This window comes from Cornus florida, unplaced genomic scaffold (genome assembly GCF_030987335.1).
Source record: "Cornus florida cultivar Cherokee Brave unplaced genomic scaffold, ASM3098733v1 CherokeeBrave_3.0.0_Hap2_Chr02, whole genome shotgun sequence".
Lineage (NCBI taxonomy): Eukaryota > Viridiplantae > Streptophyta > Magnoliopsida > Cornales > Cornaceae > Cornus > Cornus florida.
Window position 1 is genome coordinate 55,522,689 of NW_026775572.1, and position 72,089 is coordinate 55,594,777.

A 72,089-nucleotide genomic window follows, 5' to 3' on the forward strand; every position below is an offset into this window, starting at 1 on the left:
TATGCCTTCGATTGTGAAGATAATTACAGCACGAATGCGATGGAAAACTTGAACAGCAATTAGCGCATAAACAGCGGCAGATCCAGGAATATACTTGAGTGGTGGAATCATTAGCAAAAAAATAAATAGTGAGGAGTTTTTTTTTTTTTTTTTTTTTAATTTTGATGCTTAAAACATAAATTGGGATCCACCGGAGTAAAACAAATGGGTTTTTTGGCATTTTGAAAATTTTATTGGACAAATGAGTTAGAAAATGATGAGGATTCGTTTTGAATCTACAGAGCTTTTGTCTTTTGTGAATTTTAAGATTTGACAAAATTTGTGCATAAAAAATATAAATAACTGAAAACTTCAGTGGGGTCAATTGTCACCCATTGGTCCAAACCTATCGACCGTGAAAGTTGATTCGGGTATGAATGTGGGTGAAATGAACTGTTATTTGGACCACCCACTTACCCACTTAAAAAGTGGTTCTTACCCGTTGAAGAATGACTAGTTTAAATGGATAAGAACATGATCATTGATAAACGGCATGCTGAATGGTCACCTGATTAGTTTTCCATCCCTTTTCCTTCAAGGGGTCAACCAACGTAAAGGGTAAGTTGCATAATTTTAGAATACTTGGAGGAGTTTTTGTGCAAAAGAGAAAGGAAAAATTCTAGGGTACTTGAGGATAATAGTAAAGCCCGGGAATCTCAAATACAGATGACAAGGTTAAGTCTGGAAAAAGACCTTCGAACCAGCACTTCCTCACATATAAACAGCAAAGGAAGAAAAGAGAAGAGTCAAGTAGAAGACCTTTGGACAAGTTTACACGCCATAACCAATGAATTCGACCTCGACCTCAACCAAACACCGAAAAATAAAAATTAAAATAAAAAAATAAATATTTTTCCTAAAAAGGAAAATGTTTTCAGAGAAAGATATTTTACGTGGAGCTAAAGTAATAATTTTTACAGTGTTATCCAGGAGTGTTTTGGGCAACCTAACCCTCATCTCCTCTTTGAGGGAAATAAGCTTAAATCCTGACAGTAATTTAGGAAGAAAATGGCCTAAATGAATTCCGGATTCTGGATTTACCTAAATGAATCCACTGTTCGTAGATAAATCCACACTCAAGTGGTTGATTACTTGGTTCTAGCTCCGAAAACCAGTGTCTACTCAAACTAGCAGATCATGTGACTAAACAGCCGCTAATTCTACGTGTGCAAATGTTCACTAGTTAAACAAAGCTCACTAGGAGGAAAACAGCTGCAAAAGAATTACATCTGCTAACTCACATTATTCATCTGCTTATACCTTAATAAATATATTTCTCTTCCATCAAAAATTTTGACAAGATGCTCTCTGGTCCAAATGGTATACTTTAGGAGCATAATTATTGAAAGAATGAAATACACGAGAACTTTTGGGCACGTTCCAATTCACAAAACTTCAAAGTGCAGGCAGTAACTCGTAGATTCATTCAGATCAACAATTGGAAGAGGTACCTTCACTCAAAAATGCAGAATGCCTCGAAATTGAGAACCAAAGCCTGTCGCTGATGAGCAAATACTGCAATATAAAATTTCAAGCTGGGGCATTTTGCTTTGTTTTCTGCTTCTTGGGATCCAATGCAGCTAAGCCTGTGCCTAGTCCGATCGGAGCCTGATCTTCTTCCCCTGTTTTTGATTGGTCTTCTTGGGCATCTCTAGGTCCGTTTGAAGGATCATTGTTAGCTTCTTTACTCGCCCCGTCAGATTCCTCATTGTTCACAGCATCCGGCATCATCCCTGAGTTCATTATGTTGAGGATCTGGTTAAGAGGTGTTAAAGCTTGAACGGGAACACCGTGCGGGCGTATTAAGAGGCCTCTTGCGGCAGCTTTCTTCCTCACCTCTGCTGCAGCACGGGCTGCTCTTTCATCAACCCCTCTGCCTCGAGGAAGTGCTTCACCAATTAATGCTGAATTAATTGATTTGTTAGCAGATGCACCAGAACTACCGGACCCTCCGGCCGAGGCAGCAGCTTGAAATGCATGAATTAGGTCAGGATGGGCCTGTCGAGCATAACTTAATTATTTCAGCTGAGAAACAAAACAATTAAATAAACCCAAAACTATATTGAGAAATTCATAAATTGTAACATATGACGTTAACTATCGAATATATATAGAATGTTTTGCAGTTACTTGAGATGACCCAGAAAGGTGTGCATCTGAAGATTGTCTTGCAACAACGGGTGGTGAAAAATAGCAATGCCAGGCCTTGGTCTTCCGGCAGGCTTTCCCACATCAAAGATGCATGGATTGCAGAAAAAAAAAAAAAAAAAAAAAAAAAAAACTATATCTATCAAAGTTGGAATATATTTTTACTAGTTTTTCCTGGTAGGACATACTAGTGCAGCTTAAAATCAGATACCATATACCTCAGCCTACTGCATTTGTGTTATCAAGCACTCAAATATAAGTTACGATATTATCAGATTAATCATTTTGGAATATCATAAGGGGCAAGCAAAGGGCCCAAGTGGGAGGGGGGTAGATGGGATTCAGAATCACCTTCAAAATATCAATAGCCTTTTGAGTGGAAGCTGCATTCAAAGCTTGACCTTTCTGCTTCTGTGCATTCATCTGACACACACAACATATAATTAAGGAAATTAATGAAATATGGGAAAGACCAAAGCAATAGGACAATTTTTAGTCAACATTCCAGTCTCCATAAGTTCATTAGTTGTCTCGCAAAGGCATGCATTTACCTGCAACTCACGCATCTTAAATGTCTTCATCCAGTTTTGGGAATCGCGTGTCCTAGAATCCTCCTCACCAAGTTGTTTGACGAGAATATCATATGTCTTTTTTTCATGCTGTCACACCAAATCTTTAGTTGGTTAATATAAAGAAGGGTATAATTTAGAGTAACTGATGATTTTAAGGGAACGTATAATTCCTGCTGAGATACATGCCTGGTGAGAGAGCTTGAAGGCACCCATACAGTTGAATGCAATGGCAAGAGCATGATAACACACGGCAGTCTGAATATGTTCCTCACCTAGAAGCCTCTCATTCTTTTTCAAGGCTTCTTGTAAATATCGAAGGGCTGTGTTCATCTTTCCAATATCTTGGTACATCATTGCAACATTTATAAAAGTTGCAGCCACATCAGGGTGATCCGGGCCAGATGATAAACTCAGTAGGAGCAACGCACGGGACATGTGCCGTAGCGCAAGTTCTGTTTGGTTAAGCCCATGGTAGAAAAGAGCCATATTACCGTAGCTACAGTAACAGATGAAGTGAACAAAAGATATCCACAGTGAGCATAGAGGCGTATAGAAATACATTTGTACATTTACTATTTAAAAAAATGAAGGAATGCAGGGAACGGATTTCTATTTTGTTCAACATGGCATTTAAAACGAGCCCAAGAGAGAGAGAATAGCACTATTTCATTTTCTTTTTATTTTTTTTTTGGAAATTTGACTATTATCTTTTCAGTTTAATAGAAAAGGTTGGATGTGGACGACCCCATTCATATGGGATTAAGGCAAGGATGATGATGATTCTTGCAATGACCATAGTTTGAAAACGGGTTTTGAGTTTTCAGAGAGTAAAAAAAATAAGAAATGGATAATCCCATTACTTCCAATTAAATTTTGGTGTCAATACATAGTCAAAGAAATAAGACCTGTGAGCAGTATCAGGGTGATCAAGACCAAGGCAGCGTTCATTAATGATGAGCTCCTTATGCTGTTGCATTATGGCTCCAGCCATGTCTCCAGCATGATATAGAACCATGGCAAGGTAACTGGAAAGAAAAAAAAAAAAAAAAAAAAGGGCAATCAGTTTGAATGAGCATTTGAAGCTAAAAACTTATTCACAAGCACATAAGAAATATGGTGCTATTAATTTAAGAACCATTATTTCCAGCTGGAAGATATAAACACAAATATAAGAACATCAAAAATCAATCTCCAAATTTCATTTCTCCCAGCAATCCGTATATATACAACTATTAAAAGTGTATAGATCTTTTATTTTTTATATACATTTCAATTATTAATAATCAAATAATATTATGTTTTTAAGCATTTAATACCCTCTCTCTAAAAGCACCATTAACAAATTCTCAAAATGCACAACTATTGCCCATTTGCCTTTCACCCATTCATCTCCTCATTGTTTCTTCATCTTCCTCTACATCGCTCTCTACACTTTGTAGATAATTGGGAGAGTGGGGAGAAACATGTACAAGATGCAGTGGTGTGCCGCCAAAACAATTGGGAATTACCCAAGTACATAGTGGGGGAGTACTTGGGGATTGCCCAAGTACTCATCTCATTGTGTCTTCATCTTCCTCGGCATCATTTTCTTTGTACACTGTAGATTATTGGGAGATTGGGGAGAAACACGTACAAGCTGGCAGAGGTGTGCCAACAGAACAAGTGAGGATTACCCAAGTACTCATGCAAGAAAGAAAGACCAGACAACAACTCAAAATTCGTCACTTCAGTCTCTATCAACGGAAGGACCATTGACACACACCTCCCTTCATCTCCTCATTGTTTCTTCGTCTACCTCTGCATTGTTCTCTCTGTGTAGATTATTGGGAGAGGGGACAAAAATGTACAAGCTGTAAGAGGTGTGCCACCAAAACAAGTGGAGATTACCCAAGTACTCGTGTCATTATTTCTTCATCTCTCTCTCCACACTGTAGATTATTGGGAGGGGAGAAACATGTACAAGCTGCAAGAGGGGTGCCGCCAAAACAAGTGGAGATTACCCAAGCACTCATGTCATTGTTTCTTCGTCTTCCTCTCATTCTCTCTCTAAACTTGGTGGATTATGGGTAGAGAGTGGAGAAACATGTAGGTGTGTCACCAAAACTAGTGAAGATTACCAAAGTCTTTTGCATGAAATAAGATCAGACCACAACAAGTAGAGATTACCCACATAATCGTGTCATTGTTTCTTCATCTTCCACTTGTCCTCTCTCTACACTTCGTAGATTATTGGGAGAGTGGGGAGAAACATGTACAAGCCGCGAGAGGTGTAATCCAAGTACTAGTACATGAAAGAAGGATCAGACCACAACTCAGAATTCGCCGCTTCAGTATCGATCAATGGAAGGACCTTTGACACACCCACTATTCTGTAAATCCTCAAAGAGGCCCAGAATCAAGTAACTACTATTAAAAGCATATATATATATACACACCCGGAGAGTATTATATACAATCTAGGGTAAATTGCACTGACAACACCCCCCCCCCCCCCCCCCCCGGCGGCGGGGGGGGGGTGGGTGGGGGCGCGGCCCGAGGTTTGGGTTAAAGACGGCCATCTACAACTAAGGCACTTTTTGGACAATGACACCCCATTTCGCAAATGAGATCCAACTATACAGCTATTAAAAGAGCGTATATATATTTTTAATTAAATATATACATTTTTTCAGTTCTATTAATCAAATAATATTCTGATTTTAAGCATTTGATAAGCTCTCTCTTTCTCTAAAAGCACTATCAATGACTTCCCAGAATTCATAAATATTGCTCATTTTCATTCTACCCCTATATCTTCCTCTGCAACTTTCTCTCTTTACATTCTGTAGATGATTGGGAGAGTTGGGAGAAACATGTATAAGTCGAAAGTGAAAGAGTGGGGTGGAATGCAAATAGGAAATGGTTATGATTTCTGAGAAGTCGTTAATAGCGGTTTTAGAGCGAGGGTACCAAATGCTAAAAAACAATATTATTCTATAATTAAAATTCTGAAAAACGTAAATAAAAAATAAAAATCTATACACTTCTAATGACAGTATAAATTGTAAATATTCTCTCAATGCATATAGGTACATGTCATACATATATATATATATATATATATATATATATATATATATATATATTTATATATATAGTTGTATATAGATAGATTCTATATATTTATTTTTTCCCAATTAGATTGTACATATTCTCTCTCTATGTATATAGATACATGTATATCATATATATTTATATGGATATCAGAAGTGAAGTAGAGGAAGGAAAGCTTAGATGCTTCGTTCTGCACGTCTTTGGGTGTGTCAAAACTCCATCCATTGATGGACATTGAAGCAACGAATTCTGGTTTGTGGTTTGGTACTTCTTTCATGCACAAGTACTTTTGTAAGCCCCACATGTTTTGGTGGCACACATATTGTAGCTTGGACTTGTACATGTTTCTTCCCAATCCCAACAATCCGCGGAGTGGGGCAGGGCAATACACGTTCGTTGACATGCTGTTTGTGCAAATTATGACTAAAAAAGTAACAACTAGTTCATGGGGTGGGAGTGGAAGACCAGTAGTATTTGCCAATGGGTCAGCATGTTTTTAACAATAAAATAATACAAGTACTACTTCCTAAATTCTAATTAATTTGAACACTAATAACAAAAAATATCTTACTTTTAAATAGTCTTATATTTTTTTATAACAAAAAAATTAGTATTTAATAAAAAAAATGATCAAATGAAATAAGTAGTACAAACGCTCTAATAGCGCTCCTGCTCTCAAAATTTTCTAGAACTTGACAATCTCACGCTTTTGCTCCTGCTTTATGTGACTTGGCTTTTGACAAGAACAAAAGAAAATTGTAGTAAAGGAACTAAAGAAGGTAAAAAAAAAAAAAAAGGTTAATAGTTAACAGTATGGGTAGTTATGGTACTATAAAATAAGAGATGATGTATTAATGGTTTAAGGGCCTTCTTGTCATTTCCTTTAGAAGAAAATGCAAGCGGAGTGCAAGTGTAGAAAAGGGGAGTGCAAATATCGCCTCCCTATATGTATATGAATATAGATAGCAAAAGTGAAGTGGAGGAACAGAAATCATAACCATTGCTCAGTTGAATTCTACCCCATCATCATCTCACTATTTCTCCATCTTCCTCTGCAACTTTTTATCTCTACATTATACAGCTTGTTGGGGAGGGGAGAGACATGTATGAGTCGAAGTTGCAAGAGGCGTGTCACCAAAACAAGTGGGGATTACCCAAGTACTCAGTCTATGAAAGGACCAGATCATAACCCAGAATTTTATGAATTCAGTGTCCGTCAATGGAAGGACTTTTGACACACCCACTAATGTAAATCCTCCAAAGACGCCCAAAACGAAGTAGCTAAGCTCGCCTTCCTCCACTTCACTTTTGGTATATTTCTTTGTATATATAAACATACACAATGTCAAGACCCAAATCCATAAGTTCGGGTCCGTGACAATGAAAGGAAGTGAACTGGACTCTTACTCAAGACTAAACGCAAAATGACTTGTCAGATGTCTAAAGGCCACAGAAATGCACCCAAATGACACGTTTTAGTATCCAAGATCACAAGCATTGAATGATCACATAATTGTCCCAAAACCTGCCTTGAATCATCCCATTTAGATCATTTGTAGCATGAATTACAACATATTAGTAAAATTACAAGTAATCAGGATGACAATATCCAACACTAGCATGCTTATACAAAGTAAAACACTCAATCATTTGCATTGACGGAATTCATTAGTTAGACACCCCTATCTCAACTATGGAGCAAAACTCTAATTTCCCCAAAGATGATTGTGCACCAAAATGAAATCCAAGACCAAAGGAAGAAAGCCTTGATGCGATCTACAATTTCTTTAACTAAAGCTTGACCAATATTCAAGTGCAAAAGTCTAAATCATGTAACAAGAGAAGAAATGGGGACAGGGAGGAGGGTGTGGCCGGCTGCAACAAGAGGAAGAAAATGGTCTTCCTCAGTCCCCCCTCTTATATACTCACGTGGTTAGTGGAGGAAGGGTCCCACCACTTTGACTATAAAATTGACATCCATGCCCCCATTTCTTCCGACACATGTACATAACTAAAGGTTACACAATTAAAACTAATGTCCAAAATACAACATAAAAGAAAATAGGTAATGTCGGGTAAATTCCCAAACACAACAACCAACCCTTGGCCCACACGGGGACCTCTTGGGCCCACAAATCCGAAACGAATAAGATGACACTAAATACACCTCTAAGAGTCTGTAACTTGAAGAAATGCCCAAAATAAATCCAAGAACCATCGTGGAACGTATACCCACACATAGAACATGCAATGGATACAAAAAGAGAAATGCGATAAAAAGAAAAATAACACTCGGTCACCAAAACCTCCCCAACTTATAGGGTTTTTGTCCCCAAAATCAAACCATTCCTAAAGTTGAGAACAAATCCGGATACTTGGAACGGTCCCGTTCCCAAGCGGCCTCCTCCACTACGTGGTTTCTCCACAATCTTTGACTAACGGGATAGTCCTACCTCTCAACACCTGCTCTATAGTGTCAAAAATCTGTATCGGCCTCTCCTCATACGTAGCATCCTCGACAACCTCAATATCCACCTAACTCAAGACATGTGATGGATCCAACTCATACTTCCTCAACATAGAAACATGGAACACATTGTGAACCTTCTCTAACTGTGGTGGCAAGGCCAAACGAAAAACCACCTTACTGACGCACTTCAATATCTCGAATGGCCCAATGAATCTAGGCGACAACTTGCAACTCCGCCCAAACACATCAATCCCTTGTGTGGGGCGACCTTGAGAAACACATGGTCTCCCACCTCAAAGGATAAAGGTCGTCTCCTCCTGTTGGCATAATTGTTCTGTCTACTCTGAGCCGTAATCAACCGCTATCGCATAAACCTAATCTTTTCTGTGGTCTCCTCTTTGTTGGACCGAGGTAGGTGCCCGTGAGGGTCCGGTTTTGGTTTCTATGTTCGGGAATTATCCCGACATCACCTATTTTCTTTTATGTTATATTGTGGACATTTAGTTTTAATTGTGTAATCTTTCATTATGTACATTTACACGTGTCGGAAGAAATGGGGGCATGGATGTCATTTTTACAGATAGTAGTGGGCCCTTCCTCCACTAACCATGTGAGTATATATGAAATGGAGAGGGGGCTAAGGAAGACCATTTTCTTCCTCTTGTTGCAACCGGCCACACCCCCCTTCCTTTCCCCATTTTCTTCTCTTCTTGTTACATTATTTAGACTCCATTATCATCTCCTTGCACTTAGATTTTGGTTAAGCTTCAGTTGAAGAATTGTAGATCACACCAAGAGATTTCTTCCTTTGGTCTTGGATTTCATTTTGGTGCACAATCATCTTTGGAGGAATTAGGGTTGTTCTCCATAATTGAGGTAGGGGTGTCTAACTAATGAATTCATTGGTCTATGCAAGTGATTGGACGTTTTACTTTGTATAAGCATACTAGTATAGGAAATTGTCGTCTTAATTACTTGTAATGTTTCTAGTATCTTGTAATTCATGCTGCAAAATATAAATGTGATGATTCTAGGCAGATTTTGGGACAATTATGCGATCATACTTGGGCCCATTTGGATGCTTGTGATCTTGGATGCTAAAATAGGTCATTTGGGTGAATTTCTGGGACCTTCGAAAAACAAGTCATTTTGTGTTTTGGTTCAAAGGCCGAAAACAAAGACGAACCCCAAGGACCCAAAAAAAACCCAAAAAATAAACTAATTCCTCTATAGATTCACAATTTCTCCCCATACCCCAGCAAGAAGGAGAGCTAACAATAAAAGATTTCACAGCCCCAACAGAACATTCCTCTCTTACAAAGGATCTTCTATCCGCTCCTTCCATAAACACTACCAAATGCATAAGGGCACCACCCTCCGAAAGTCACGAGTGTGGGAGCCCACACAACACCCTCACCGAGCATCAATCAAGCCTCTCGAAGACAAAGGCACGACACACTGAACACCAAACAATCCAAGAAGAAGACCCTAACAATCGTGAGCCACGGGACAATGCAAAAGGGAGATGGTCAACTAACTCTCCATCCCTCTTACACACGCAGTCTAGACCAAAAAGGCCACCTTGAGAGGGCCTTGGCACCATAAACCACCATCCCTGGGAAGACAATCTCGGGAAAGTTTGAGAGGCATCTAAACAAAACAACGCACATCAAATCTCCCCTGAGAGAGTGTGTCCAAATGACAGAATCCAGGCCATCACCATCAAACACCTGACAATACAACCGCTCCAAAAAAACCAACAAAGTTGTCCACTTCCCAGTCTTGGAAAAATCTCGAGAAACACGCATCCCAATTTAGCATCCCGCTATCAAGCCAATAATAGTCAGAAACCAAGGCATGTCTATCTTCTTCAATGCTGGTTATATATCCTAAACTACCTTTTTTCTTTTCCAATTCCACATAAAATAATAAAATAAAACTCAACATATAACTCTAAGAATTCACTTTCTAAGATTTTCGTTATTTTACTTTTTTTCAATATTTTTACTGATTTTGCCTCTTACTTTCATATAGTTATTAAGCATAGGCAAAAGAACTACTAAATATTGAGTATATCATTTTATATTGGAATTTTAAGGCTCTACGTGAATAGGATCAAATCTTATTCGATGGTACATGAGGTTCCTCTTTCTTATTCTTAAGCAAGTCCCCAAGAGGACTTAGTTGATCCGTGATTTATTTTTCATCTTTCGTTTCCTTTTCATTTTTTTCAAGAAATATATCGATCAATTCTAATTCTTTTTCTCTTGATTCTTTTCTGATTGAAATGTATGGATCCATGGATGCATGTCAGTATGTGTCTATATAGATCCTGTTCATGGATTGACAAAAATGTGCAAAAGCTCTATTTGTATATTACTTGTGTTGGAAAAGAATCTAGCAGCGGAAGTTTAAAAATCATTTCCCATTAGTTATTGCAAATCAATCCTAGGAAGAACTAGAATTCAATAACTTTGGGCAACTTGTAGTTTTCCAATAGAGGTGAATTCTTCGATTGAAAAACTTTTTAAGTTCTTCTTACCTAAAAAGCAAAATAAGTGGAGCAGCTTTAACATTTTGTTGACACCACTCACATCATCCAAACATTACGATTTTCGGATATGTTGTAGAAAATTGGGTTAGCTATCGAACCCAATAAAATTTTTAACCAGCTATCCAACCCCTTTTTTTTTATCCAACCCAATTTGAATCACTCAACACTCCAAATATTCTATGAGATATGCCCAAAATAGTCAAACACGTTCAGAGTTGTGCTGACACCAGAAAAATGCAACTTTAAATCCAAATTGGAAAGCCTTGCTGAACTCCAAAAATTTTGGGCTTCGGATATGTCATAGCCCCGAAATTAGTTTCCCAACGCCACTGATTTCAGGTCAATCCAACTAGTAACGATGGAGAGATATTTAAAACAGTGAATGCAGGTCCGGAAAAATCTGGGCTGTGAATTTTCAACTTTCAACCTCCTTTGAAGCTTCCTTCAATTGTTGATCATGACAATTATAAACCACCAAATCTTCACTCCTACAACCTCGATGATAACCACAAACTATGAAAGAGTGAACTCCAAAAGAGTGTAGGAAACCCTAGTTTGAGAGAGAAGATGAGACGCTTAAAATAACTTGGGGATGTCTGCCTAACCCTAGGGGAAAGCCTAGGATGGCCACCCCTTCTCTCTCTCTCCCCTAATTTCCTTCCAACTCTATTACTTGCTTATAAAGTTGGGCTAGGAGAAGGATATGTTGGCCCTATTCACACTTGGCTTCCAATGGGCCCTATTAAAGGACTGATCAAACCTATTGATTACCCTTCTATGCGAAATTAGGATATTGGATCACATATAGCCATCAATCCAATCATTAATTTATTCTTTATTATGACTGCTATATCAATTCTGTTTGATCACTTAAAAAGTTTCTTTTCTCAAATATAATATATTTAATAAATAAATATATAATAAAAATCTTTTTCATCAAAAACTACCAGCACTGGATTTCAGTGATTGAAGTTAATCAAGCCAAAATAAATAACTAGTTTAAGACTTGCATAGATGACATCTTGAAAGCATATGTTCCAGAGTCATTCAAGTAATGATTTCCCAAAATACCCATATGTTAGGCCCAAGGACCCATTGAAGTAAATCAAAGCAAAGATACATTACTTTCTCGGGGTTACGTAACTTGCTAGAACACTTGATAAAGAGAAATTACTACGACAGCCTTCGTATTTTCTACAACTTATTTTGATCCGTTAAGTACTCACCATGTACAAGTCCTATTTATAATGACTAGAAACCTACATATTACACTGTTACAGAATAGAGTGACCAACTCTTTCTAGGGTGCGAGCATATTTAAGACGTAATATCTATGATTTATATCCCCTAAGCATATCTCCTATTACAGCATGCATATAAATCATATTACATAATCAATGGGTAACTTGACTCAACTCTCGAGTCAACCAATAAAAGGCATTCACCATAATTCAGATTTATTAATAACGAATGTCAAATATATTCAAATATTGGCTCTGAAGGGCACATAATCCCAACAACTTGTTTGGAATTTACCACAAATTTATAGACGTGCATTGCGGGTGCACGTTAACTAGTATAGCTTAAAAGTTAAACCAACATCCTTGCACCAACTAATGAAAATAATTTATTTTTACCTCATTTCAGTAAATTATTCTTCCCTATAATATGTTACAATCATACGCTGCCTCTCAAAAATGTCCTTTAATACTGTTTTTTAAATAATTAAAAAAAAAAAAAGGAAAAAGAAAAGAAATGCATTTGTTTATATTGTGAATAGTGTTTCATTCAAAAAGAGATTAGAAATAAAGTACAAGAAATATAGTTAACTACAGCATTAAGCTGAAGCACCAGTATGCTTATTTTATCAGATTTAGAAAGAGATTTAATATTGAAATGTTATGAAAATTGGAGCTAATGATGATTACCGGCAGCAGTTAGCAACCTCCCGATGCATTGGACCAGTCACCTGTGATCCACCATAAACCAATCATTGGAGTTTCATAACAACGAAAAGTAACAAAGAAAATTCAGAAGGAACGGAAAATATACCTGCTGAAGTATTGTAAATGCCTCAAAAAACAATGTGTAGGCTTCACTAAGCATTCCCTGAGACAAGTGACAAAAGAATTAATAACAACATTCCAGCTAGAGTATTCAACAGCAAAATTGGTGCAGCCACCACTACAAAAAATATATATCTACATATATCTTAATGCTTCAAATTAAATTTAAAGCATATGTAGTTCTTTCCATTCAATCTATCTTACTGCATATCCCAGGCAATGCAATGAGTTCTTTATTATTTTAACTAGTTTTAGATACATGATATGTCCATTGTTGATCAAGCACTGCTTCGCCTCCACATTAATTCAACCTTGAGTTAGAGTTACTACTTGTTCAGAAAAACACTAAATATTATTGCATTCGATTACTTATTGAATCCTGATATTTAGCCCTATGGTGGAAACAATTTATGGTTTGTAATTGGTTCACAATAACATAAAACAATAGTGCATACCTCAGCCAACTGGACCTTTCCTGTTTCCACGAGATCCTTAGCTTCGGAACATACTGGAATAGAATGCTTCACGATAGGTTGGAGATTCAAAATATCTGATATTTGGAAAGGTGCTGCAGCATCAAGATCATATTTGCGAGCTGCAATGGTTACACCTACCTGTTGAGCACCAAATTCAAGCATTGATTATTTCACTGGAGACCAAAAGATGAGTAATCTATCAACCCCTCATAAAATATAACTGAAAGCTACAAGTGAACACTCCGTATTATAGAGACATAATTTAACCCACGTCCATCTAAAAGCTTAAACTTGGAAGTTTTACATGGCTACTAATAAGACTTCTTATGTCTTTAGCAAATATTAAGCAATCCATGCATAGTAGAAATTACAACTTTTTAGTTGGTTCTAGTCCATAAGTCGTAGTATTTGTCATAAAACCCTTATTACAGAGGCACAATAAAAGTAATCAATAAATAATGGTTGCTGGCTCATTTTTTAAAAATATTACTCAAAGTAGGGCCACATATTAATTTATATTAATTGTTTAAATAATTGCTTCACTCAGAAATGAAGAGCACAAACGATTTATTTATTTATTTTTCTTTCCAGAGAGAAATGGAATTACTTTTTATTTTTTTAAGACGGAATTTTTTGCACTATAGTAAAATGAATCGAAGTGTAAATTTAACATTTAGTAAATTTACAAAATACTCTATGATAACCAATCTCTATGGAAGCCCATAATAGACTGATCAGGCAGGAGCACACAAAAGCCACCATGTAAATAATCCAGCGCATCACATTCTGAAGCCTCAATAAGTTACCTAAAAATTTATTTTGTTTCCTTCATTCTAAAATGACAACAAATAGGCAAACACCAGTTTCCATAAAGCACCCCAAAACAGGCTTCACTTACTGCCTTTGCCGGCTCAATGGGTGTCCCCCTAGACTTTCTTCATTTTCATTGTAGTTGATAAATGTACAAGCATACTCATGGATTCTGAACAGAAGCTCAAGCATATGCCACACATCCGACAACAAAATAAATTCCAAATCAAAAAGTATGAGAATACTAGCTCATTTGTCTTGCAAAACCAAACGCAGGAAAATGAAGGGGATGTACTCATTTGGATAATAGAAGCATAAGCAATCCATTTCGAGCAGAGGATTCTAACAATTAGCTCAGAATTTCTTTGAGGTAACAGCACATTCAATCATTTGTATACAGAAATATATAGCTTCATTTGAGAAAAAGCTGAAAAATAAGTGGCTGGAAGCAGGTATGCATTAAATTTGCAAATCCTGTTTCAAAGGCTGATAAAAGCCCTTTAAAGAACCATGCAGATGTAAGTTACTGCATGCAATTTGTGCCTTTACATTCCTTTCCAAATTTACCATTTATTATAGCTTTCTAGCATGTGCTCAACCAACAAATGTTAATAGGTAAGCCATTCCACATCAAGCAGATAATAGCACAAGAATACATTATTATATTCCAAAAGCTGTAGGAAGCATTATTTTGAGGCATTAATGACTGCCAGTAAATAATAGTTTGAACGAGGCACTGAAAGAACATGATATGCTACACTAAACGAAAATATAAACACAAAAAACAAATAAATAAAATAAAAAAGATGCAAACTGTATCCAGGCTGAAATCCAAATTCTACACAATGGCAAAATGGGAACAAAACCAATTAGGAAAAATATGAAATGTAAATTACCTTTTGGCAAAGGTTGCGTATAACCGAAAATTTCTTTACTCGAGATTTTGCATCCTCTGGCAACTCAAACTGGAGAAGAGAAAATGTTCTCAAGCATAAACTAATGCATAAAGTTTGATGTTGCAGTGACCCCAATGATTCAATTGAAGTTTTATGATACCTGGTATTTAAGTTTTGCAAATTCTAAAATGTCAAACCACAAACTATCAGAGGTAGAACTCATATATGATGAATGTTTCTTTCTTGCAGTTCCTCCATTTTTCCACTTTGCCTGCCCCCTAGAAGACTTGCTTGAAGCTTGATGATCCGCTTGATCCTGTAGAATTTGCACACAGGTGTTAATCCTCAAGATTGCTAGCCAGTCAGAAAAACATTTGCAATTTGCTCCCTGTCTCTTCATAATCGTAGTAGATCTACACTACCATATTCAATTATTATTATTATTATTATTATTTTATTTCCGAAGTATCTACTATTATATTCAGTTCTTTTAGTAGATCTACTAATATTTCAATTTTTAAGTTTTTTTTTTTAATTCTAAAAACCCTTAAATCTGAACTTGATGGATCTCTTTGTATCTGTATAAGTGTGTGTAGTACATGCACAGAAAGGATCATGTGAATGATATTAAGGAGCCACACGGACTAAGGACTTGCAGATGTGGTCTGAATATTAAAAACCGGCATATATAAACCAGGAAGAACTTATGAGAGCATTGCTCTATAATTTTTACCTTCTTATGGGTTTTGGAGTGCATACTGTTAGCGGTACCTTTTACAGAAACAACTTGACAGTTTCCGAAAAAACAGTTGAAGAAATGTGAAATTGCAGGTCCAATATCATGATCCTCGGAGTCTCTCAAGACATCCTGCATAAACAGAGGAATTGATGGTTAACACCAGCCACTTACTCTACAATAAAATTATAACCTATAACAATTGTTCATGACCTCTAGCTGTCAATCCATCACCAGCATATGTTAATGCATCACTCAGGAAGGTAGGATTATAATTTAACCTTTCACAAAAAACAAAAACAAAAAAAACAAAAAACAAAAAACAAAAAAACAAAAAAAAACAAAAAACAAAACAAAAACAAAAACAAAAAATATATATATATATTTATTGGGTCACTATAATTTGTATTACAGCTACCAGATCCAGGAAGGTAGCATATATAAAGTAATAAAAAAGAGGGTAGCTTACATAGGTGGATAAGATTTCATGCACAGATGATAACACCAACTCAAAGCCGCATCAATTAGACAACGATAGATAGAGTACATAAGAATGGCAAACAATGAATGCATGGAAAATGTCTCCACTTTCCTCTGGGTTTGATATACATTCAAAAACATTAAGATAAGCATACCCAAACACTTGCTCAACTGAGAATCAAGTCAAGCACGTTGAATGGTTTTACTTAACAAGGATCGATGAATTCAACCAAAACCAGATCATCAACATATACGGGTTACTAGAGGTTGGCCAGTTAACTAATGAAACCCAAGCTCATTTATTGCAGGTGGGTTCATGATCCCAGATCAGATTTTGGCACCACCAAATATCAAAATTGGCAGCAACTTCATATATAAAGTTAAGGAACTTTTAAGTGGCTCGCACAATTACTACAAACTCAGAAAAGTTTTTGAACGACTGACACAGTCCCATCTCCAATAAAAAAATTCTGATTCGAATAGAACATTAAGTCCTATACATTCGTATCAACTTTACACTAAAGTGCAGAATGATTATTAACAGAATACATTAAGGCGTCATAATTCATCTTCCACAACACGGCGACAATATCATAATCAACAGCAGCAAGGCATTTCAAAAAAATATATTGCCAATAAGCCAAAAGAAAGAAACTGGGAATTGTAAATTGTAATTTTACAACTGCCACTCCAACCCCAAGAGCTACTCACTATCATAAGATCATATCTAGAATCTATATATATATAACTAGTAGCCTTCACCACTCCCAATCCGAAGGGAGAAAGGAAAAATATCTTTCTCCAAGATGAAATGGACAAGCCAAGTGAGTCAACCAGCATCACTACCAGAGAAGAAGAGAAGGTTGCTCGACCTATTATGAGATTCCAAGTTTGGATCTATAATCCTGTGTTTCCTGGGTAACCATGCATAACAAGAACTTCCAAAACTAACTTGTAATGACAGGAGATGCTGAAGCAACAAAACAAATGCCGATCACCTTTAGAATGTGCTTTGCAGACCTGACAGCAATTTCATTAGAACAAAGATCCCATAAATGAGGTAAGTGCTTGGTTCCATCAGCCACCTGAACAAGGAATTCGAAAGTATCAAAAGGGGAATATTCATAGAAAGAGAAAACTAGAGTAAGACTTGCAACTCACGCGGCACACATTTAGGCTTTCAATTCAAGCTATAGAAAACGCCTAATCAACAATACATATCTATTGTCCCAAATTTACAAAGCCTATTATAAAAGGACCGAATGAAAACTAATTTAGCAGATGCTTACTTTTCCAATATAGCGAACATTGATTCCATGAGCATGGAGTGCTTCAGTTAACGTCTGGCCATCCATGGGTGAAACCTCAAGTGTGCAAAGGTCTTGTATAAATTTTGTAAGGACAACATCTCTGAGATAAAAACTTGCTTTCCTCACATTTTCTTCATCTGCAGCTATCTCCTGGTCATTTGCGAGGGAAAGAAGATACGTAAAAATTGAATCTGTATTAATATGACCAGAAACAAAACAGTGAATCACAAAGTTACGGAAATTACATCTCGACTTCCAGCTAATTTAAACTCTGTAAAGACATTAGGATTAAAAAATATTTCCTCGCACAATTCTTCATTGCCAGAAGGTGCAGAACCAAATTCTTGAACAGCCTCATTTTTACCATCGTCTGTCATATCCTGTGAAATACAATACTTGGAAATACATAACCTAAATCGGAAGCAGAACAAAGCACAAGCATATATTCAAAATATATATTTTATGTACTGGGATTTAAAGGATTAACATGTTGTTGCTCTCTGCTTTTAATATGACGAAAGCAAGAAAAACACACACACACACACACTTGGAAACCATTATTTTCCTATTTAATGAGAAACTTGCATGTTCAGAATCTACAAAAGAAATGAACTAGTTTAGTCATGCTTCCCTAATATTTCCTAAAAAATTCAGTAAATGCTGCCACAACTTTCAATGTTCTCCCATGTTTCTTTAACATCTAATGACGGCCACAGGGCTGTAACCCATTTTGAGAATTAGAACAAGAATTAAAGTTTTGAAGGTTTACCACCGACCCTTTACCTCAAGTGGTATCTCCTCTTCCTTCCAAATGGAAGGTTGAGGGTTCAAGTCTCCTTATGTGCTACAGTGTACATGGCCATGTGAGTTGATTTTTTGTGTTTTTTCATTCCCAATACTAGACAAGGAAATACTATACCACAAGCTCTCATGACATATATTTCAAGCATAGAGACTACTAAACGGCACCCCAAGAAAAGATGATAATCACCTTACAAATCACTTGTTAAAAACCTAGCGAAACATATTATGTTTGGTTCAGATTGATTGAATTCCATATAAATCAATTGTTCAAAACTCAGCTTAACATGATTGAGTTTGGTTCAGACTTCAGATTGATTGCATTCCATACACAATATAAAAATTAAAAATTGAAATAAGCATGTTCAATCACACTTTTGAAAGTCAACATTAATCACTAAAATTTTATTGAGGTATATTCAATTTCTATGGCGAAAGGAAAATCCAAATGATCAGGACCAATCATTTTGACAAGTCATACATGGCCAATTTAAGTTGGAATTCCAATACTTAAGGAATGGCAAAATAAAAAATAATATAATAAAATAGTAGTCCAAGATAGATAGAGAGTATTGTGTTAGAAAAATGGCATTGTTATTAGGGTAAAATGCAAAAAATAAAAATAAAAAATAAAATAAAATAAAAAACCCTGAACTATTGGTCAATTAGCAATAAACCTGCTAAACTATAAAAGTTGCAAAAAAAATGGCATTGTTATTATCCATTTTTGTTGCAGATCACCCCATCCGGCGATACGACGGTTGAATCTTACTGGAAAAAATATCATGTGACAGACAACTTAAAATTAAAGACTATAGTGCCCTTATGAGTATGAAATGACAATAATACCCCTTTTGTGACTAGACCCAAACCCAAACGTATCTGAAATACAACCAAACACCTACACCCAAACACCACCTATCATCCACCATGTATATGGTGTAGCGAATATATATATATATATATATATATAAGTTAAAAACCCTGTTCACCTTCTTCCTGAAAAAAAAAATTTCTTGTTCACCATACCAATCTGAACTCTCTCTCTCTCCTCTCCTCTCTCCCTTCTTATGTGTGTGTGTGTGTGTGTGTATATATGTGTGTGTGTGTGTGTGTAGTTTGTGTAATTCTTCAATTACACATTGTTGGGACAATCGGATTTGCAGAGGATGCCTTCACCGGATAAGAAACAATTGCAGATGACGGCATCGGATTCAACAATAAACTGCAACTTTACTAGACCAATTGGGTTTTGTGGTTCAATTGCGACTTTACTGAACAATAAATTTTTGTGGTTCAATTGGGTTTTTTGGTTTTATTGGGTTTGACAACGTGTGGTTTAGCATGAATTATTCGAGTTTATATTGCTTTGGGTCTGGTTGTGGGGTGGTGGCAGTGGGTTTGTGAGGGTGAGGGTGTAAAGTATCCTACAACTTTTCATCTATCTCCGGCGAATCAAACCCAACCTCAATACACGTTTTCACTCATCCAGATCATTAGTGACGCTCTTCCTCCGCCTGCTCCAACAGCCATAATTGCCCTTCGCTTCAGCCACACCTCGTCGCGGTACATATTCGGCGACCAACAGATCTGATCGTTGTACGCTTTCTCTCTCAAAACTCTCACTCTCTCTCTCTCTCTATATTATACATACATATATGTATCTATGTATATTAGTCATAGTACATCTCCGGCGACCCTCAGCCACCCCTCGTTGCCTCATCGTGGTAGTCTTTGGCGACCAAGAATTCTCCTTTCTATAGTAAGGTGTATACTGTGTGTATATATATATATATATGTATACTGGTGACGTAAGGTATATATTCACTTTATTTTGATAATTTTTACTTTATTTTATTAAGGGCTCTTTTGTAATTTCATCTCACTTTATTCCATGTGTTGTCACACTCTCATTGGTTGCTCAAATTTTACTAGCCACGTTAGCAACTTAAAGAGGGTAGAGTTTAAAACTACATCGTTTTATAGTAAGGGTCAAATGGTCTTTTGCCTTTTCCGGTGACCTGATGGGGCAAATTGCAACAAAATCATAGTTCAAGGAGATTTCTTGCAAAACCCCAATAGTTCAGGGGGATTTTTTGCATTTTACCGTTCTTATTATTATGAGCTAATGTAGATTGTAGAAATGGAACTAAGCATAGAAAATTTCTCCATTAAAAACAAGGATAGCAACTTTCATCTCTACTATAGGTGGGTGGTGAAAGATGCATAATAGAACAGGTACGGTGAGGTATTCAATGCGATGGGAACAGGTACGGTGAGGTATTCAATGCGATGGGAACGGTTTCAGGCAAATGGAAATTGGATTGGACTCAGGTTTTCTAATTAGGTGCACCACCCCCACCCCTGGTGTTCAAAAAGTTCCCTACATTTTCCAAATAAGGGCAATTCTTCAATTTGAAGACACAATTACCTAAAATGCCCTTAAGACAAAATTAAAATAAAAAACATTGATTTCAAATTTTTTGGGATTTTTATTATTTAAAAAATGGGAATTGTAGTTTTGGAGTTTTTACAAAAAAAATAGGATTTTTGGAGTTTTTATAATAAAAAATAAAACTTGAAGGTTGAAATACCTAAAATGCCCTTAAGGGTATTTTGGGGTTTTATAAAAAAAATAAAAAAAAATATCGGTCAAAATTGATGACGAGGGGCAATTTGCTACAAATTTTCAATTATAGGGATCTATATGCATATACTAAGTAGCAGGGCCGTTTTTTGCACGTTTCTTATACAACAGGGGTTTTTTTGCATTTTGCCCCGTAATTTATTAGGGTTTCTGAGTCTCCTTCACTCCCACCAACAAAACAACTGTCCTCTCCTCCACAACAATGTGATCAAAGACCAAAAGTTCTACTTTCTCCATTCTACCTCTTCTCCATCTCTACAACTCTTGGCCTCACTCACTGGCATCTCTGCATCTCTATTAGATCAATTTCTTTTATATCTGACATCATGCCCTACTAAAAACAGAGAGAACTTTAGTTTCTCTTCAATAATCAACTTGGTATTGCATGTAATTATTTTAATAAAGTTCCTCTCTCTCACAGTCCGTTCAGTTTGATAATATGTGGCGTTCATTGACTGTGTTGTGTGGTAGTCCACATGTGTTGGGATTTTTTGTTCTATAACATTTAAGATCTGTCATTGATTTTTATCTTTTTCAGTTTTGGTCATTACATTGTTTAAGGATCTGCTTGGATTTACACATGTCAGGACAGGACGGGAACAGGCTGGGTGTTCTAGTTATAACTGGAGATGGTATCATGAGTTGAAACCCATCCCGTGTTTGGGATGCTGTAACAATGCACGGGCCACATAGGGTCTAGGGGAACCCACCCATTGTCATCCTTAATTCACTAACAACAGATGCTCTTAGAACATAAATATTAAACATAACCAATCAGTTTCAACTTGCAACATTACTGCAGAATGCTTTTATGCTATGCTTAACCTACAGCAGCATCACCAACTAGTACGACACCTTTTACCTGCTTGTCAGTTGATGCTAGCGCTGTATTTGCCTCGGTTCCTACTTGTTCTTCAGCACTATCAACTTTTAGAGAATCAATGGTTTCACTAATCTGTCCCTCTGGCTTAGACCTAGATTTCAATCTCTCTGCTGCTTCAGCCTTTCACAAGAAGCCAATCCAAAATTATAAGTAGAATATACAAAACCAGTTCAAATAATGTAAACAAAAGCATTTAGCCCAATTCACCTGGCAAAAGGCAGTGATTAATTCAGGCCTCAAAATACAAAATCTGGAGCCTGGTCCAGTATAATTTGCATCACGAGGAGTGACTCTCATCAGGTCCAAGAGATAATGCCTGAATTTCAGAATACATAATGAAGAGCATGTGAAGTGTCAAAGCATAGTATCATCAATTGTTGTACAGACGGGCAGAAACTGACGTCAGTGAATGAAGGTAAGAAGAGATTGAGATAGTAACTACCTGTCATCACTACCAACGATACCCTTGCATTCCACAGGTGCGGCCAATTTGAAAACATTTCCAGATCCATCAAGGACTGTATGTTCCTTCAAATGGAGGCGTTTGGCAGCCTCTATCACCTGAAGTACAGAAGGATCAGTACTCTAGACCGAACAGGTAAACAGAAGGAACTAATAATATCCATAAACTCATTAAAAAAAAAAAAAATAGAAGGCAACAAAAGAAAAATATAATCTTTTGAACCATATAGATTTCATAACCCAATCTCCACAAAATTGTTCACAAGGACTAATAACTCCTATGAAATTTTATTAGGACAATCAACTCCTACTTTGAATAATATTTCCAAGTAAGTTTCAAAATGATTCTTTTTCCAGTATTGCCCTTTCTTACTGAAATCCCTTTAATGACCTTTCCCTACTGAAATATTATTTATACCCTCCTATAATTTTGTAACTAATATCAATTTACAATAACCATGAAAGAAGACATGGTTTTAACTGCTACCAACCTTAGCAATTCTTAATTTCACTAATTAAGAGTGAAACTTATTGTAAGGTCCAACAAGAAATTTTGTAATCAACTAAATTGACAGCATGATAAAAATAAACGCATTCCATAATCGTCCACACCTTGGAATGAAAATCTTCATTGCAGCAAATTTTCTTGCCGTTGTCAACAGAACCATACAGAAGAGAGTCTGATTTATCACCTTGAAGGATGCCTGGTAAAACACTCTGCAGGAGGGGGGGAATGGTGATTTATATGGAAAAAATACCATACTTAAGGGGGGAAAAAAGGTCGATAAGCAAAAAAAATGCAGTGAGCATTAAGTAAACACAAGAATAGATGCATGTTAACTGGGAATAACAAGAAATATTCACAAGTTGACATTGCCAATAAATAACCATAAAACTACAATTAGCAAGATAATAAGGTAAACAATACAAATTTGTTAAACTATACGATAAATCAAACATTTAATCGAACAACTCTATCCACCAGTCTAATCCATGGAAATATAATAAATAATCAGTTTTCCAGTAAAAAAATCATGTAGGTCATCTTAAGTTCAGTACACACCTGTGCTACTACTCTATGACCCCTGTAATCAATAATGGCCATAGCAAGATTATACAGTGCGGGAACATCAGCCTCCTGGTATGCCTTGGTCCCTTTCAAATCATTATTTGCAGAAGCGTATGTGGCTTGCTCAGTCTCAGCCAACTGTGCCTCGGCAGGTATATCAGGAACCAAATCCACGACAAGATTTTCTGTATTTGAGCTATTAGATTTGTCCCCATTGGAAATTCTGGAACCATTATCAGATAAATTATGTAACGAGTTGGTACTTTCACTCTTTAAATTAATATTTGAAGCATGCTTCCTCGACAGCTGCTCAAGGTCCGCATCCACGGCAAAGCTGAAGAATATGTTATTGTGGACATACCTAGAATCAAGAACATAATATAATGTTATGTCTAACTTATGCTACACATGATAAACATCAAAGACAAAGAAATAATGCCAATAATAATAACAACATAAAATAAAATAAACTACCTATGTATGCAACAACAATCACATAAGGCTTCCGCAAGCACCGATATCTAAAAGATACTCTTGACTGTTTAGCTCATAAGGTTAAGAAATAAGAAGTATATGGTTCAAGTGACAGCACGTACAGGAGGCACTGGACACATCCAAGAACATATCATTCATTTTGATTTGATTCCAACTCAACTTTTCCAGTTTAAAACAAATATCTTTGTGCATAACAATGATAACAGCAATACTTCATGAAAAGGTAATGTTTGCACATTGTCTGCTTACAATAGGCTTAATTTCACCCTATTGAAGCTTGATGAGGTTTTCTTATTCATTAGGCAGCAATATAGAAGAACCCCAGACATCAGCATGTACCAAGGCCGGGGGAAATAAAAAGAAAAATTATTCTTCTTTAAGTATTTATGCCAAGTAGTTTAATATAAAAATAAATGGCCAGAGAAACAAATAGACATATATTATACAGTGATGCTAAAATTTCAATTCCTCACCTCACATAGACATTGACCTAAAGCAGACAAACTTGAAACCAGTTTAGAGGGGGAGATATGTATATATATATATGTATATGTATAAATAGAGAGAGAGAGAGTGCAAACTTTCCTTGGATCAAATTGTTTCAAATTTATCAGATCCCGAACACATTAAAAAAATATTGAAATTTATCATTTAATAAAGAGATTCAAAGAGACATCTAACAGACATAATGACTAGCTAATAAGATGGAAAAAAACAAAGATTTCAACATTGAACCTCAAAGTACAAATTAATGATGTCATTTTTATTCAGTAGAGCAACCATAAAGGGCAGTTAATACTAAATAAATCCTATTCTTTGACCACACACTTTAAAACAAGTTAAGCATTGGTGATATTAATAGGTTCACTAACATGTGAAAGCACTCTGGATCAGTTGGATTAATTGGCGGTATACATCTGCTGATGACTCCAATACCACCACTAATTGCTGCATCAACAAAGTCAGAAGTCACTTTGTAAAGCGCCCTATCCCGCAAAATCCTGCAATTAAATTCTTTATATAAGAGATGGAGAATGTGAAAACTGAATGGAGTTCATCAAATATTACGAACGTGACAAATGTAAAAGAGATAATCTAACAAGACATGAATGAAATTGGCAAACCAAAATCATAAATGTAGCGAGGAATACTAATAGATATCTCATTACACCTTTCCTGAGGAGTTATATGCGGAAACTCCCGACAGGACTGCAATTCTTCGTTCCAATCTCTCTGCATGCCAATTAGCTCACTGCCAAATGAAAGTGTCAGTGCATTCTCTGCCCTAGCTGCATCACGTTTGTGATCTGAAAAACGAAGGAACCAATAGACAGAAAAACACAGATATTAAGTATTTTATTGAGGAGATGATCAATACTAAATAAGTAAAGAAAAGAAAATTATAAAAAGTTAAAACATTCTGCCACTGAAATTTAAAACCATGAAGATGAATGTAAAAAGAATCTAAAATAAACTAATCCCAAAATTATTTTGATTTTGCTCTTCATGTGATTTACCAATAAGCAAATATTTTCGCAATACAATAACTGTACAACAGTGAAAACTCAAATATACATAATTAAATCAACAATAAGCAAATATTTCTATTCAAAAACAAGTCCCAGTTTCATTACATGCATTTTCAGTTTCTTTGCAAAACAAATGTAAAATTTGGGAACGTGCAATGTGGGGAAGGCAAAATATTGGAAATAATGTAAAAAATGGGTAAGGCAAACTCTCTCTCTCTCGGGAGTGCTTTTCTTTGTCAATGAAACCATGAAGTGAACAAGTAATCCTGAGGCAATCTGTAACCACGCAATCAAAAGCACTCCATCTAGAGCTCTGAGAGCTTAAGAAGAGACAAATTGACAAAGACTTTCTGCTCGGATGCAGATACATAGTTCAAAATAAGATTTTGACTCATTTGATACAAGAAGCAAAGATATCTTCCTCAAACTCATGTATCTACTTATCTCATCAATGTTAACACCATAAATACAACTCATTATAAATGGTAACGTTTAAGCCATTAGGAAAAATATGGAAACAAATTATGGAACAACCAGCCAAGACATATAACCTCCTTTTCGGCTTAAAGGGAATTTAATTCAGGGAAAAACGCAGCAAACAAATATTTGTTTTTTGGTCAGACGCGGTCATATAGTTCAAAATGAGGTTTGACCCATTTGATGCAACAAGCAAAGAAATTTTTGTTGTACCCACACATAGTTTAGCAGTACACTGGATAGAAAGCTACTCACCTCTTCAATATAAATACAGTTCATTGAGATGGAAATCTATGAGCCATCAAGAATTATAAGGTCGCAAATATTGGAAAAAAAGACCAAGACATAAAAATTGGGATGAGGCCACCAGAATGTAGCAATACCAAACAGTCAATCTGGGAAGAAAAAAGCAGTGGCTCTATTTAACTTGCATCTCTAAAGAGTTCAAGCATATGCTTTGGAAAAGCTCTTTAATGATTTAGGGTCTGTTTGGTTTAGATCTTGGAAAATAGTTTTCAATAACTCTGAAAACAAACAACAGTTCCACATAAGAAAGTTATTCAAAATTTGGGCCTTCCAATTTTCAGAAAACATTTTTGAGAAAACTGTCAACCAGATGAACTTATAGAATATTTTTTGTATTCCAATTCTCTGAGAACAGAAAGTTACTCTTATGAAAACTACAAGGGCCTTAGTTGCCACATTTTCCATAAAGTGAAGCCCAATGTCGTATCTATTGCATGAAAGTCACCAAAAAGAGAAGTGAAAACTCAACCCCGGTGGATGCTTTCTTGGTAGCCTATGCAATTTGGTAGCGACAGTACCATTAAAGATGATGTTGGGAACACAATCAATACATGTTCTAGCCTGAAGGGTATCAAGTTGCAATTTTTACCAAGATTGAATCACTCTAGATTTATCTAATTCCTTAGAGGCTATTTATTGGAATGCTAGAAAGGCTGGCTTCAGAGTAGATTCATTGCCAAGGCACAGGGGTTTCTTTAGCGGTTCCTATGAAGGGAATTTTTACCCTCCCCCACCCCCCTCACAAACAACCACACACACCAGGATCCACTTTTTCGTGTCATGCATGGGTTTGGGGGAGGGGAGTTTGGTTGGATTTCATCAATTCCTTAGAGGCTATTTGTGGCTAGAGTAATCCTACTATGAGGTCTCCCAAATGACACTTCTCATGAGCTCTCCTTTAAATTAGCATACTTTGGGCAAAGAAAATAATCCACAAATTATCTCTGTTTATTGTCAATGATAAATTTTGACATTTTTTTTTTTTTTTGACAAGTAATAATTCATAAAAGGCGCTCAAAAGGGGAAAGCTCCCAAAAGAAACACAAGCCACCTACGACGACACTATAACTTTAAGCTATCCACAAAATCCAAAAGACTATCCATAGATATAGAATTTCGCCCATTCACCCAAAAGAATAAAGAAGACAGCATATTGTATTTGAGAGACCAAATAGGAGACTCCTCCCCGTCAAACGATCTCCTATTTCTCTCACGTCAAAAGCCCCACCAACGACAAAGGGGAGTGGCCCTCCAAGCGTCTCAGACTAAGCTCTCCAATATACACTCCCATCCCTGCGTTCTAGATGTCATGCTGACACATTTCACTATTCTGCTACAATAACATTGCCACTAGTACTTTCTTTTATCTTGTATGATATTCCTTATGATTTGTATTTTTTCTTGTGATCAGCTTTTTCAGTAACCTTTGAAGGATTCCCCATCCTTCTTCATTGTTTATTTGTTCTTTCTTCTGATAATACACTTTGGTTTCTTATAACAAAAAATACACACATATATATGTATGTATGATTTTATTCAACTTCAAAAAAAAATGAAAGTCCGCAAATAGATAAAACAAAAAGTTCATCACAATACGAAGTGCGATAAAACTAGATTACCAGGAACAGGATACAATCCTAGCCATGAATTTGGTGGCAATAGAGATGGGGCATTCTCGAAAGGATGTGCAGAGGCCTTCCTTTCCAAGGTTTCACGAAAAGCTTCAAATAGAAAGACAAAATAGACAATAAGATGGTTAGACCACATTGAGCACAAAAGGACTAAGCCTACTCTAACTATGGTTAGTTACCTTTCTTGAACTTGGAGCTAATTTTTTGCAAGAGTCCAACAAGGGTTGTTGCTTCAAATGCACCTTTACTCGGTCTTGGATCAAGGCTATTCCCTGTGCTTGAGTTAGCATAAAACATTTTTGTGGTTCCCGTAATACAAAATTTATTTCCTTCCAATGTTATCACATCCAGATAAATCAAATCCCCAACAAGCCTGGAGGTGACCAAAAACAACATGCATTATGTTATTTGAAGTTCCCGATGCAAAACCATAATTTGTTTGAGAAGATAAGAGATTTTTATTAGGATGCCTACTAGAAAACAGAGGAAATACAAAGAGGGCAGACCACACAGAAAGGGATTAGAAATGCTTAAAGGATTAAATATTCACCTCCTATGGCTTGGAGGAGGATTAAATGAAGAGAACACAATACTTTCCACGCATTTGATCTCTTTAGAAGGCGATGACAACAAATTAGTAAGTGAACCAGTAACATCCTCCATGAAACCCAAACTATCGAGCTCTGAGACGTCAGTTTTTACTGTATCTAGACCATAGTAAAATCCAAAATCAAGATGGTAATGAGTTTGCCACGAAATGTATGTGTGTTAGATATGGTAAATAAGAAAATAACCAACCAAAAAAAAGGAAATAAAGCCAAAAAGGGACCCAGGTTGCAGGCTAAAATTCCCAAACCTCCTGAATTTGCCGAAGAACTTTGCCCTGTCTCGTGCTGTAACGCAAGTGATGTTGATAATGAGGCATGCAGTGTGGAAAGAGAGAGCAATTCTCTTGTGCGAAGAACATGGGCCCTGATGGATCTATCATCATATAATGCTGCAAAAATTAATAATATCGTTTTTAAGTAGGTCAATGCATTCATACATACAATCCCTCATTCCGATGTGTCCAAAAAAATGTAATACCCCCAATTCACTGTTCTGGATGCAAGAACCAAATTTAAGGGGTTGTAGCAGTTCCCATCCACATGTATCATAAACATAAGCAACCAAGGTAGTAACATACCAGCAACCATCTCCAAGGAGCAATCACCACTGGTTATGTCTGCAACTTCAGAAATTTCATTGTAATCTTCCAGATGATGAACCACACCATCCTTTGTGCTCAGTAATAAATCGTAGCACGTAAAGAAGCAGGTCTCCGGAGCATCAAGAAGAAACTGTCTCACATCCATAACAGAATCTCCAGGGCTTAACTGGAAAAACAAATCATTTCAACAATATGAGTGCCGGTAGAATTTGAAAGCATAGCCTAATTAAAGGTAAATAAGATGTCAATACTTCAATGATGCAAGGAAATGCTCCATGAGTTAAATAACTAATAAATCAAATTTAAAAATAGTTTCACTGTTACAACTAGGAAGATAAAGGATTAAGGGACCAAATAGTAGAAAAAAATGGATATAGCCTTTCATTTTTCAATCAATCCCATAAAAGCATGAATCATTAGAAACAGTCATTAATAGAGCTAGCTCACTTGTAGTTCAAGCTTCTCGCCACCTTGTGTCTTGACAGAAACAGGATACAAATGAATGTCCCCTGCAACACACAAAATTTTTCTAATTAGATACATACTGAAAAGCTAAAAATTCAACTCCCAAAAATTTGAACAATATTCTTCATATGGAATCATCCGCAGGTAATCAAATACTCTGTCCCATTTTAATTGTCCATTTTGGGTTTTACAACTTTTAAAGGGGATGTGCATTTAATGCATTGCCCCCTTCTAAAATTCCAAAGTTACCCTTTGAAGTTTAAATATATAGGGGGGTATCAAGTTCACAAATTTTTAAAAACTTAGAGGACATTATTGGAAAGATTCATTTAACGTAACTTTTTATATGGAACTGCCAAAAAAGGAAAGATGGACTATTAAACTAGGACGGAAGGAGTAACTTTTTGTTAGGTTGATTTGAGCTGACTTTATCTAAAACATAATATTTAAACAGAAAAATGTGAGATGGTATTAATTAGGAAAGGAAATAGAGTTTGAAAAACAACTGAATGAGACTTTTTGTGACAAATTCCAGGAAAATAAATAAATTACTAAATATAGGGACACAATCAATCTGTCTCTTCCATATATATATATATATATATATATATATATATATATATATATATATATATATATATATATATATATTATCGTGTACTTATCAAAAGAAAAAAGAAAAAATATCGTGAATGAATAGGCATAATGACTCCTGATGGTTGGATTCCCTTCAACAAGGGGTGAAAATTAGAAACAAACCGCTGAAATTACATGCAAGAACCTTATGTTTAGAGACAATGTCAAAAATAAATCCATTTCCTTCTAAGAATAGTTGAGTGATATTGCAAATATATAGTTGATTACTGGGTAAACCAGTGCTGGGTTATTAAAGGAAAGCAAGGGTGCAGTGAATACACGGGCACACCATAGAGTTACCCGCCTCAAGTAAGGCAACACTCATTTTAAGAGAAGATTATTAGGCACCTACACAATTTGTTTGAGGTGCAAGGCACAACTTCATATATCTACATCTGTATTTTAGTTTTCCAAATCATCCCTTGTCTGTTTTGAAATTTTTTCTTCTAATCAACATATTTACAGTAACAGAATTGCTCAATCACTTTTATTTATGTTTAAGGAGTATAATAATTTTTTACATGTCCTGTAAGTGTGTAACAAATAGTAACATTGATCTGATGCGTTCCCCTAACATAGCTAGCTTGCCTAATTATAAATTACTAAATCCTGGTTATTGTTTTTTCCATTGATGGCTCTTATATTACAACTTTCCCTTTTAACTGTATGCATACTTACATGGATCCATATATATGTGTCTGTAAAAACCTTCTGTTACACACACATGCACCAAGTTAAGAAAAAATGCATGCACGAGTACATCATCACATTCACAGAAGTGGATATACAATTACATATTCCACTTAGACATGTTCATCTTGGGCATTAAACACGGAATAAAGTATGAGAGTTTCTTAAAAATAATGATTAGGTAGAAAGATTCGTGATGAAGTTACTCGAAACAAATTAACTGAAACTACTAAAGCAACGCAAGTAAAGATGGAAAACAGATCATAAGTATATAAACATATATATGGATGACTCATTTCAAAGTTAAAACTTCTAATTCATTTTAACAAACTGTTGGTCTTCAATTTCTAAAAGCCAAGGAACTTTATATAAGAATTAGGATTCCAAACTAGACAATCCAATTACCTGGGTTAGGAATCAAAAAAAACTATTAATTCATTAGGTTTGATTCTTTCAGTTTTTTAATCTACTCAGAAATAAAAAGCAATAATAAATAATAATATGAAGATAAAAGGTAGTGTTATTATGTCAATAGAATGTTGAATTGTTACAATGATACGAGTAGAGGAATACCCAAAAAAAAAAAACTTCACCTTGCTTTGCCTGGTTGTCTGAATTTGCATTTGCAGACTCCTTTACATCTGACTTCGTACTAGATGATTCACACACAGCCGCAGTTGAATCACACACAGCCGCAGTTGAATCACACACAGCCGCAGTTGAATCACACACAGCCGCAGTTGATTCACACAGAGCCGCCCTTCCATTAGCATCAGGTTTGGGAGCCTCTGAAGAATTTAAGTTCTCTTTCAGGGGGGCATCAGATGATACTGCTTGCTCCACAGAATTTGTAGTATTAAATGCTCTCCGATTCCTCCCTTTATTCGATTTCCCCGCCATTTGTACCTCCTAATACTGAGGATACACTAAAAAAAATCATAAACAATACTAACTATTAACTGTCCAGTAAAAGGAGGGAAAGAGGAGAGGTCAAAAACAAAATATGGATAGTAAAGATCAATAAAGTGATTCCATTTTCTCCTTCAGATTGATGAAGATAAATCATGACCCAACATGGACAAGTTTAGAACTAAAAAGAGTTTTTTTTTTAAAATTAAAAAAAAAAAAAAAAAAAAAAAAAAAAAAAAAAAAACCCATCTTTTCAAGGTAGTATGCATACGCAAGAAACACCAATACCCATAAAGAAATGCAAAAGAACTCCACATGAAATCAAATAAAAAAACATCAAATCCCTTAAAACCTCCATAAACAATCACAGAAACAAATACCCAATAACATAGGAAGTACAGATCAACACATACAATGAAAGCAGCATAAAAGATTTGGTACCCAAAACAATGATTTTGAGCAACGAACCATCCATAAAGCCCACAAAAAAATTACAGAACATTGAAGACAAACAGTTAAATAAGCATACGACGAACACAAACACCAAAGAAAAAGACAGCAGTGGTATTACCAGGTAAGAGAAGGCTACAATCGCAGTTCAACTGTCTGATTAAATGCAAGAAGATAGTTAAAGTACATAAATATGTGTATACGGATATGGGTGAGATTTAGAGAGACAGAGGGTTGGAGGAGAAGGGGGTTGAGGTTTTGAAGGGAGGGGGAAGAGCAGAGAAGTGGCTGAGAGAGGGGGACGGCGGAAATTGGCCCTTTTATTATATATTACATTTGATTGCTCTTAGGAGAGAGAAACACTTCAATATCCCAACTGCTGGGCTTGGGCCTTTCTTAGGTTTGTGTTCTTCGTTTCGTTGCGCTACTTCTATTATTATTGGTCTTCCGAGTTTACAGTCTGACACTCCACTTGTGAAACGACAAATTTGCCCCTATATTCATGCCCCAAATCGGTTCTTAGTTTATCCATTTAAAAAAACAAAACAAAACAAAACATATTTTGTTGTGTTAAAATTTGAATCAACTTAGGGCTCATAAAATTGAGCATTAAGCACTCAAAATTTTAAGAGTTAAATTTGTATTGCTGAAGTTGTAGGTAATAATAAAAATTGAGATTCTTTATTTTTTTCTAGTGCTTAGTATATTTATTGATTAAGTGAAATTACGGTCGTTTAAATTTTATTTTATTTTTATTAGCTCTAAACTTGTTACTTTTTAAGTGATACATAAATTTTATTATCAAGTCTATTTAATTGAATAAAGTATTTGTTCTTTCTTTCTCTCTCTTTCAAAGTAAATAAAAAATATCATTTATTTCCCATTTCTATTTTTCTCTTATTCTTATTTCCTTCTTGTTCTCTTTTTATCTCACTTTGTAATTTACCAATAATATTTTTAGTTTGAACAAAAAAAAAAATTATATGTTCTTCCGAATGAGATTTATATATTCGTGAGATTTATATATTCGTGAAAAAAGAAATGAGATTTATGTATATGACTCTCTTACCAAGACAAATTTCTACCTCTATCGAGAGCAGGGAATTTGGCTATGAAAGGCATTTTCAGTGACAGGTGACACTAATAAGGTCCTAATTTATTTTATGTATATAATATTATAAAAAAAATACACATCAGGCTCACAAAATTATATCACTAGATATCAGTATTTAATAAGCTGGTAATACCATATCATCACTACAACCGGAACAATTAAATTTTTCTCCACACACACTTTACTCATATGGGGACTCCAACCCTCACCATCCACTTTGAATATACCCATTAAGCCACAAGGTCCTTGGATATGCATATCGAAATTCCCTAAATTTGCTAAGATGATGTATGAAAGGGTTATAGTTTAGTGTTATTTTTTCTATATTTCAAAATGAAACACGAAAATTCAAGTTTTCATAGAGACCTTGGTGTGTGTATCTCTTGTAAAAATTGGTCTTTAGTTTGGAGAGTTTTTATGTTATTGAAATGTTTAAAATATAGATCTCTCGTTATTTCAAGTTTCTTATGCAATTCATTCAAATTTAAATTAAAAAAAAAAAATGGTCATTGAGCTTAATGATAATTGTTTCCTTCTTCAATGAAAATATTAGGGTAGGGAAAAAATGTAAATATTATGGTGGAAATGGTAAATCTATTAACTGCTAGTCAATATAAAATGATATAAATGCATGTAATAACCTTTTTTTTCCTCAATCATATATTACCATTTATAATTAATTACCATGACTTTGGTATTATGTGCTAGTATAAAATTCATTGATTGTGTGTAAACAACGTATGTCATATACAAAACCTCTGGAGGAATACAACCAGATTTGAAATACAATAAGACTTTTTTCTTTATTTATTTTTTTTTTTTTTCTTTTGCGGTTTGGAAACACAATGTAAATCTACATTTTTTTCCGAATTTCTATGGAACTATTAAAAGTTTTGAAATTTGACACAGATAGAATTTTTTAAGGACCACAACTGTGGCATGAAGGGTTTTAGTGGTGGGTAGTTATTTTTAAGTTAAAATAAGGATAAATTGCACAAAACACTCTGTGGGTATGCAAATAGTGCATATAATCCTTGTCGTTTTTAAATCACCTCTATAGTGACAAATGTGATTAAATAAGCCCTTCTCGTTAAACTTCCGTTAACGAAGCAGGTAAATTACTATTTTACCCCAATATTATATAACAAAACTACATCTGTAGATGATATAATGTTTCCCCTCTTCTATGAGAAATCCACTGAAAAATTTCCTCATCGTGCTTATACCATGGAAGACACACATCAACCTCGTATTTTTTTGTTCATGGCAAAAAGAGAGAAATTTCATTTATGAAACCAAATCAATATTACAATCAAAATTGAACCTCCATCCTCATATTTGAAGGGAGATTCATAATATCCTCATCGACAAGATTGTGATAGAACACGTAAATGGCCAAGACATGGGCGGCAACGTCTGAATATAAAGTCATTCCTCATTTTCCAAACGAACTAAGCAAGAAAATTGTTACCTTGCTCACTACCTTTACTGCCCACATAGTCCAACACATTTCGCCTCCATTATTCAAAAGATATCACACCTAAAAAATCCTCACCCAAATAGCCTGGTGGGAGCTTCCATATTAATTTTGTACGCTCACATCTGAAGAGCATATGCACAACTATTTTGGCCTCCTCCCCACACAACTGACACCACTCCTCCACTTCAAGTCCATGGCTTTTGAGATTAGCTATTGTGATACCTCCCAATTTTCAAGCGTGGGTTGACCAAGTCCTCATCCAAAAATCGGGAATATCAAACAATTAATAATAATCGAACAAGGAATACAAATGGATAATTAAGAATAAATAAATAAATCACTAAAGGGCAAAATAAATAATACTATGTAATAAATAAATCCTAACCATAAATATTCCTCCAATAAATCCCATCAATTATAATAAACTTCCAATAATACAATTCAAGAATCCGTATATCAAGGACCCCTAAATAAAACCCATAATCTAAAATAAATAATAAGTATTGGTCTAAAGAGCAATAGTAAAAGATAATATCCTACGTTGAGATAACTGACTCTGATCAGCATGAACTCAACTCTAAGACTAAAATTGATCTGGACCTAAAAAAATATAATAATAGTGGATTAAACCCAAGAGCAAATCCTCCATATTACAACCCAATCAGAGAACTAATAGATAATGCATCCATAACCAAGACTCATGCAATAGCTACATAGTCATACATATATATACACGCTAATATACTCTCATTATGTATAGGACAGCCTCAAATTGATAAAGGGTATCACCTGAAAAATTGCAAACAAAGTGATCAAGAGTCCCCTATATTACTAGGGAAGACAAATCACTTATACAAGCTACTTGTCTCTGGCAATATACGTCTCAGTCCTATCCACTAATCCCGATGCCACGAATCAATTCGTATTAGGGCAAATATAAATATAGAATATCATCAACGAAGTCATATCTAACAATGACACCATGTGGTGAGTCTAAACTAATTAACCCGCTCATTAACTCATCTCATAGTCATATCCAACAATGGCAACATATCAAGCAGACTAAGCTTATTAGTCATCTCAATGATTTCATCTCATACATACACCAATATCAACAAAACCATTTCTAACAATGTTACAACAATTACATACAGTCATAGATCATATTTATAGATCACAAATATCATCAATATACATAATTATAATCATTAGGTCACCTATTGCAATTATTAATATAATTATAACATATACATGAATAAAATAAACAACTTATAAGTTGTTTAAAGTCCATTACCATCGCATATATTAGCATACTAATGTATATTATGCATTCCAAGTCCATTAATACATCTACCCCTCAATTTGAAACAATTAAAATAGTTAAAACAAGTTCAGGCAGTCAAATCACAATCCTACAGTTACAGCAAGAGTTGGTCAACCGGTAGTCACATTCGGCCGACTGAAATAGCCCCATTGGTTGACTGAACCTTGCTGTTGGTCAATCGAAACATGCGTCTTCCTCCTTCGGCAGCAGGTTTTAGCCCTGCAAATTCTAATGTTTTGGGTCCTAATTATTGCATCCTACGTTCCAATCATTCCTATAATAAATATAACACATCATTACATGCTTTAGAAGTAAAAAAACATAAGTTTAATTCATCAAGTTCAAAAATTGATCAATATATATACACACACACACACATGAATATATAGAGAAACCCAAACCCAAACAACATATACACTTGATTAAATTAACTGAATTATATCCTTAAAATCTCAACAAAAGGTATAGAGCATACAGATTCAAAGTGGAAGAGTATAATAAGAATTTGTCTTAGGATTTTCGGATCGAAAATCAACTCACAAGTTATCCGGTCTTCTTCTCCAACTTTGGCAGCCTTACGGTTGTCATCGTCCTTCCTTCTTCGTCTGGTTCTACGCGTACACAACTTCCTTCTCTCTCTTTTGTTCTCGATTCAGTTCTCTCTCTCTCGTGGCTTCTCATCCTCTCTCAAACCCGCACGGTTGTCTCTCTTTTTCTACCTGCCTTTCATGTACAAAAAAAACCCGTTTCTTCTAACTATTATATATATACATATAATACCCATATAACATAACCCAACCCTAATCCTAAACCTAGTCTGAGTAACTAAATAATATACATAAACAACTATATAAATATTATGTAAATAATATTACAATTGCGTTATTGATGCGACCCGAGCGTGTGCACAAAATAATGCACAACACTTTGGTTTTGGAAATGGTATCAAACGGACATCATAGTTTACATTTATAAACCGCTAGACACTTATATTTTGTAGTATGAAGTGAGAAGGGATCGAACCCAAGAGACCTTTGGCTTGAATTCAAATAAGACAGTTGGTTTTAACAAGTGATTACCATAAGAGAGATAAAGAGAGAATAAAATAGATGGTTGGTTGATTAAGCTAGTGAACAATTAAATTAAAATGTAATGAAAATAAACTAAGTTAGAGTTAGGGGTTTAAGAGATAGAAGAAAATTCTTAGGGTTTGTTGGAAGCACCACTAAGCTCATGCAATTAACCACTTGTTTTCCATTAATGGGGAGAACATTGTTGTAATTAAAATGTAGGTACAATCAATGGCACAATTTGCATATGTAAGCATGATCATCCAATTCATTTGTAATGCATTGCCCACCTAACCAACAAGTAAACTACGTGGAGGACAACACACCAATCTTGAGGCTTAACCTATCTCACCAATCCACAAATGCATCCAATGAGAGCACACATCAATGTGATAACACAAATTTCAATCATGATGATGGATTGATTAATCAAGTGTAGATTGTCTACCTCAAGACAAAACCATAACCAAACAAATCCATTGACCATTTGCATATAATCCACAATCAAGAAGATGATACAAATTGCATTTAATAAGTGTGGAATATCAATTTCAAGTATAAATTGTCTAATCATAACACAACCCATCAAGAATAAAGTATAAACCATCAAACTAGTTAACAATTGCATCCATTAAATACCATGTCATGGTCTTTGAGTATAATTCTCAATTAATAACACATAGACATGAAATTAACATAAAGAATTAATGAAAGAATTAATCTTTAACATCTAATCATGAGTATAAACCCTAGATTGATCACACATAGACATGCAACCAAAGATAGAGAAATAATGGAAGGATTAATTAACATAAATCTTAGAAAATCCAAGTATGAAATCACAAGACCACAACATCAACTACAACAATATATTAATCTCCCCAGAAATAGAAATTGCAAAGGTTTAGATTACAAGAGACTTGGGGCTTAACCAAGCCCTAAGTGGAGAGCTAGCCCATCATGGTTGTGGTAGTCAAGGTGTCAACAAGATCCACCTCCGTGCTTTGCTCCTTCTTCTTCTTCTTCGATGCTCAAGAGAGATGAGTGTGTAGATATTCTTCCAAACTTGTGCCTCCACTCTTCCCTCTCTTATCACCCTAACCTGTTCTCTCGAGAGAGCGTGATATCTCGGTACAGAAAAAAAAAATAAAACTTAATAATTCTAATAATATTCACCTAAATAAAAATAAATACTAACCCCAATCTAATGGCTCACTGGGCCTTAAGTAACAACCCTATTAAAGCCCAATAGTTCACAAAATAAGTCCAAACAAAAAAAAAAATCTGTAATGTTGCCAAGTCCTTGGGGATCGATCCCCCACCCTGGGGGGATCGAGTTGGAAATTTCCTTTAAGCCCTATTTAGCTCCATTTTGGCCCCGAGCTCATTAGTTTGCTTCTTCATCTTTGGGAACATCATCAAAGGCCTGAGATTGACCGCTTTTGAATAATAAACACACTATACGAGCAATGGGTGCGACCTCCTTTTTGCCATTTTCTGAGCTTTTTCTGAATATCTTTGCTTAACTCCAAAAAGGACTTTAATGGACCGTTCTTAGCTCATTTTAACTTTATTGCCCTGAAATACTACATATAAACATAAATTAGGACTAAAACATGAAATTAAGATAGATGCAAAGACTGAAATACCCTAACTTAGGTGCTGAAATGTGCAACATTTAAGCACTTATCACGCCCCCAAACTTAAATATTGCTAGTCCCTAGCAATGAACTAAAGTATGGAAATGAAACAAACATATATACTACTATAAACTAATAAAACAAATAAAGATAACACCACTTTCGTAGGGATCACAGTTGCATTTAGTATATGCAACAAGCCTTTTAAACCCTTAGGTTACCCCTAGTGGATAAGTGAAGTCTCGTGAGGGTTTCCAGAAATGGTACCCACAAACATCAAAAACTCTTTCTTACTTGAGAAGCAACGACACATATTAAACAAGTGTTGAAAGTAGATTAGCTCAAGTATGCAAATTTCTGCCATTTCTAAGCTATTATCAACATTTCAACATCATGCAAGCAAAAATGGTCCTCCACACATCAATCAATTAATCATGCAAATTGAATCAATTCTATCATCCTTTTTGAGTGAACCGACATCAAAATGTGTTGTTATCCTAGCAAATCAAAGTATTGGCATAACCTTACCCTCAAACTAGTATACAGATATAGTACCAGACATCAAGACATTGAATGAACCTTGTTATTCAATCAAACATTCTTTTTATTTATTTATTGATTTCATTTTTTTTTTTATTATTATTATTATTTTTTATGTATGACCATGTGCAATGTCCAAGTTCCTTAAGCTCTCTAATCATCCCATGTAACAAGCGTTAAGCCAACGACTCCCAAACCAGATGGCCTTAGGGCGTTAAGTGTAAAGACACTCCTAAGGGTGTAATGACTCGGAATGGCTAGGCTACGTACTCAAACTAATCATACATCTTACATTCTTTCTTTGTCTTCCTTTTTAATTAGTTGACATGTTGAAAGAATGCAGTTTTTTTTTTTTTTTTTTTGTTTTTTTCCTTACCTTTGGTGAGTGCTTTTATTTTTTTTCTTTACAAGGTCATTTTACCAAGAATAAAAGCTTTCAAAGCATACTAGCTCAATTGGGATAAACCGAGACAATAATCAACTAAGCATGTACCCCACAAATTGAATGCTAGTGTGCGCAAGTGCAAGTGTAGAATTCTAGAATCAACTCTCAAAACATTTTCAACCAACAAGATGATGTGTACCACAAGAGCAAACATGATATCAAAAATTAAAAATTTACCCCTAAATGGCATCCTAGAGCATAAATAAAGTATTAGATTCTAACAACTTGCTTTTCAAAGGAATTATACTTCAAAAGTTCGAAATCATTGCCAAACACATCTCAAATCTCATCATGCATTTAAAGCTTAACTTAAATAAAATGAATCATGACGACCTTACCCCCAAACTTAAATTGTACATTGTCCTTAATGCACAATGAGAACAATGAAAAATTATGGAAAAAGTATACCGTGATGGTAAAGACTATGAAGTCCGGCAATGATCCAGAAAGATGTCTCCCCTAAATTTGGATGCAAAAACCTATCTGTAGAACCATACTAGCAAACTCACATCAAATATCATATGGGATAAGCAATTCATACAATTCAAAATAATATATAATACATTGCAAAGAGATATGAGATGAAACCCTTGATAAAATCTGAAAACATTCCTAACTAATCAGAAGGACATACTGAAAACACATATTTTTTATTATTTTTTTATTTCAAGAATGGGATTGATTTTTTTTAACGCAGAAAAATATACTAAACTAGAAAGAAAAATATATACTAAAATAATATATATATATATATATATATAATAATAATAATAATAATAAATATAAATAAAATCATTTTTTTTTTTTTTTTAAGAAACAGAGAAAAAGAATATATTTATAGACAACCTACAAAATAAATTTAAAAAATGAGCTAAGTTTAACGTCTCTAGCAAGACGGAATACTACGGAAATTTTTTTTATATTTAAAATAAATCAATTTTATTATTTAAATTTTTTTATGTATTTTTTTATTTAATTTTATTATTATTATTTATTTATTTACATTTTTTTTTTTTAATGTAACACAAGCTCGCCGGAGAAGAAACCGGCAGCGCTGGGTAAACCAGTTCAAGAATCGCCGGCGAAGATTACCCACAAGCTCGCTGGAGAGAAGAGCCCAGCCGAAATAGGACTCATCCACGTCAAGGATAAGCACGGCCAGAATCGTTGGAGAATGACCCAGCCGAGATCGCTTGGAGAAAATCCTGCCGAAATCGACAGAAAACAAACCAGCCGTGATTCACAAACACGCCGGAAAGAAACGGCGAATCACGGCCGGAGAAGAACGACGCCAAAATCCCCGGAGAACGATCCAGCCGCGCGACAGAGAACCCAGCCGGCGCTGGAAAACGGCGAAATCGAAATCGCCAGGAAATAACCTAGCCGGCGCTGGAAAGATCCAGCCTTGATCGCCGGATAAATGGCGAATCACGAGCTCGCCAGAAAACGCCGGAGAAAACGGTGATGCAAAAACTCGCCGGAAGGAACAAGCCGCGACGCCGCCGGAAGAACCAGATGAGAGAGACCCGAGACTGAAAAAGAATAACTCGGCCTTTTGGCCAAGAGCTTGCCGGAAATAAAGAACCCGGTGACTGTAAGTTGCGCTTGAAATTTCATAGACGACAGCCGATGGTTGGGGTGGTTTTGATTCGGCCGGAGCTGGTGATGGTAGTGTGGTGCTCGGTGTTGAGATATGAGAGGTGACGGCGCCAAGGTGAAAGAGGGAAGTGAGGGCTAAAACAAAACGCTCGATCCCTCACTTGAGGATCGATCGTTTTAAGCAAAAAATGACCCCTATACTGTGTAATTAGAAAGCGAAGACAGATGAAAAAATGGGATCGAGCCTCATGGTTGGGGGATCGATCCACATGGGGGTTTTTTTTTTTATGCTCTCTGCCAGAAAATGGAATTGATCAATCCCCAGATCGATCCTTTGCTTCTTTTTTAATTTAATTTAATTTTTTATTTTTTATTTTTTTTTAAAGCAAAACTAAAAAGAATATATTCACTAAAATAAAATATAGATAAAATAAAATATAATATAGATAAAATAAATAAAATACACCAAACTGAAATATACATAAAAATAAAAAAAATAATAATAATAATATAAAATCAAACACCCTACACTACCCATTACAAAAAAAAATTTTATTTTGTTTTTTTTCTAAAAGCAGAATTGTACAATAAATAAAATAAAGTAAAAAAAGAAAATAAAATAAAATTTTATTTAGACAAAGACGCAAGAAATAAAATAAAGAGAAATGAGGGAGAAGTAAAGTCGGGAAACTCTACGAAAAACTAGTGTTTAACATCTCTAACAAGACGGTGGGGTGACTCACTAGTCGAAAGAATAAAAAACCGGATATGAGACATCCTCATTAATCCGTTTGTCTATTTTCCCACGTGGATCCTCTCTCATAACAACAAATTCATCTCCCAAAAGAATGACTTGAAAGAAATGATTTAAGATGCAATTTGTTTCCTTTCATTAATGGTCTTGAAAATGAAATCAATAATGGGTAGTCTTGCACTTGGCAAGACAACGTCTTTCAAAGACTCAATTGAATTATTAGGAAATGCATTCTTTTCATCCCTTTTCTCTTCCTCACTGATCACCATCTCTTTACTTTCCAAGTTAGCTATGGAGTTCATTAGAGAGTTCATTTCATATGTGGAGCTTTCGATGTTAAAACCACATCCTTCGTACATTTTCAAAAGGCATGTCTCAAGAGGATCGTTGAGGATAATAAAAGGAATGTTCTCTTTTACAAGTTCCTCCTTTTCCGCTCCTACCTCTATAGTGGTCAACAACTCCTCACTCTCTAAGTTATCAATTTCCTCATGCTCAAGATTACAAGGAATGTCCTCATAATTTAATTTATGCTTTATTGGATTAGTCACTAGCTCACTTGCCTCACCCTCTTCTATTATCATGTTTTGCTCACTTTGATTAGTCATTAATTGACTTGCCTCTTCTTCCTCTTCCTCTTGACGAGAAAGAGTACTTGCAATTTCCTCAACTTGACTTTCTAGCATGGCTAACCTATGAGAATGAGAATTAATAAGTTATCTCCTTTCATTAAGTTCATCAATTAGAGCTAACATTTTATTTTGAAATCCGGGAGAGTAAGGTAATGGAGATGGTTCTTCATAAAATGGTGGGGGAGGGTAGTAGTCATAAGAGGGATCATAAGAGTGATTAAGTCCATTATATGATAATGATTCATGAAATGCATTGGACTCACTCTCATAAGGATCATGATATGATGGAGATGCGTAACGATAATGGGTAAAATTTTTCCCCAAACTTGGATCAAACAAGGTCTCCATTCACATTCACAATCCAAAAACCATAAAATAATTGCCTCGACAATGGCTCATGCATATAACAACGAAAGTAATGGCCTCGACAAGGACCTATGCTTGGATAAAATATTTAAGCAATATGAAAGCCTTAACAAGGACTATCTCGCAAGTATAGAAAAATGAACAATTAGGGTAAGAATTGCTCACAAAGGTCCTTAAGCAACTTCAAATTCTAATGATAGCTTTAAGCTCCAATGTTCGCCTTTTTTGTATCAAATACCTAATTGCACATTAGAGAAAGAAAAATAAGAAAATAGAAAGAATATACAAATAATCAAATGAAAACCAATATTTAATTTAACTCCAATTAAACCAATGGTCCCCGGCAACGGCGCCAAAATTATGGTGCGACCCGAGCGTGTGCACAAAATAATGCACAACACTTTGGTTTTGGAAATGGTATCAAACGGACATCATAGTTTACATTTATAAACCGCTAGACACTTATATTTTGTAGTATGAAGTGAGAAGGGATCGAACCCAAGAGACCTTTGGCTTGGATTCAAATAAGACAGTTGGTTTTAACAAGTGATTACCATAAGAGAGATAAAGAGAGAATAAAATAGATGGTTGGTTAATTAAGCTAGTGAACAATTAAATTAAAATGCAATGAAAATAAACTAAGTTAGAGTTAGGGGTTTAAGAGATAGAAGAAAATTCTTAGGGTTTAGTGGAAGCACCACTAAGCTCATACAATTAACCACTTATTTTCTATTAATGGGGAGAACATTGTTGTAATTAAAATGTAGCTACAATCAATGGCACAATTTGCATATGTAAGCATGATCATCCAATTCATTTATAATGCATTGCCTACCTAACCAACAAGTAAACTACGTGTAGGACAACACACCAATCTTGAGGCTTAACCTCTCTCACCAATCCACAAATCCATCCAATGAGAGTACACATTAATGTGATAACACAAATTTCAATCATGATGATGGATTGATTAATCAAGTGTAGATTGTCTACCTAATGACAAGTAAACTAGGGTGTAGTACAACCTATCAAGACAAAACCATAAACAAACAAATCCATTGACCATTTGCATATAATCCACAATCAAGAAGATGATACAAATTGCATATAATAAGTGTGGAATATCAATTTCAAGTATGAATTGTCTAATTATAACACAACCCATCAAGAATAAAGTATAAACCATCAAACTAGTTAACAATTACATCCATTAAATACCATGTCATGGTTTTCAAGTATAATTCTCAATTAATAACACATATACATGAAATTAACATAGAGAATTAATGAAAGAATTAATCTTTAACATCTAATCATGAGTATAAACCCTAGATTGATCACACATAGACATGCAACCAAAGATAGAGAAATAATGGAAGGATTAATTAACATAAATCTTAGAACATCCAAGTGTGAAATCACAAGACCACAACATCAACTACAACAATATATTAATCTCCCCAGAAATAGAAATTGCAAAGGTTTAGATTACAAGAGACTTGGGGCTTAACCAAGCCCTAAGTGGAGAGCTAGCCCATCATGGTTGTGGTAGTCAAGGTGTCAACAAGATCCACCTCCGTGCTTTGCTCCTTCTTCTTCTTCTTCGATGCTCAAGAGAGATGAGTGTGTAGATATTCTTCAAAACTTGTGCCTCCACGCTTCCCTCTCTTCTCACCCTAGCTTGTTCTCTCGAGAGAACGTGATATCTCGGTACAGAAAAAAAAATAAAACTTAATAATTCTAATAATATTCACCTAAATAAAATAAATACTAACCCCAATCTAATGGCTCACTGGGCCTTAAGTAACAACCCTATTAAAGCCCAATAGTTCACAAAATAAGTCCAAACAATAAAAAAAATCTGTAATGTTGCCAAGTCCTTGGGGATCGATCCCCCACCCTGGGGGGATCGAGTTGGAAATTTCCTTTAAGCCCTATTTAGCTCCATTTTGGCCCCGAGCTCATTAGTTTGCTTCTTCATCTTTGGGAACATCATCAAAGGCCTGAGATTGACTGCTTTTGAATAATAAATACACTATACGAGCAATGGGTGCGACCTCCTTTTTGCCATTTTCTGAGCTTTTTCTGAATATCTTTGCTTGACTCCAAAAAGGGCTTTAATGGACCGTTCTTAGCTCATTTTAACTTTATTGCCCTGAAATACATATAAACATAAATTAGGACTAAAACATGAAATTAAGATAGATGCAAAGACTGAAATACCCTAACTTAGGTGCTGAAATGTGCAACATTTAAGCACTTATCAGTTATATATATATATACACAATTTCATAGATATTCCCATGTGCCTTTAAGCTTAATTTGCCATCTAAGCCTTCTAATCCATAATCCAAGTCCAACCCAAATACTAATAACCCAATCCAATACCAATAAATTAAATAATACAACAAGTAACTAAACAAAACCCAATATAAAACACATAAGCAACAGTTCAACAATTCAACAATTAAAATGCACATAATACAAATAAACAAACAATTAATCAAATAATAATTTACTTAAATAACAAATAACATCACAAAATTCAAATAAAGCAAATAAATTAAATTCAATAAATGTTATAAAAATTAGGGGTATTACAACTAGTACCAAAAGGAATCCATTTGCAAATGGCCATAGGAAATGGCTCACATTTCCTTGCACTTTGCACCTCCAAAGATCATGTCACATTCGATTCTAATGACCTGTAAAACTAGACTCGCCATACTTAACATTTACAATCTGGCCAAAGAAACTGACGAGTCCTAATTGGTGTTAAAACTTGACGAGCGATTTAATAGGCGGATCAAACCGAAAAATGTCAATTTTTCTTTATGCTATGTTTGGTAGGAAGGAAGAAAAATGGGTGGAAGGAAAATATGAGGGAAAGAACAAAATTCTTTCGTTCTGTGGGAAGGAGACACGGATAAAAAGGATGATAGGAGGGATGGCTTATCCTTCATTCTTTACAAATTTTCATCCGCCAAAATTTGGGCGGAAGACACTAGAGAAAACAAATGGAGCTATTATAAAAATACTAAATTATAATATTATCCTTCCCAAATATTAAAAAATAAACCCTACACACCTCGTCTCATGCAAAACCCTATAAAAAAGAACTCACCTTCACGTTGAACTCTATTAAACACTCTCTCCAGCGATTTCTCTCACCAGGTAAAAAACTCTCTCTTGCTCTTTCTTGATCTGTACATATAGATCGACAGTATTTACAAACAGATTTGATTTATGTGTTATGTATGTATAAATATATACTGCTATTGACGCAAGGTTAGGTTTCACTCTTGACCCAGTTGTTCTTCAAGCAGTGAAAGAACTCTCCAATTACATTCCTTTAACTTTCCTATGTTTACACCTCTGATGGGGATTCCCCTGTTCTTGAACTGAGGCTTGTTAGCCTTGCCCTTCTTATTCTGACTCTGTAGATTCTTACCCTTTTTCTTCTATATAGACAATTGGTTATACAAAGTGGGTTGCTCTAATACACACACACACACACACACACCTTTCCCTTTATTATGCTTTTGTACCCCACGCTTGCCTTGAACCTGACCTCTGTAACCCTTGTTTCGTCGAGATTTGGAGTTTGGAAAATACTGATATATTATAATATAGTTGTATGGTATACACTTGTTAAGTTTATTTATTTATTTATTATTATTATTATTATTTTGTAGATATTATATGAAATCTCAGTTTCTACTGTACTTACAGTTTGGTTAAGTGATAATACAGATATGTAGTATTCATATGAGGAGGTTCATTATTTAGAAATCAAATAGCAACTGTTCTTGCATACCACTCAAATATTAGTCATTTGAGCAATTGATTATTAACTCCACGTTTTTTTTATTATTTATCATGTTTGTACATGTGTATACCCTTCTGTTACTTTTGTACAATATGTCCCCCTAAAAAAAAATTTAAAAAAAAATATCAAATAATTGTATAAATGTGGAGAAATATATATATATATATATATATATATATATATATATATATATTAAATATTTTACCTTTATAAAATTGTGTGTGATTTGAATAACCGTTTCGCTAATTATTTAGATACAAACGACATTTATTTGGTAGATAGACAAGGAACATAATTGGCACGATAATTTCGGAGAAAATATACATGATAATTGGGATGAGAATGAAGAGGAGAATTTGGAAGAGTGTGGTGCAGAAATTTGGTGGGAAGATAGCGTAGGGCAATTGAATACTTGAGAACGACGACGACGAATGGCAGCGGTACAAGTAATTTGTTATGTTGTTTATGCTCTTTATTTGATTGGAGAAGTATTCCATTCACATTATATAGATAGGCATATCAACGACATCAATGGAGATAAACAAAGAGCAAGAGAACAACTAATGAATAAACTTACTTCAAATGAAAATTGTCGTGACATAATTCGTATAGGGCCACAAGTATTTACCAAGTTTTGCCATATACTCCGTGGCACTCGTCGCCTCAAGGACAATAAAAATGCTTTAGTTGAGGAGCAAGTGGCCAAGTTTCTCTATATATTAGCACATAATTTGAAAAATTGTATCATTAAAAAAAAAAATTTGGTTGATTCGGTGACATTATTAGTCGTCATTTCCATTGCGTGTTAAGAGTAATAATCACATTAGAAGAAATTTTTCTATAACAACCAAGTGGTTCAGACGTCCCTCTAGAAATACTCAACAATAATATATTTTATCCGTATTTCAAGGTAACACAGTGTTAAACCACAAATTCACATTATTATATCCACATATGAAAATTATAAAAGTGTTTTCAATAATTTCAGGATTGTGTAGGAGAAATGGATAGAACTTATATTCGTGTGAAAGTGTCTAAAAATGACCGAGATATCGAGGAAGAAAAGACTATCCAATACAAAATATCTTAACAGCATGCTTATTCGACATGAAGTTTACGTATATGACATGAAATTTACGTATGTTTTATCGGATTGGGAAGGAACTGCAACTGACTCAAGGATAATTAAAAATACATTACATGAGTGTGAAGATAAACTAATAATCCCTACAAGTAATTCAAAGACAATAATACATAGTTTTTAATTTTTAAACAAAAAAATGATTTTTTAATTACTTTTTGCTAGGTAAATATTATCTAGTGGATGGGGGTTACATGCTAAACAGTGGGCTGATTACACCATATAAAGGTGTGTGCTACCACTTGAAAGAGTACTCATCATGTGCACCAAAGAATGTGGAAGAATTATTAAACCATCGACATTCTGTTTTACGAAATGTAATTGGAAGAATATTTGGAGTACTAAAAATATATTTCCAATTATTTCAAGTGGGGCAGAAGCTCATTATGGAGTTGACACCGTGATAGAAATTGTATTGGCTTGTTGTATACTTCATAATTATCTAATGGCTGTTAATCCGGATGAAAGATTGATTGCAGAAGTTGATCGCGATCACGTTAAAGTTGATCTAGACAATGGGCAAGGCTTTGATACAAGTAATAATGAAGAAGATGTTATCGAATGAGCGACTATAAGGAATTTAATAGTAGCTAGCATATAGAAGGATTATTTAGGACATGGAGCATAATTTAGATGTTTTTCTTCTTCTTCTTCTTCTTTTTTCATTTTTTTTTTTTTTTCCTGTTAAGTATTTTAATATCTATTAGTGTCCTATCAGTAGAGCAATAAAACATCTTACATTTTTATAGTCTGTGTGACTTCTCTAATGTGGTAAATTTTTTGTGTTAATCTGTTGATGTGAATAATTGTTTCTTATATTTATTTTTCATATGACATTGAAAAATGCAGTGTTCGAAAATGATGAAGAAAACTAATAAATATATGAACACAACTAAAAATAAGAAGGATGCACTAAGATGGACAAAAGAAATGGACGAAGTATTAGTTAAAGCACTATTGGAGCAAGAAGAAAATGGTAATAAAGTTGATGGAACATTCACCTCTATAGCATATTCAAATGTCATAAAAAAATGCACTGAAAAAATTGGTTATCCATTTGATAAGGAACACATAAAAAACCGGATGAAAACCTTAAAACATAACTTCAATATATATTATGATCTATTAAAACATTTAAGAGGATTATCATGGAGTCCAAAAACAAAATTGTTCGAGGCAGAACCAGAAGTTTGGAAGGCCCTTATAGAGGTATGAAATTGTTTATGGAACAAATATTGTTGTCATGATTTATTTATTTATTACAATTATTTTGCAGGCAAAGCCATCAACATCGTAATGGAGGCATACTAAAATAAAAATTTATAAGAAATTGTATGATATTTTTGCAAAAGATAGAGCTAATGGTGATGGCGTTGTAAGTGCAAAAGAAAAAAATTCACAAATGGGCAAGAAATGGAAGTTCAAACCAAGCTAATTAAAATTCAAACAACAATGAAAAAATTTCTACCAAGTATGCATCATCTCAACCAAATTCAGAAGCTGTTACATCTTCAAGGGGCACAAAAAGAAAGGAGTCGGTGATTAATTTATTTGAGAAAGAGTGTGAAGTTATTGGAGGTGGAATTAACAAGGTAGCAGAGGCAATCAAGAAGGGAAATCTCGTTGCGGAAAGAAGCTTGCAATTGCAGTAAAAATAATTGCTATTTCTGAGGAAGCTCGACCACGTTACCATTCAGAAGATGAAATGTTTGCAAAATTGTTGATCATTGGTGTACCTCAGAAACTTCAATTGGATGCATTGGTATTTCTTATTAAAAGTTAGACTCACAAAAGTGCATTTTTTGTCGTACCATTTAAGAGGTGCACGGATTTGTTGTACAAGATGATGGATGATGCAACCAACCCTTGAGTGATTATTATTTTGAAGTCTTTAACTTCAACCAACTCTTGAATGTTTATTGTTTTGGAGTTTTTAACTTCGTTGGATTTCTTCTTCTTTTTTTTCATTCTTTGACATTAATGTGTCTTTTGGAATTTTGATCTTGGCAAGTGTTTGTCATTTTAAATGGTTGAAGACAATTTATGTGACTACAAATGGTGCAATTTTAATAGGAAACAAATATTTGATTGACCTATTGCTCATTGTAGACATATATGCACTTGTCTAGTGTTTTGTTAAGTATCAATGGCTTTTTAGCAGAGGTTGTGCAAGGAATGCCGAACCTGTAGTATTGTGAATTAACAATCATCAGCTGTATTTGTTTCAATAAATTTGGAGTAACCACTTTTATTTATATATTTTTAACGATCTCTAATTAATAGTTGTCTGCTTAAAAAGTAATGATCGTATAAATCTATTTTCAAACTATGAGAATCATGTGTTGAAGAAGACCTATGAGAGATCATGCGTTGAAGAAGAAGTTAAATACAATGCACATGGCTGAAAATAAGAACTTTAGTTTGACACGACTTTACAGGGATAATGGTCTTTAGAATGCAAGATTTGTTTTTTGTTTAATATTTATCAACGAAGTATGTATATAATGGGCTACTTTTTTTATATTATTATTATTCATGATGAAATATGATTATATATGTGTGTGTGTGTGTGTGTGTGTGTGTGTGTGTAAATAAAGCAAATAACAAATTAGAGTGAAATTAATGGTACTTTTCAAATGAGTAGTAAAGATGATGGTTATTTATCGAGGAAAAAAAAATAATGAAGGGTATAATGGTAAAAATAATTTTTAATTCTCTCTTTCTTTCTTTCGTAACGAACAAAGGAATTTGGTAGGTTCTTCTCTTCTTTTCCATCCAACCGAACAAAATGAGGGAAGTTCATAATCACTTCCCTAGTCATCCTTCCCTTCTTCTCTCTCTTCCATCCAATTTTCTTCCTTCCTAACGAATGAAGCCTTAGACTCCAAACTTTATTATCCTCACAAGATGATAATAATCGAAAGTAATATGCAAAATGGCCGCTCGTGTTGGGGATAATTAACTCCCTCTAACCTACTCAACGGTCGTTGAGAGTTAAATCCACCTTTCATCACATTATATCAACACAAACACATATGAAGATAACAATCAAACACATCTATGCAGAATACAATATTTTATATGGTTAACCCAACTCTAGGGCTACGTCCATAGAAATAGATTTTCACTATTATGAATCAAGGAAGATAATAAACAACCACATATCAAAACCCTAATTATTCACTCATCATCTCTTTTGAGACTACATGTATACACTCGAAAATTACATATATTATCCCCTCTCATTACAATACTCACCCTTAAACCCATTTTCTTTTTTCTCCTTATTTTTCCTCTACCTCTCATACCCATCTCTATTTATAAAGTCTTCAAAACCAAATTCTTTATTTGATAAGTATTATCTAACTTGCCTACAATGAGTTACCATATCCATCTTCAACTCTAAATTAGCAGGTATAACTTCTTCCCCATAACTTCTGACTTCCAAAACTGATTAGGAAACTATTTCTCGCGGCTTAAAATAACTCACTGTCCAAGTTGAATAGGTTCAACCCCATTTGAACCAGTTCAACTTTGGTAGTAGCCAAATCCAAAAAACTACATGCCCAAGTTGAACTGGTTAAACCCCATTTAAACCGGTTCAACTTTGGCGTTAGCCAAAATCAGTAATTTTGAGCATCCCAATTCTTCACGTAATCAACACGTGATCAAAATATGTCTTCACGTACGTGCTCCACCATAACTCTACCTCAAACAAAGATCTTTTCATAACTCCACCTCAACTGAAGATTTATCCACCTCAAATAAAGCACTATGTTGGTGTTCTTGAGAAACATTCTAACAATTTCCACATTTTCTCAAATTTATCATGTTTCTTCTTCTCTATCCACCCCGTTGGTGTTCAATTAATCACGCATGGCAAACCCAACAATTTTCAACTTGCAATACTCCTAATTTTAAAAAGATAGTCTCGGTATTTATTTAATTATTTTAATTGCATTTTTAATTATTTATTTGATTTCTTGGCTAATTGTTTACTTATTTAATTGATTTAATTATTTATGTATTAATTGAATTATTTGTTTAAATTAAATTGTGTACTAAAATTATGTGTATTCGATTTCTTTGTTTAAATTAAATTTATGTGATGACGTGTATTTATTTAAGAATTTAATTATTTTATTTTTATTTTTATATGCTTGGATAGGAAGTTAAATGGGTATGAATAATTACCCATGGATAATTGTATATGTGTGTGTGTGTGTGTATATATTAGTTAATTTATTAGTTAAATGGGTAAGGAAAGTAATTTATTAGTTAATATTATTGTAACGTTAATATTAGTAAATAATTTAATGTATAGATTATATACATAACATATTTTAGTTACCTTTTTAATATTTTAATTTTTATTATTTTCTCTGTTAAGTTGACTTGGATTAGGAAGAGGATTAGAGTTATTTTGTTTGCCTATAAATATATAACTATAGGGTTGTAAAAGGGGTTAGAAAATATATCACATAATATATTTTAAAGAGAGAAAGAAGAAATAAAAAGGAAGAGAAAGAGGAAGAAGGAGGCTAAGATTTTTATTAAATCCATAAAGGCAAGTTTTAATTTTTCTCTTCTCCTTTGATTCATACCCTATGCATGCTAGATTAATTATAGGTTCTTTGAATAAATTAATTGAATCAAATTACATAGATTAATTTAGAAACTTCAGTTCATGTTTTAATAATGGGTTTTAATTATTCTCTTCTACTGAACTGGGCACTGTTGGTGGCGTTGGTTTTTAATTTAATTTATTTTATTTTTACATGAATTAATACTAGCATGAATCAGTTTTGTGTATAAATATGAATTCAAAATTCGTTTCTGCATAAAGCATGCACACGAAACGAGGCTTTAAGAATGCATAAGTTGGTTACATAATTATAATTGAAATTTCGTGTTCCTCATAAGACATACACACCACATGAGACAACATATAACAAACTGATATGGTTAGGAATGAATCAGTTTGGTATATAACAAAAATTGGTTATGCATTAAATATTTCAAATGTTAATCTGATTAATGTTGGGATATCAAACCGATATTGTTGTTTTTGATTGGTGGATCAATATTAAATATTTATTTAGTGTAAATAGATACATTAAGAATTGGATTGAATGATTTAAAATACTCATACTAAGTATGAAAATTAATTTAAAAGGTTAAATTAATTAAATATTGTTGGATTATATTGTTTTAATTAATTGTTTGGATTTAAATGAATTTAATCATATTATGGAGGAGTATAATTAATTGAGATGTATGGTAATTTCGTATGGTGTAAAATAAATGCTTGATACTTATAATTATTATTTTTTTGTTACTCAATTAAATGCAAGTGATATTTATATGATTGATATCATGTTTACTTGGACTATTTGACGTAAAAAAAATAATAATAATAATATTTGCATCTTTATATGGATATGGAAATTTTTATTTGGTTATTATTTAGATTAGTGCATCATTATGGGGCACTTTAGGAATGGATTAACGAAATAGTTAAGTTCAACCTATTTATATTTATAAGGGAACGGAATTATTAAAACAATATTTGGATAGTTTATTTTAATGGTTGGACAGGACGGATTTTATATATATAATTATACGCTATGATATGAGCTTGAGTCTCAAGATCAGTGGTTAGGACATGTATATTGCCAATGATGTATAGCTATATATAGTATAGTTGTGTGCCCTTGTACGTCTAGGTATTCATGCCCACTATATATGTGCGTTTTACATGTTGTCTACTATTTAGGTTGAGGCAACCATATAGTCTAGTGAGGTTCCTTTAGTGTGTATATATCTATATATGAACTATTTAGTTATTATTAAATTAATTAGGATGTATACGTGTATCGAGTCTCTGTTTGAGATGTAGTAGATTAGAACTTGTTTGTGAGCCCGACCCACAATTATATTTCAGGTGTTCTTCAGTTCTAGACCTAGAGGTTGTTCGTGCTGAGCAAAAACAATCTATTCACTTTTTCGATTCTACTTAGGATTCGTCTTTATATTTTAGTTATGAATTTGGATTATTTATTTATTTTCAATTTGTTTTATTAGGGGTCCACAGTATGGATTCCCAAATTGTAGTTTAAATAATTACTGGCATAAGAGGATTAGAGGATTTTATTATGGGATTATTTAATTATTATTTATTTAGTTTTCTTTTCAGTATTTTTATTTATTCTTACTTCATCTTGTATTCAAATGCTTGTTTAAATATTAATTGTTTGATATCCCTTGTATTCTGTGCTCGAACTTGATCACCCGTGACTCTAGAATCGAGTGGCATCATACAACCCATTTTCATCAATTGCTTTTCTGGTTCAAAGCAACAAACCTTTCCTCTTCACTCTTTATATTTCCCTTCGCTCTTTATTGGGCTTAGAGCAAACCCATTCATCCTTGCCCCATCTTAATAACTAACACCTTCTCTGGCTCGTTCCTAAAACTTGTTCCTCATGCACTTCACCTCTATCACTTTTGCCCCGTCTTGAAAACGAGTATCCTCCGGCTTATCCCAATACCTGTTCTTTATGGGTGTCACACTATCAATCTTCTTTGTGCCATCACCAACTCTGATTGAATCTCTATAACACCTTGCGATCAACTTCTGCTCTGACAAACTTTGCACCAATCTTCTACTACTAATCTACAGAACCAATCATAAGCTATAACCCACGATCAACTCCTTCTAACCCACTCAAAGGTTGGCTGTTGTTGAGAGTTAAATCCCCCTTCATCACACACTGCGAAAAATCATCACATCACATCAACACAAGCACATATGGAGATAACAATTAAACACATCCACGCAAAACACAATATTTTACATGGTTCACCCAACTCTAGGGCTATGTCTACGGAGACAGAGATTTTCACTATTATGAATCAAGGAAGATAATATACAACCACATGTCAACTTTTCATACCCATCTCTATTTATAGAGTCTCTAAAATACCAATTCCTTGTTGGACAAATATTCCCCAACTTGCTTACAATGAGTTACCACATCTGCCTTCAACTATAAAATAGCAGGTACAACTTCTTCCCAAAAGTTTCAGCCTTTTCCCCAAGTCTTCTGTCTCCCAAAACTGATTAAGAAATGTTTCTCGCAGCTTCCAATAACTCACTGTCCAAGTTAATCAGGTTCAGCCCCATTTGAGCCAGTTCAACTTTGGCAGTAGCCAAAGGTAAGCCAAAATCAGCAACATTTAGCACCCCAATTCTTTACGTAATCAACACATGATCAAAATATGTCTTCATGTACGTGCTCCACCATAGCTCCACCTCAAAGAAGGATCTCTTCGTAGCTCCACCTCAATTAAAGATTTATCCACCTCAAATAAAGCACTTTGATGAACTTAGGAAACACTCAAACAACTGCAACATCATGATTTAACAAGTTACGCACCATTTCATCTTTCCAACAATGCTAATTGTTCAGAAACCCAGTGAATGGAAAACTCCACAATATGGGGTTGGTGAGACTACGATGTTGGATATTTAAGGGGATGTATTTGACTTCTTCAAAGGTAACATGATACTTGAGATTGCAAATCTCTCCCTTGATGAACCCAAGTTGGAGGCCTATTATTTACGAATGAGAATAGTGACAATGATGATGAGTCCATGAAAGTGATTGAATTTGGCATCAGATTTTTTACTTTTATTTATTTTTTTGTACATCTTTTTGATATATTTTGCGGTATTCGTGGAACTTATAGTTTTCATGATGGTTCTATAATTGATTTTTCAATCAGAAAACAGTTATTTGTTTTTAGAAAATTAAAAATAAAAATTTTGTACAAAAATTCTGCTTGGTTCACTTTTCTGAAAGCTTAGTTATAAAAACGTGTCTTTTATAGTTATCTTAAAATAATTTTTTATTTTCTAAATTTTTCATAACTGTTTTCTTAATGGCAAACCATGCATGCGTCATAGGTTATTTATTTTATTTTATTTTATTTTGTGATGGTTCTATCAAACTTTGGTTTCTGTTATGGTCCTTTAATATTAGAGTATTGCTACACTTGATCATCGTTTTTTTCCCACAATTGTAATCACCGTATCTAACAAGGACTCTTAATTAGTGATGGCTTAGAACATGTCTGTCTTCTTTCAAAATGGATACAGATTTAAACGCTTGATTGCTAAAATGATAGAAATGAAAATTAACTAATTCTGTTTTGCATAATTGCTTTATGAACCTTATGGTATGCAGGGACTATGCAGGGACGGCACAATGCAATATATATATACACACACAATGTAAAAGAAGAAGAAGAAAATTATTCAAATATGCTTGTTAGAAAAAAATAATTTTAAAAAGAAGAAAAAGAAAAAGAAAGAAAAATAAGTGAACTTTGAAAGGAAAAAGTTAGAGTTCTATTGAGAAAGGAAAGGTTTACTTTTTCTTTGAAATAAATTAAAGGAGTTTGAAGAATAAAAGAGAAAATAAAGAAACAATTAAGAGATAATTTAAGAAACTAAAAAACCTAAAAAATTTAGGGGGCAATGTATAAATTTTTTCATATGCATGAAAAAAAAGAAAAAGTTACTACATATATTATAGAGGTGGGCTGGGAAACGTGTCCCCTTAGGTATGCATTGGCTCTGTATGGTAGTATGGTTTTGTAATGATCCTTGATAGTTTTTTTTTATTTATTTTTTAATTTAATTTTTTTATCTTCGCAAATTGGCAATGGTTAATAAATAGTCGGAGGGGGGAATCGAACTTAGAATTGGTAAGGTGGGGAGCAGTTTTACCCTTACCCTTTAACCAGTTGGACAACACTACCACAGGGCCTTGCAGTTAAATAGATGGGCATCCTAAATGGCAAAGATAAATGACACAACTTATATTTCCTATGATTCCTTTAATTGCCTGTATGGCTGAAGAATAAAAGTTGATTTTTAATCTATAATATTATATATATATATTTTTTACTTTTGGACATATATTTTATGTGCCTTTGTTCAAATTTTTTGAAATTTATCGTAGTATGTGTATTTTATTGTATTTGTAGATTCAAACTCCATGTATTCATGATGTTCTAGATATTTTTTTTTCTTTTCTTAATATGAATATCGTATTCCTCTTCTTGAACGCAAGAAGAATAGCTTAACCTTTCCAAAATAATTTCACCTAAATTAGTAAAATAAATCTTTCATTTTGGAGGATTGGTTTTAGATATATACACACACACTACTATATATATATATATATAAAGATACTTTTCATAATTAAGTCTTTGCTCAAGGTCAAGGCTCCAGATTATTGGTCAAGGAAGAGGAAAACAATAATTGGGTGAAAAGCAATTCTCAAGATGACGTGGAAAGACATCAGTGGTTGTAAGTAACACACACGGATCGCGATCCACGCACTCATCCTCTACCCAATCTTGACCGTCCATAACTATCCCAATCAACGGTCCGTAATCAACCTCCAAAAAAATTCCACAACACCAAAATTCGAAACCACCCAAAACTTAAAATCCTCGCGCCTACATTTCCCCCCACTATGTATATATATAATAGCCCTCAGAACCTCTCCTCATCACACCACCACAGACTCTCTCTCTCAAAATCACACTTTCTCTCTCTAAAAACGGTACATCTCCCAACTCTTTCCATATCTAATGGCTCGTACCAAACAAACAGCTCGCAAGTCCACCGGCGGCAAGGCCCCGAGGAAGCAACTGGCGACCAAGGCGGCCAGGAAATCTGCTCCGGCGACAGGCGGAGTGAAGAAGCCCCACCGTTTCCGCCCTGGGACGGTGGCGCTCCGTGAGATCAGGAAGTACCAGAAGAGCACCGAGCTCTTGATCCGAAAGCTTCCTTTCCAGCGATTGGTCCGTGAGATCGCACAGGACTTCAAGACCGATCTCCGTTTCCAGAGTAGCGCCGTCGCAGCCCTCCAGGAGGCGGCGGAGGCGTACCTGGTGGGGCTTTTCGAGGACACCAATCTGTGCGCCATTCATGCCAAGAGGGTCACCATCATGCCCAAGGATATTCAGCTGGCCAGGAGGATTCGCGGCGAGAGAGCTTAGGGCAAGCTGTGTTGGGTTATGGGTTGTTTGTGTTTTGTATTTGGGTTAGGGTTTATTGGTAGTATTGATGTATATCTGTGGTGGGTTTTATGGTTAATGGGTTCTACTTTTGGGTTAGTGTTGAAACATGAATCAATGCAATGTTAGTGTTTGAATTTTCAATGAAATATTTCTTTTGTGACATAACTGTTTATTTTGCTTTTTCAGGTTTTTGATTTCTATTTTGTAGTTGTGTTTTAGTGTTATCTTGTACTTGAGATAGGTCTTGGAGCTTGTTTTAGTGTGGATCTTTGATGATCAATGGGTGCTACTTGGGATTAGTATTGAAAATGTTAGTCTGATTTACTATGCTAGTTGATGTAAATTTGCAATTCCACTTTTATTACTGTATGAATTTAATAGTCTTTGTTTGATTCCTAAATGATAAACTTGCTCTTTCTCTTTTGATATATCGAATGGGTGGTTTTATTTCAGAGTGGTGTTCAGTATTAATCTGTTTTTCCTCTTTTCTGCTAATTGGGATGCAAAAACTGTGGTGTTTGTTTCACTTTGCTGAAGGTTTTTGTTTCCTTTGCAAGTTTATGAGTGGTAATTGGTAAATCAATGTGTTTGTGACAGTTCTGAATTACAGAGTGAGGTTTCTTCTGCAAGTATCTGATTATGCTAATTGTTTCGTAATTCGGATCATTTGATCAAGGAAGAATTTTTTCATTGAAAATAAAAATAAAGACCAAAAATTCCATTTTGTAAACAGAACTGATCAATTATCAACTTCAGAACTATTTTAATTTGCTAATTTTGTAATTGTAACCTTTTTGGCATTAATTTTGTGCCAAAAAGGAGAAGAAATGATATTATGTACACTAACCCAACTCCATCTTCAACATTCCTCTCATGCAGGGACTGTGTTCAGAGGGATTAGCTGAATGGAAAGACACCATGAACACATGGGGGTATAAAATGTTATCTGCAAACAGAGGTAAAGTATTTCAACGAGTATGGTTTGTCATTTGTGAGTAATTTTTTGCTTTGGCTCAGAAATGGGAGCAATTGAGTTTGGCTTGCCAAAGAACACATTCACTTCTCTTATGAAGCAGGTTAACGCTGTTTCTTTCCTTATTACTTGTGTTCCATAAATAGAAAATGTAGAGAGAAACAAACAAAATGAGGACAATGAATGGCCTATTCAGTTAATGCAGAACTGGAAATCTAAAGTTGTTGCTTTTCATATATGTTCCTTCCTTGGTTTTGGAACATGCAAACTGATATCGTATTCGTTATGGGATTAGCAGAGGAAATTCCCGTGAGTAATGGTTTACCGATATCTTGCTGTATTTCCTTGCAGTGCCACTAATGCTTGATTTGATTTATCTATTTTGTGATTCTTTGTAACCGACAGCCAAACCATGTTTTTTTTTTTCTTCTCCTTTTGTTCCCTTACGAGACAAACATATCTACCAAAGTGAACAGAGTTCCTTGTCTTTGTCCCTTCTACTATCTGGTAATTCAGGATTTTGTGATGTAACCATTTAAATTTGTTAGATGTTGAACAAGTAATTTTGCCAAGTTATTATTATTAATTTTTTTCATAAGTATTTTGCATTGTTATTACTTCCCAATTGGTCTTTTGTATTTCTCCGAGCTGCTCATAGGAAAGAAACACAACAGGAATGATAGGAAAATCTATCAATTTGTAGATTGGATACGCAGTGGTAACACAAGGGCCAATATCATTCATTTTTTACAAGTCAAGGCTGCTATTATCTTTATGGATACTTTGCATGTAAATTGGCATTTACCATCTTTGTCATTAAGTAGGAACTCTAATAATTTCTTTAGGGATAATAGACTCTAGTGTATAAGGATATACAATTTGAAAATGTGCGTTGTTGGTTTGTGTTTCATGGGTAATATTTCAGTATTTACCAAATTTTAAATTTTTTTGACCCGGTAGTAATTTGCAAAAATGATATTTGGCTTTGATTTATATAATCGATGCATGACTCCATAAAGAGTTCCTTGCTGTTCAACTTTATGACTGTTTAACAACTACTTTCTCTCTCCCAGGACTACATCTGCTTACTCCAACAGGGAGTAATCTTGATGTCATGGTCAGGAGGGCACTGTGTTTGTAGGATACCACTATGACCTTAACTTCCTAATTGTTCAGAAATTGGCCAAAATGGTTGAAAAGATCCAATGGGATGTCTCCTCATTCACACAGGAAAGCAGGTAAGAGCATATTAATGACTGGTGTTTATGTGCTTAAAGATGTGAGCTAGCCTCTCCATTCAACGACTATGAGGGCAAGGGCTAGTTAACCAATTGATGAGCTATTTTTTTTGTCGAAAAATAAATTGTAAAGGCATATAAGAAATGAAATAAAATTACTCAATGGAGTTCCTACGCAAAACAACTCATCTCCACATTGACCAAATAACTGATAGAATACATTCAAGGTTTTCCAGTCATGTTATTTTGATCATTGAAATGATAGAATATGCATGGGATTCCAACTGTTATGAAGATTCGATGAGTTTAAATTTTAATCATGATCATTAGAGTTTTTGTTTAGGGACTCTTTTGTATTATTTTGAATGAAAATGAACCACTTTGTTGAAGGACATGAGGCTTCAAGAAGCTCTCTTTTTAGAGTAAGTAGTGGGACATATTAAATGAGATTGTGTATGTTACCACAAAACAAAAGGTTTTTATGAAACGTTTATCATATTATGATATATTTTGGTTGTTGGTCTTTTGAGTTCTAAATTTTTCTCCATCATCCCCTGTGGCCTTATCCCTATAATAAGGCTGTTTTTTTCACTTGCTGACTTGAGTTCCATTGTTGAGCATTTTACTGTTTCCTTGAGCTTTTTGTTGGTTTGCCAATTGCAATGATATTGATTTTTTGGAGTTTTTAAGACGTAAAACATTTTCCATTTTGAGCAGCAAGCATCCACCAATTTGTGCCGTTATCTCATGAAAAGTTCCAAACAATACTGTTTCACCGTTCATCTCCTGAAATCAGGATCAGTGGGCACTTGTTAGATGAGAGCCTTTAGTTATCATACAAGCCGATTTAGAGTGTTTCTTGAACATCCATCAGAATTTATGCATCTGAATTTATGAAAGCAAGCTTGCAATGCCAGATGCTTTAGTTTTATATAAATGAATGCGTGCAAAAGAAGGGTTCTTCTATTTCATGAACTTCAAAATGGTGTTCAATTTTTCCTTTTGGTCTCAAACGAAATATCAGGAACCGTGCCATTCATTTATTTTTCATGAAATTTTACAATATAAAATGCAACCTTGGAGTTGTGATCAACTGAGGTTTTTGTTTTTATTTTTTCCTTTCGTCAGTTCATCAAGCGTCCATCCTTTCAATTGTGCCAAGCAGAATGCATTGGGTGGTTGTTATCTCTTTATTCCTCACATATTCGTCAACCTGGTTGAGTTGACCTCTTTGTGAATTTTAAACAGAACCAATATTTGCTTTTATGGTCTGATATGATGAAATGGCTTGTTAATCCTACCTTGAGCTGCCAAGTTTCTTAGAGAAGTGATCCGGTTGATGGGATTTGGTTGGTGGCTTTTCATAATCCAGTAATCTTAGTGGATTGAGTAATTTTAAACTAGTTTTTAGAGATGCATGGTCATGAAAGTTGAGTTTACGAACTGTTTCATCAGCATGCAAATTGTGTTTTTATAATATCTTCTATGGTGTAAATCAGTTGATTGGCAGATCTAACATAAAAATAGCATGAACAAGTGTGGTATAGGGCTTGGAAAGAAGCACACATTGGCATGAGTTTCAACTCCTATATATATGTAAACCATCCATGAAAACACTCTCTGTAGCAAGAGGCAACCTAGAAAGAAAAAATTCTATTTCAAATATGAAGTTTTTTCACAGTAAGGTGCTTCCTATATTGCTGTTAATGGTGGTCATGGCAGGTCTGGTGGAGCAAGGCAATGGCGTTCCTTGTAGTAGCACTTTCTTCTCTGCACTTGTTCAGCTGATACCTTGTAGAGCAGCAGTTGCTCCGTTTAGCCCCATCCCACCAAGCGAAGCCTGCTGCAATGCCATCAAAACTCTAGGACAGCCTTGTCTTTGTGTCCTTGTCAACGGCCCTCCAATCTCTGGCGTTGATCGGAGCATGGCCATGGAGCTTCCTGAGAAGTGTACCACCAACTTTGAACCATGTAATTCCGTCTCTCTCCCTGTGTGTGTGTGTGTGTGTGTTTGTCTGTCTGTCTGTCTCCTTTTTTTAGTCACCAAGAGATGCATCTCTTTGGCCTCCCTCACTGAAAAAAAAAATGTTCTCCATGTCTCTTTACTCATGCAATTACACATGTTAAAGTGATTAGTCTTTTTCTGGTGCAGGTGATCTGGGAAAGTAGGACTTGTAGCCTAAAGCTGGAGAGAGAGATACAAATAAAAAGGGGTAGAGATCTGTTGCTATAAATATCTCTGATGCTGCTAAGTGCTAATAATAATTCGAAAAATGTTGAGCCATTGCAACAAATTCGACTGATTTGTGCTTTGATCTTTCAGTTGTTCTTGATTTTTTTTTTTTTCCTTCTTTTTCTGGTTCTACATATGATTGGGTACTTCATTAGTGAATATGATGTGTGTGGCATATTCCTTTCCAAGCGAATCGTGCTGCATATTCCATTAACATGAAATAACAATGATTTGAGAGTGCTTAAATGTTATACATTACTGCATATTCTATGCTTCAATTCACCATGCGTGACAAAGGACAAATGTTGACAAAGCCAGCCAATAACAGTGAATAGACTAAATTTCTGCTAATATTTGTTAAACTTGAAGTGATGGATTACCTTTCTTTAAAGATGAAGAGTACAGGAATGATTCACCATTGTATTTCTGCAATATGGTTATGTTAAAATTGGAGCAAAAACATGAAAACTTTATAATGGAACAGAGAACCTGCTAAGGATGAATTAATTGTTGGTTTATAAGTGTTTTCATTCTCCTTATATATATATATATATATTATTTTTTTTTATAAAAAAACTCATTGTGTTTATAAGTGTTTTCAGTTTTTATTTTTATTTTTTTCTCAAGCGAATTTATGTCAATAGTCTTTTCTGTTAGAGGCACCACAAATGGGGTGCAACCTAAATTCATGTATGGTATACAAAAATACACACACATAAAAGAATAAAAAAAAATGCCTTGAAAGAATTATAACAATAAAGCTCACTATATTTTTATGATAGAAAACAATTACTGTTTATTAGTTGAAGATGTAACATTGTCAGTATTTTGGAGTAAATAATTTATGGTAAGAGGAATTCATGTATGTATTGTCTTTGAAATGAGTCAAATGACTATATGTAATTTCCATCATTAATGTCAAGTGGTACTTTTTGTTTATTCATCACCCAATTATGATGGTCAATTTTTTTTTTTTTTTTTTTAAGGGAATATTCTATACGCAAACTATTTGTGACTTTAACAATATCTAGCCCATGAATTTACATTTTTTTTTAAAAATCCCTGAATATTTTCTTTTAATTTTTTTTAACCCTCTCATTTATCAAAAAGTACAATGTTCATGTTAAATTCTCATTTTGGTACTCCTTATAAGATTCATAGAAGTTTAGGCCCTGCTTAGAATGGTTCTCCCAAAACAGTTTTCTGTTTTGAGAGTCACAAAAAATAATTCTTTAATTTTTTAGTCTACTTTGGAATCTGTTTTATGAAAACTGTTTTCATAAAACTGATCATAAAACTGAGTTCAATGAGTATCAGTTTTGTGAAAACAACAAAATGTTGTTTTGGAAGTTTCTGAAAACACGAAGAAGCAATGTGTTAACTTCAATTTTTCACCAAAAACCATTTTGTTTTAGATTAATAATTAAATACAAATCTCGATATTTAATTCTAAGTCCACGAGGCTTCAAAAACAGAAGAATATCCAAAAGGTGACTCCCTCTTTGTATATTCTTATACGGACTCATCAAAAAGGATAACAAGAGGCAATAATTAAAACTTTACTGAGGACTTTTAGGATCGATAATAAAAGACAATAATTAAAACTTTGAAAAAAAACTCACCGATTAGGATCGATAAAAGCAGAATAAATGAAAGATCGATAATAAAAGTGAGGATGCGACAAGTGGCATGGGCCAGATATGGATCGCGGAAACGAGATCGGGTCGAATGATTGAAGAAAGATCCATGCCAAAGCACCCTGGAGTGGGCCGAACGTGGGGGGTCCACCGAGGAAGGTCAAGCCCATTACAAGACCCAGCCCAGAAGGAAGAGAACTTTGGGCTATAAGCCCAATGTAATTGGTTAACTGCAAAAGAGGGTCATGGCCTATAAATAGACCATGATGGGTGGAAAGTAGAGGGAGGAAAGAGAGAGAAAGAGAAAGTAAGAGTGAGAGAGATGAAATGGAATATTGTATCTTCAATTGGCGCCGTCTGCGGGAACCGAGGACGAAGATCAATTCGAGCCTGATCAGTACCATATTAGTTCAATCGAGTTTGTGAATATGCAGTGTGACTTCTGGAAGTTGAATCCAGATCAGTGAGATTGTAGTTTGCTCCGAGAGAATTCTTGATTATTGTGGATTCTGAGGCATTTGCTTTGGAAGGACGCAATTGCGATTTGCTCAGTTGCAGTCAGATCCGACAAGTTTGAAGCTAGAAAAGTTCAGATCTAGCAAACAGCGATCACGATTTGGTAAAGTTAAGCCCAGATCTAGCGGAGTTTGCATCGGTAACGCTTAGATCTGTTTCGAAGTTCGTAATTCATGCCTTTGCTTCGATCCGGAATCATGATAGGGGGTGACAACTCTAATACGGTTGAGAACATCCAACAAGTGAAACTCGATGAGTTGATGAACATGATCGAAGCTCTCCGGAGAGAAAATGCAAATCTAAGGAATGAAATACAACGTCAAGAAGCTCCAGTAATTCCACGACCACTTCCGGTAGGCGAAAAAGGTGCACGTACCGATGCAGCACGTCACGGTGAAGAGGTTGAAAACAATCTAGTTGATCCTCACCGCGAGGAAATCCGGCGAGACGGTCTGCCGCCAAATCTTCGTCGTATGGATGATTGTGAAGGATCGATTCACATGGATCCACGGCGTGAGCAAATTAGGCGAAACGAAGTGATGACTTTTGATCCACATCAAGAAACGCTCAGCCGAGGTGAAGCAACAGAGTTGATTCGTCAGAAAGCTATGCCTCCATGACGCAAGGACTTTGTTGAGGATAGATCATTCGATCCGACCTACCGGCCTTCCATGACGACGTTCGACTATCACAGTTCAGAGGGGAGATCAGTAGACCAGAGAGCAGTCGCGGGATTCCAGAGGGAGAATGAAGCACTCCGTTCAGCAGCTCGAACGGTGGATTCACCGTTCACCGATGAAATTCTGAATGCTCCGAGTCCGAGGAAATTTTCCATGCCCGTTTTCATTCTATTCGATGGAACGACTGATCCGATCGATCATGTGTATCACATCCAGCTGAAAATGGCTCTAAACACTGAGAATGATTCTTTGATGTGCAAGTGCTTTCCTACGAGTCTAGCCGGACCAGCTCTGAATTGGTTCAAGAACCTGCCGAGGGGTTCGGTGGATAGTTTCCGAAGCCTGTGCGATCGGTTCATAAGCCAATACTATTGAAACAAGCGTCTAGCGAAAGATATTTCGAGCTTATTCACAATGAAACAACATGCTGAAGAGCGTCTCCAGGCTTTCCTAACCAGGTTTAACCTTACCAAGAGCATGGTTATTGAATGCCACCCTTCAACAGCAGTTCAAGCATTCATTCTGGCTATGAATCGTGGCACCCCGTTCCACACAAGTTTGGTGGTCAACACGCCGAGGACTATGGATGAACTCAACGAAAGAGTCGATGGATTTGTACGCTTGGAAGAAGAAGAGGCGGCAAATGCTCGGAAGACATCCGTTATATCCACGGAAGAAAAGACCAAAGCAAAGATCAGGCAAAAACAGGTCCAACCGCAACGCTCCTCGTGGAAATCTGAGAAGAGGCCCAGAGAGGAAGAGCTGATTACTCCATTGAAAGTTACCCTAGCAAGACTGTACCAAGAAAATAAAGATAAGTTCCGACCTCCCTTACCAATCAGGCAACCTCTCGAACAGAGGGATCAGTCTAAACACTGTGCATTTCATTCTGATTTTGGCCACCAGACTAACGAATGCAGGAACCTAAGGAGACAGGTAGAGATGCTGATAGCCAGAGGGGAGTTCGCAAGTTATATTCAAGGACCAGCAGTGGAGCAGAACCGGCCAATGGAGCATGTAAAGAAGAATCAGAAATCGAATTCTCACAACACGCAACCAGTTCGAGTAATTAATGCAATTCACGGTCGGCCAGAACCTGCTGAGGAATCAGATGAATTGTTTTGAACACGCCTTCGTCAGGCACGGATGAAGAGAATGATAGGCAGTGTAAACACTCTGCACCAGCAGAGCGCATCGACGCAGATAAAGTTTGACACGACAGACTTGTTGCGTGTTCAGATCCCTCATGAGGACCCGCTGGTCGTAAGTTTGACAGTGGCCAAATGCTTGGTGCGCTGTGATACCCCTCGGATCCGAGACACGGGTTGATCAGGCCCAGGCCCAAACCCGAGGGAATATCAAACAATTAATATTTTATAATGAACACAGAATACAAAATAAATTAAGAAATGAAATTAAAGCTGGAAGGAACTAAAAATAGAATCCGTAAAATATTATAATTATTAAAATCCATCAAACCCAAACTCCAAAACTCCATCAGTTTACAACTTGGGAATCCATCTCTAGTGGACCCCTATTAAACATCCAAACGGAAAATAGAACAACTGTAATAAACGTCCAGAAATAAAACTATAGAGAGAGCCCTACATCGTCGGAAGAGTGAATAGCGACCTCTGCTCAGCACGAACACGTCTAAGCCTGGAACTGTTGTGTACCTGAAAAATAAAAGTGGGTCAGGCCCACGCGCAAGTTCTATACTACTACAATCCAAACAGAGGCTTGATACGCATGTACATCCTAAACAATTCAACAATAGCTAATAGTCCGTACATATATATATTCTCACACTAAAGAACTCTCACTGGACTACAGGCCGGTCTCAACCTGAATAGAGGTAACATGCTAAAACGCACACGAAGTGGGCATATGTACCTATACCTAAACAGGGTACACCTCCAACCATCGTAGCCAGCTACACATCCCGATGCATATACGCTCCCTATCCATCGGTCCTGAGGCTCAAGCTCATACCGAGGCACCATAACAGTACATATATAAAATCCATCCAAAACCCCTGGTATTGCCGCTCAACAAGTAGTTACCATGACAATACAAATCCATGGGACTTAACTTTTAGTTAATCCCATCCTTATTCCAAGTAGGTGGGTAATGGTATTGTTTTAAAAACCAAACCCATCCTTAGTATGCCACCGTCCCATACCGGTGCCTACTTTCCAATCCTCCAGTAGTCAATAATACCAATAAATCAAGTATATATCAACTAAATTCCAACATCCAACATTCAATGTTAGCAGTGATAAAATAAGCATTGATAAACAGGGTCACAACAACAACATATACATACCCAATTTAAGTTGTTCCCTTTAGTCTGATATAAAGACAGAATTAATTAAAACTTCCATTCAACACCTAATAAAAAAAATAATGACACATAATCAAATAAAATGCACTTAAAAAATAAATTAAATACCAAGAAAATCCTTTTTAAAATTAGGGGTATTACATTTTTCCCCCCTAACAAAAGGAATTCCGTTCTCGGAATTCACTCTCACCTTCTTCCAGAGGGCTTGACTGAAGAACCCTTGCTTGATGTGCAGATCGATCAGTTCCGACCGGAACGGACAACCAGAGTAGGGGAACGACTCATTGAGGAGGAAAAGCAGGAATTAGTTGATTTTTTGTCTCAAAACGCAGATGTGTTCGCATGGAGTCACCTGGACATGCCCAAGATCGATCCTTCGGTATCTTGTCATTCCTTGAACGTTAATCCCAATGCAAAACCTGTAAAACAGAAGCAGCGACGGTTTGCCCCCGAGCGCAACCGAATTATTGCCGAGGAAGTTGATAGGCTGCTTGATGCGGGGTTCGTAAGAGAAGTGCACTACCCCGACTGGTTATCGAATGTGGTCGTTGTACAAAAGAAAAATGGGAAATGGCGCGTATGCATTGATTTTACCAATTTAAACAAAGCTTGTCCGAAGGATAGCTTCCCGCTGCCAAAGATTGATCAGATGGTGGATGCAACAACTGGATATGAATGCTTGACCTTTTTAGATGCTTATTCGGGTTATAATCAGATCCCCATGGACCCCGCTGATGAAGAAAAAACTTCTTTCGTTACTGAACGCGGGACGTATTGCTACAAAGTTATGTCGTTCGGACTAAAGAACGCCGGGGCAACTTACTAAAGACTTATTAGCAAGATTTTTAAGGAACAAATAGGGAAGACAGTGGAGACTTATATTGATGATATGGCGGTCAAAAGTAAGAAGAAAGCCGATCATATGCAGCATCTTCGAGGCGTGTTTGATGTTTTGCGGCGGTATGGAATGAAGCTCAATCCAACCAAGTGCTCGTTCGGTGTAAGTTCAGGCCAATTCCTATATCATGTGGTTAATCTCAGAGGCATCGAGGCAAGCCCTGCCCAAGCAGATGCTCTGACTAAGAATGCCGAGCCGACGACAATCAAAGAGGTGCAAACACTTACGGGACGGATTGCCGCACTGAGCCGTTTCATTTCCAAATTGTCAGATCGATGCAAGCCATTTTTTGACACAATCCGAAGCCACGGCAGGCAGGTTTGGGGAGATGAATAACGCCTAGCGTTAACTGCTCTGAAAAAATATATGCAGAACCTTCCGGTACTGTCAGCTCCAGAGTCAGGCGAGAAGCTGTTTCTGTATCTCGGAGTATCCAGCATCGCAACAAGTGGCGTTCTGATCCGCTACGCAGAAGGGAAGCAATATCCAGTATTCTATGTTAGTAAAACAATGACTGAGGCCGAAAGACATTATTCAAAGGCAGAGCGGGTGATACTCTCGCTAGTGCGTGCGAAAAGAAAGCTCAGGCATTATTTTGAATCCCATCCTATTATCGTTCTAACCACTTTCCCTATCAGAATAATCCTACACAAACCAGATCTCTCCGGAAGAATGACGAAGTGGGCCATAGAATTAAGCTCATTTGATATCACATACGAACCTAGAACAGCAGTCAAAGGGCAGGCGGTGGCAGATTTTTTACTAGAATGTGATTCAGAAGACGTGGAGGAGGATCTTTGTAAGTGCTTATGGAAACTCTTCGTTGATGGATCCTTAAATCAGATGGGTGCAGGCATTGGGATTAAACTGCAGACGGTAGAAGGTACAGCCTTAAGCCAAGCGCTCTGGCTTGAATTCGCAGCCACGAACAATGAGGCAGAATATGAAGCGTTGCTGGCAGGAATAAAACTTGCCAAAGAACTTAAGGTCAGGAATTTGAATGTTTTCAGTGACTCACAGTTAGTCGTTCAGCAGGTGAGGGGTGAGTATGAAACCAAGGACGAAACGATGGAAGCATATCGTTCTGCTGTTATGCGGGAGGCACAGAACTTTGAAAAAATTGAATTCATTCAAATTCCGAGGGAGTATAACGGAGATGCCGACAGGCTAGCATGTAGCGCCTCGGGTTCTGGAGAAACCTTGGCAAGGGTGGTTCCAGTGGGAATATTAAACCAGCCATCCATTTTCGAAGAGCCTTCAGGCTCAGATCCTTGGCAAGTGAATGTTATTCCATATGAGCCAAGTTGGATTGATCCGATCATAACTTACATCCGAGATGGTACTCTGCCTGAACAAAGAAATGAGGCTAGGAAAATCAAAGCGAATGCTGCAAAGTACGCCATAGTGCATAACCAGTTATACAGAAGATCTTTTTCCGGACCGTACTTAAAGTGCGTTACCCCCACAGAGGCTCGGCAAATATTATGAGCTATTCATGAAGGTTTGTGTAGAAACCACTCAGGGGGGAGATCATTAGCACACAAAGCAATGGCTCAAGGGTACTTCTGGCCAAACATGTCGCGAGATTCGGAAGAATTGTCCAGAAGGTGCAATAAGTGCCAAAGGTTTGGACCACTGATTCACCAACCGCCTGAAGACTTACATGTAATGGCCACACCATGGCCTTTCGCGCAATGGGGGATGGATGTAGTTGGTCCTCTACCAACTGCCAGAGCTCAGAACAAGTATGTGTTGCTGGCTACAGACTACTTTACTAAGTGGGTGGAAGTAGAGCCGTACCCGAGCGTTACTCAAACTCATGTGAGACGATTCATTTGGAGTAATATTATTTGCCGGTTTGGTGTTCCGAGGTCAATCGTCATGGATAATGGTACCAACCTTGACAGTAAGCAGGTAAGAAAGCTGTTGGAGGAGTATGGAATTAATCAAAAGCTGGCAGCAGTAAGTCACCCACAGGCCAATGGACAAGCGGAAATTACAAACAGAACAATCTTTACTTGTATCAAGAAGAAACTAGAAGAAAGGAAATGAAGGTGGTTAGATGAACTGCCGAACGTCCTATGGGCCTACAGAACGACCCCAAGAAGACCGACCGGAGAAAGTCCATTCACCATGGCGTATGGAACCGAGGCAGTTATACCGGTCGAGCACTTAGTTCCGACTGTTCGAAGCTTGGCCTGGAGCCGTGAACATAATAACAATATGCTAAGGTTTAACCTCGATTTGCTGGAAGAAAAAAGAGACGCAGCAGCGGTGAGGCTCGCCTCTTACCAGCAGACACTTGCGAACAACCATAACAGGAGAGTAAAGCACAGAGACTTTAGGCCAGGTGACCTGGTTCTGAAAAAGAAGGTGGGGATAGTCAAAAAGATGATGCCACCATGGGAAGGCCCATACAGAATTGCAGAGGCCATAGGAAAAGGCGCATATACCTTAGAAACCATGGCCGGAAGGCTGGTTAACAAGCCTTGGAATGCTACTTCTCTAAAGAGGTATTATCAATAAAAAGTTGAGATTCAGTACTGAATTCTGTTTATTTTAAATTGAAAACAATTGAATGTATGAGTTTTTGAGATTTATAAAGATTGCACTCCTCTTTAAAATCCTAAGCAAAGTAAGTAGCAGCTGGCACTATGAGCCGAACGCCAAACACTTGCTAAGAAAAATAAAAGGCCAAGTGGCAAGAGGCATTCCAGCCGAGCACCAGGCACCTAAGCAAAGTAAGTGGCAGCTGGCACTATGAGCCGAACGCCAAACACTTGCTAAGAAAAATAAAAGGCCAAGTGGCAAGAGGCATTCCAGCCGAGCGCCAGGCACTTAAGCAAAGTAAGTGGCAGCTGGCACTATGAGCCGAACGCCAAACACTTGCTAATTAAAATAAAAGGCCAAGTGGCAAGGGGTATTCTAACCGAGCGCCAGGCACCTAAGCAAAGTAAGTGGCAGCTGGCACTATGAGCCGAACGCCAAACACTTGCTAAAAGAAAATTACAGGGCCAAGTGGCAAGTGGCATTCTAGCCAAACGCCAGGCACCTGAGCAAAGTAAGTTGCAGTCGGCTCAATGAGCCGAACACTAAACACTTGCAAAAAAAAAAAAAAAAAAAAAAAAAATTGACACAAAAAATTTGATCAGGAGTCGGCCATCTCATTAGATAAGCTTCAGAAGGTTACAAAAAGTGAGGTGTAAAGATGGCACATATGCCAAAGTC

The 72,089-nt window shown here is 35.6% G+C and overlaps 3 protein-coding genes across 5 annotated transcripts; 2 read left to right on the forward strand and 1 right to left on the reverse strand.

Annotated features, from left to right (window-relative positions):
- Positions 1–1,204: 1,204 nt before the first annotated feature.
- LOC132295029 (clustered mitochondria protein) lies at positions 1,205–32,710 on the reverse strand. Of its 3 annotated transcripts, none has more exons than XM_059793101.1 (29): positions 32,432–32,710; positions 31,545–31,866; positions 29,608–29,669; positions 29,137–29,326; positions 28,807–28,947; positions 28,501–28,657; positions 28,130–28,323; positions 27,939–28,040; positions 25,179–25,314; positions 24,880–25,008; positions 23,507–23,873; positions 23,056–23,160; positions 22,424–22,542; positions 22,189–22,297; positions 21,961–22,101; positions 17,896–18,030; positions 17,630–17,800; positions 17,339–17,425; positions 15,858–15,992; positions 15,285–15,440; positions 15,125–15,193; positions 13,398–13,556; positions 12,929–12,985; positions 12,805–12,845; positions 3,665–3,784; positions 2,946–3,255; positions 2,739–2,846; positions 2,539–2,610; positions 1,205–2,037 (listed from the first exon to the last, which is right to left on the reverse strand). In XM_059793101.1, the coding sequence occupies exons 2-29, from the start codon at positions 31,849–31,851 to the stop codon at positions 1,570–1,572; spliced, it is 4,347 nt and encodes a 1,448-aa protein (XP_059649084.1). In that variant the 5' UTR covers positions 31,852–31,866; positions 32,432–32,710; the 3' UTR covers positions 1,205–1,569. The 3 variants fall into 3 exon arrangements, with proteins under 3 accessions (XP_059649084.1, XP_059649085.1, XP_059649083.1); XM_059793102.1 differs by having other exon boundaries at positions 28,501–28,651; positions 31,545–31,877; XM_059793100.1 differs by having other exon boundaries at positions 31,545–31,877.
- A 25,105-nt stretch (positions 32,711–57,815) lies between these two features.
- On the forward strand, positions 57,816–58,507 carry LOC132295030 (histone H3.2). The gene has a single exon (XM_059793103.1). It carries the CDS (start codon positions 57,911–57,913, stop codon positions 58,319–58,321), a length of 411 nt encoding a protein of 136 aa, XP_059649086.1. The 5' UTR covers positions 57,816–57,910; the 3' UTR covers positions 58,322–58,507.
- Positions 58,508–62,217: 3,710 nt separating this feature from the next.
- On the forward strand, positions 62,218–62,722 carry LOC132296260 (protein LIM1). Its single transcript, XM_059794472.1, has 2 exons — positions 62,218–62,524; positions 62,706–62,722. The coding sequence occupies exons 1-2, from the start codon at positions 62,218–62,220 to the stop codon at positions 62,720–62,722; spliced, it is 324 nt and encodes a 107-aa protein (XP_059650455.1).
- The last annotated feature ends 9,367 nt before the right edge of the window (positions 62,723–72,089 follow it).

Coding starts and splice junctions, on each gene's coding strand:
- LOC132295029 (XM_059793101.1), bottom strand. CDS start 31,851: ATGGCGGGGAAATCGAATAAAGGGAGGAATCGGAGAGCATTTAATACT. Junction 29,327..29,607: donor GCGAGAAGCTTGAACTACAA/GTGAGCTAGCTC, acceptor TTGTTTTTCCAG/TTAAGCCCTGGAGATTCTGT. Junction 17,426..17,629: donor ATGTTCGCTATATTGGAAAA/GTAAGCATCTGC, acceptor TTCCTTGTTCAG/GTGGCTGATGGAACCAAGCA.
- LOC132295030 (XM_059793103.1), top strand. CDS start 57,911: ATGGCTCGTACCAAACAAACAGCTCGCAAGTCCACCGGCGGCAAGGCC.
- LOC132296260 (XM_059794472.1), top strand. CDS start 62,218: ATGAAGTTTTTTCACAGTAAGGTGCTTCCTATATTGCTGTTAATGGTG.